Source organism: Peromyscus leucopus, chromosome 12 (assembly GCF_004664715.2).
Source record: "Peromyscus leucopus breed LL Stock chromosome 12, UCI_PerLeu_2.1, whole genome shotgun sequence".
In the NCBI taxonomy this organism is placed as follows: Eukaryota; Metazoa; Chordata; class Mammalia; order Rodentia; family Cricetidae; genus Peromyscus; species Peromyscus leucopus.
In genome coordinates this window covers 59,310,802-59,378,819 of record NC_051073.1, presented here as the reverse complement: position 1 = coordinate 59,378,819, position 68,018 = coordinate 59,310,802, and the positions used below count along the sequence as shown (strand labels likewise).

The following is a 68,018-nucleotide window of genomic DNA, read 5'->3' as shown; positions in this document are numbered from 1 at the left end:
ACTGAGGGGACCTAGAGTAGTCTAAATGACTGGAAACAGCGCATGAAAGAGCAGAGCTGTGCCCCACTGCTCCAGAGTGCCCTCATCATACCAGACACAGGCAGATATTGCCATAGACTTGCCCTTGGGGAGAAGACCGGAGCATGCATCTAATGTTCCTATTTTATGGAGAGGGATATATATGAGGTCTTGGTGTCTTTCATGTGTGCCTTAGTGCACCGATAGGACCTAGCATACTGTAGATACTTGAAGGGCTTCTGAAAAGAAATAAATGGGTGAGATGCTGCTCCAGCAGACTCAGGAGTACAGTAGGGGACAGGCCAGTCTGGTGACTTATCCCCCCACCTTGGGGAATAAGAGAGAAGAGTACGTTCAGTATTCTGACTTTTTAAGAGTCTGGCCAAAGCCAGGCAGCGGTGGTGCACGCCTTTAATCCCAGCACTCAGGAGGCAGAGCCAGGCGGATCTCTGTGAGTTCGAGGCCAACCTGGTCTACAGAGCGAGATCCAGGACAGGCACCAAAAGTGCACAGAGAAACCCTGTCGCGAAAAACCAAAAAAAGGAAAAAAAAAAAAGACTCTGGTTGAGGAACGCTAATTGTTTTAGCCAAAATGCCAGAGGGAAAAACTTCAAGGAAGAACAATTTATTTTTGACTCATGCTTCAGTCTATGATTCCTTAGCTTTGCGCACTTGAGTATCCAGTGGGAGAGCAAGTGGATAAATTGTTCATTTTATAAGGGACGATATAGGACAAGGCCAGAGCAAGATATATCCCTAAAACATGAGGCCAGTGGTGACTTACATTCTCCAACTAAGTCACACCTCCTACTTTACACCCCTCCCAACAATAGCATCATATTATGAATCCATAAAAACATTAACCCATCTCTTAGGTCATGACCCTCATGAACTCATGACCCTCATGAACTAACCCTCTCTGGAAGTACCCTTCCAGACATAATCTCAATCCAATCAAGTTGATGGTCAATATTAACCATCTAAAACTTGTTTGTGTAATCAAAAATCAGACACTGTCCAGGCATTACATACTCTAGATGACCAAAGCCTACTATGGGCCAAAATTCTGCACTCTGTGTTATTATTCTACTGGACATACAATACAGCCAATAGGCAGAGGGACTGTGTTCTTCAGACTTTTCATCACTGGGGTCAACACATGAAAGGAATAATTTAAAGGGGAAAAGATGTATTTGGGCTCAGTCTTCCGGAGATGTCAGGACAGGATTGGCTGGATCACATTTGGGTCGTGACTTAAGGCAGGACATCGTGGCAGCGAGGAAACACAAGACAGAGGGAAGGGAGGGGACAAGATGTCTTCTCACTAAGTAGGCCTACTTCCTTTAACTAGACTCTGCCTCTTACTTCTTACGACCCCCTGTCATTATATTGTGAATCCAGCAAGTGGTCAAAGCCCTTAGGATCCAACCAGTCACTGTCCAAAACCTCATCAGCTGGCAAATAAGCCCCCAGCATGAGGGTCTGTAGGTGACATTTCATTTTCAAACTGTAATACTCCATCTCTGATCCCAAAGGCTCATGTTCATTTCATAATGCAAAAACATATGGTTTCTCCCGGCGAATCTCCATAAACACACAGCTCCATCTTTTCTCGAAATTCCAAGTTCAAAGTCTCCTCAGGGCTTCAAAACCAACTTTCAGCTGTGATCCTCTGTTAAAGAAAGAAAAAGGTTACAAACTTCAACATACAGGGAAGACACGGTCATTGTAAAGGAAGGAAGAGTAAGAAGAGAGTAGGGCTGATGGGACTCAATATTGGCAAGTAACTGAAGCAGCCACCCTGAGGGAAAGCCCCGATGCAACACACCAACACACCGGCTGTTTCCTTACTTCTCAATTTCTTACTTTCTACCCTTCACTTTTTCTTTCAGTTCCCCCCTCCCCCAAAAGGGTTCAGCTGAAACACAGGACAGGCTGCTTCAAAGGTGAGTTAACATTTCCCCTAAAGATGTCTGCCTGCCTCCCTTCGCAACCAACATATGATCGCCGGCCCCCCCCCCCCCCCCCCGTTTTATTCCTCAGCTTTGAGGGCTTCTGGGATAGAGATCCTGTTTCTGAAATTTCTTACGTCTGACTGGGGTTGCGGGTAGGTGTGCTGTATCCTAACGCAGAAGAATGAAGCTATTAGAGTCTGCAGGTGAACTTTTAGGATGGGCAAGAGCAGGCTGCTGCAGTATCATAGCCAGAGTTCCCTTGGCGGTTGTTTCTGCTCTAACAGCTGTTCTCTGGTAACAGTTTTCTGTGTTAGTTACTTCTCTGTATGAACTACGTGAGGAAACAATGGAAAGGTGGGGACATTTCTTTAGGGTCCCGGTTTCTGGGGGCCAATCCACGTTCTCTGGTGTCGCGGAGGACTGGGGGAGTGGGACCCTGTCAGGGAGTTTCTTCAGGTTATGCTGCGGGGCCAGCAAGGGAGAGGAACCTGGGAAAAGATACAGTCCCTCAGCATATGCCCCCATGAGCTGCTTCTCCAACCAGACCCCACCTCCTAAAATTCTCAGTACTTCAAACAGTGGGCAATGTCGTAATCTATTCATCTTTATACATTGTTTTCCAAGTGTGTTGGCATTAAAATTCAGACATTTTTTTTCCCAACTCCTTTTAATCAGACAGGGTCTTATTTCTCTGTTAGAAGTGTAACTTTGTATTATTTCTAGTCTCTGAGATTGTTCCCATGACATTGACTTCACTAAGTTGTCTGAGATGAGAACCCAAAGAGATAACTAACTTCTCAGGAAGTCATTCGATATCCTCCGTCTACTTCTGGCTTTCTCTTCCACGGATTTAAAATACTTCCTAGTAATGGACCAGAGTCTCTCATTCAGACAGTAGCAGAGGGATTTCTGTTAATTCACACTCACGTTGGAGTCTAAGATTGCTGTTGCTGTGGCTAACCCAGTGAATGATGAGCCTCAGATCTTTCTGGGAATACCTGGGTTGCGGTAAAGGTTACTTGCCCAAGCTGTTCTCTGAATGTCTGTTTGGCTTTGGGTTCCTCTGCACATTTTTTTTTTTTTTTAAATCGAGTCCCGCACTTTGTAGCGCTCCCTAGAAAGAATCTGAATCCCGTAATTCTAGCTGCATCCCATTCTTACTTGACACATTGGGGTGTTACTATGACTCAGGTTATTTCAAAGAACTAACCTTAGGGCTCAGAACCCCTTCTGCTGGAGCGAGGCTTTGGTTGAGGTTGTCAGCTGTACTTTCCTTTTTAAATATGATCTACTGAATTCTTCATCTCTGAGATTTCAATCTGGTTCTTTTTCTTTTCTTAATGATCTCATCTCTGTGATTAATTTTTAATTCAGATCATGAATTGTTTTCCTGATGTTGTTGAATGGTCTATTCCTTTGAATCCTGAAATGTTTCCTTAGACGTCTTACCAGGAATGATTTCCAGGCATCTTAGCAATGTCCTTTTCCTTTTGTTATTTCCTGGAGTTACTGTGTTCCTTTTGAGGCACCCTACTAATTGCTTTTTGATGGTGCTAGAGTCAATGGATTTGCATTTGGACAGCTGATCTGTTATCTATGTGGGTTTTAGAGGGTGGCCTTTATAGTAAAAGGCATTCTCCTGAAGATGCATCTTAGGGTATCATTTCCGGTGGTTAGCCTGACTTTGGCTTTAACTGGACACAGTAGTCTCATTTCTACATAGCTTCTTTACTGCAGTTGATGGCTTTGGGCACAGTGCATGTAGTAATAGGGCAAAGGAGGCCTTTAGTCTCCACAGGCCCAGAGCAGTACACAGTACCAGGAACAGGACACCCACTGACCGGTCACTGCAGGGGGCCCAGACTGGTGCAATGCAACACCCATAACAGCAAGAACACATTCTCATTGGCCATGTAGTGTTAGGGGCCACAAAGGGCGGAGCTTTTCTGTCCAAAGGCCACTTGGATGCCTTTGCAAGGCATTATGGGTGATGACTGACTAGATACAGGCTTCCCAGCTCCTTCCCTTGGCTGAGTTTGGTGAGCAGGTCCACCTAGCTGCTTCTGAGGCTGGGATCCTCAGGGTGAGTGGGCTTCCTGGCCGCTCCTCAGAGGTAAGGGGTTGGCAGGTTCAGGTAGGTAGTAGACAGGCTGACTAAGCCTCTGGGACAGCTTTCCCCACCGGTTCAGAGGACTTTGAGTAGGCAGGCTCTCAAAATGACACTACAGCAGGGGTCTGGGGTAGGGTGGGCACCACGTAGCTCATTCTCCATCCCTAGCATCTTCCCATACTTGGCAAGTGGCCTATGAGGGGGTGAGCCTCTCTCCTAAAGCGGTTCCTTCGGGTGTCTATAAGCAAGTCCCTTCTGATTCAGACTTAGTCCCTGACTTACAAAGTGGAACGGTGACTACATGCACTAAACTCCCTTCTTTGTGAGGCCATGGTGCAGCTCTGTGCTCTACAGCATCTCTGCCTCATCTTCGCCATACCCAGGTGCTCTGCTTCAGAGCCTGCAGCAGGATGGGTCTTCTTTGTTTTGGCCCTTCCTCATAGAGACTATGATGCTTAATCTTGATTGCCAACTTGATTGGATCTAGACTCACCTAGCAGGCATGTCCCCAGATACACGGGTGAGGGGTTATTTAGATTAGGTTTGCTTTTGGGTTTGGCTGTAAGGGATTATCTTGATTAGTTTAATGGAGGCGGGGGAACCACCTTAACTTTGTATAGCACCTTTTCTTGGGCGGGGGTCCTGGACTAAGTAGCAAAGATAAAGCAAGCTGAGCACCAGCATCCATGTCCCTCTGCTTCCTGACTGCTGATTAATGCGAGCAGCTGCTCAAGCTCCTGCCGTCACGCCCTCCTCACCACGATGGACCGTATCCCTTCAAACTGTAAGCTCTAATACCTTTCCTGAAGTTGCTGTTGTGAAGGATTTTGCACCAGAAACAGAAAATGAAGCTAACGCAGAGAGGAATACACCCACCACTTCTAGTCATCCATTCTGCTGCAGCTGGATCCCCTAGAGTAGTCATGATGGGAAGGGGAGGGAGGGTCTCTGATGTTCTAATTAGGTTTCCATTTTAATCAGACACTAATTCTTAGAAGTCTCCACTGGTGTTCCCACCCCTCCTCCACATTCACTGCTGATTCTAGATTCTGTTCTTGCCTTTCTCCCAGGGACAAACACGTTTTCCCTTTTCCTCCTCTCAGGAGCAGTGAATGTCTAAACTGTCAGAGGATATAATGTTCCCACCTGTCTTTGCTGCATACGGGACTCTGGCCTAGACGGATAGGCTAAGACAGGGCAGATAGGACAGATGGATTCTTGGCAGAGGATGGTGGCTACTCTTCTCCTCACCCAACCAAGGAAATTTAATGTACTTAATGAGGAACAACTTTCTCACAATTTCCTACAATTTTCCTTGTGAGCTCCTACTAGGATTCTTAGAGCAAAACTCTGCAAGGGGTAAATACCAGTGAGTTCACTATATCACCAGCCACACTCAACCTTTAGCAGTTAATTATAAAATTATAGGTGAGGAGCTGGAGAGGTGGCCCAGTGGTTAAGAGCATTCACTGGCTGCTCTTACAGAGGACCCAGGGTTCAATTTTCAGCACTCATATGGAGGCTCACAATCATCTATAACTCCAGTTCCAGGGGCTTGGATGCCCACTTCTGGCAAAAATAAGCCCCCCCCAACAAATAAATAAGTAAATCATTAAAAATAAGTACATTTCCAGGCAATGATTGTTGCTGGTTTAGATGGCATCTGAAGGAGCCCACATTATTTCCCAGATATGAAGCAGTGCCTTCCCAGATTTTGTTAATTATTTTTTTTACTGTGACCTCAGTTCTCTTAAAAGCTCAAACAGTTTTATTAGCTTGCATTTTGTCCAACACTTTTTCTTTTTCATAAGGGTGGGAGCAACTCTTTCTAGCTCTCTACATCTTTAAGATAAAGCTAGAATTAATCTCTATACTTTTCCATATTTTTTCTCTAAAATCTGACCCAGCATGGTGTATACCCTTAAATCCCAGCAGAGGCAAGTGGATCGCTGTGAGTTCAAAGACCAATCTGGTCTACATATTGAGTCTAGCCAGCGAGACTATGCCCCTTAAAAAAAAAAAAAAAAAAAAAAAAAAAAAAAAAAAAAAAAAAAAAAAAGAAAAGAAAAGAAAAAGAAAAAGAAAAAGAAAAAGAAAAAGAAAAAGAAAAAAAAGAAAGTATATGCTGACATGAGTTCTTTGGATATAAGGTCAACATATATAAACAAGATGTTTCCACACATACAAGAAAAAAATGTTAAATGTCATTTAAATAAATAAAAACTGTCAGCTCATCAAACCAGTATTGGTTAGAGAACAAAAAGACAAGTCACAAACCAGAAGGTCTTTAAAAAAATGTTATTTTATTTTTATGTGTATGGATGTCCTACAAACCCTTATAGGCAGATAGAAAACTGAATAGAAAAGACTGGAGCAAATGGTATCTAAATGTTCAAAAATCTCAAAAACGCTATCTAAAATGTTTCAAAAGTCCAGTTACCACACAAAAAGCACTCAGCTTCCCTAGTCATCAGGAATGCAAAACTAATACCACAGTGCAATCTACTCACCCACTTCAGTAGAGCTAAAAATTGAAAATTCTGTTGATTCTGAATGTTGCCTAAGTAGTCGGAACAAATACAAATCTCAAACACACTGGTTTGAGGGGGAAAAAAAGATTGGTATGTCCACTCAGGTTGAACATGTGCATAATAAGTATCTAGGTAATGGTCTGTCCCACAACTTAGTGACCGGGAACAATACACACATACGTGTTCTTGCTTTTTCTATGTCAGGACTGTGGAAGAGACTCAGCTGTCTGATTTGGGCCTGAAGGTCTCTGAGTTATTAGTAGATATCAGCTCTTCTGCAGACTTGACTAGTTGCAGACTTTGCTTTCACAATGACTCAGTCACATGACTATCCACACAAGGCCTTGGCTTCTCCTCATATAGAGATCTCTCTATAGACCAGCTCAATGTTCTCCTGAAATGACGGCTGGTTTCTCGTAGCTACAAAGCCTATTTGATTTATTCTTGGACACAACACACCCTGACTTCTCCTATTCTGTTCATTAGACATGAGTCATTGTAGCTCCCATGTGAGGGTTATGGATGTATCCCCTTTCTTCTGAAGGGAGGAGGATTGAAGAATTTATGGACTGATCTTAAAATTGCAGCATGTACCCAATAACCCATTTTTTTTTAACCTTTAGCTTCAAAAGCAAAAATAGCTACATGTGTACCTAGAAAGATGTACAAAATATTATACCATCATTCACATAGCCAAGTAGTAGAAACAACACCAATGTCTGTCAATAACAGTGTGGCTAGCCGGGCGGTGGTGGCGCATGCCTTTAATCCCAGCACTCGGGAGGCAGAGGCAGGCGGATCTCTGGGAGTTCGAGGCCAGCCTGGTCTGCAAAGCAAGTTCCAGGAAAGGCGCAAAGCTACACAGAGAAACCCTGTCTCAAAAAACAAAAAAAAAAAAAAAAAAAAAAAAAAAAAAAAACCAGTGTGGCTAAATTTTTTAGCATATTCTAATATAATGGATCGCTATTCAGTAATGAAAATGAACTATATAAATACATCTTAAACATAGATGAATCTCATGAATATATAATTAAGCAAAAGAGATACACCCAGAATGTGAACTAGATTATTTTTATATAAACATTGTATATAAACACTTATATAAAAGGAGGCAGAATTAATCTATAACGTAAGAAGTCAAGATGGCATTTACCTTCAGAATAGGAAGAAGGAACTGGTTTTTACATCATGGCCGTCCATTGAGCCATACATCTCTTATTTATGTATATCACAGACTTATCATACATCCCGATTTACAAAAATCTTTAAAAGATGTCGAAGGAACAAAAAAAAAAAATAGTCATCAGGTAAAAGGAAATAGGTGCACACATGTTGATTTTGGCTTCTGAAGAATCACTTTGTTATATCTGCTTTTGACCAGAGCTCACGTCTTAGTCTGCTCACATTATTATAAAAACCTATTGTAGGGCTGGTGATAGGGCTTGGCAGGTAAAGGCTCTTGTCGTCAAGCCTGGTGGTATGAGGTCAACGCTGAGACCCACATGGTACAATAGAGCAAATTCCCTTAAGTTGTCCTCGGCATGTGACCCCTGTCAGTAAATAAATACATGTTGAAAAGATTTCGTAAATCTATTATAGAGCAGGTAGTTTATAAACACCAAAAACTTACTTCTCAAAATTTTGAGGGCTAGGAAATCCAAGGTCAAGGATCTGGCATCTGGTAAAGGCTCTAGTGTTGGTATGTGGGTTCCCATCTTTTTGATGACTTCACATGGCAGAACACGAAAAGGAGCTTTCTGGGGTGTCTCTTAAAAAAGGCACTAATCTCATTTGTGAGGCTGTCATCTCATGATCTAACCAGCTCCCCCACAAACTCATCTTCAAGACCTCATCTCCAAGGACTACCACACTGGGGAGTAAGTTCTAATCTAAAAAATGTTGTGGAGACATAAACATCCTGTTAAGGGCAGTAAGTAAATAGTCTTCAGTAGACAGAGAAACATATGGCTTACCGCAAACTCTGGTGGAATTGATCTGTCCCCCTAGAATTTAGAACTATAGTATGCTGGGTCCAGAAAAGACCATTGAATCATTTGGTCCAGTGATTTTTCAGAACAATCTGTCTACAAGAATTCAGAACTGCCCGGGACATAGTGTGAAAACCACTGATGTACCTACTCACCCAATGTTACAAACGAAGGAGCCAGGGTTGGAGAGCCTCTGTTAGTTGTGTTGGATTATACAAGTACTTGATGGAAACAGCCTGAGAGTTGCTTCTGTTTGAGTGTATGAGGAGTATGTCGTGTTGTCCTGGTAGAGGAGCAAGAAAGGGGAGAGAATTACATATCATAAGTCTTGATCTGTGGAGTAGAAATTCTCCCATTCTGTCAGCATACAAGTTGGCAGCATGGTTACTAGTGAGAGCTGATATGAAACGTGATGGTTGGCAAGTGTTCCATCTAGGGACTGCCCTGGGGAATGCCCTATTTGGATGCAGCTAGGTGGGACATTCTCTCCTTCAGTTTACTCTTCACTTAGATTCTCAACTCTAACTGCACATTGGAACTCTTGCCTGGGCCTTCCCGTAGACTGAATGAATCATACATTCTCTAGCTATTCTGACTGTCCTCACGCCTTATAGAAAAAATGTGTGCAGTGGCTGCTTCTTATCAAAATGGCCCTTCCAGAGAAGTAAGAAGCATGGGGTGGGGTGGGGTGGAGTGGGGTGGGGTGGTAGGGTGATGGTGATGATGATGGTGATGGTAAGCATCAATCTATGAGTACAGCAGAGTATCATCAGACATCATTACACTGACATTTTCCCCCTCCAGTCCTATTTGGTGCTGTCCTAGGTCTCTGGGTCACCCAGCCTGTGGATCCTGGTGCTCCAGACAGTCTCAGGGGTGGGCTAACTCTCCTGGCATGGGTTTTAGGCTAGACCAATTATTGGTTGGCCACTCCCTCAATCCCTAGGCAAGTCTTATCCCAGCACATCCCACAGACAGGACAGACTGTAGGTTGAAGGTTGGTTTCCCACTCCCTCCACTTGAAGTCTTGCCTGGTCACAGGAGATGGCCAGTTCAGGCTACATATCTGCTAGTGCTAGGAGTCTTAGCTGGGGTTATCCTTGTAGATTCCTGGGAAATTCCCTTGTGCCAGATTTTACTTGGCCCTGAAATGCCCCCTTCCAGTAGTCTCTTTTAGTACTATCCCCCCCATCCCCAAAACTGGTTGCTCATGTTCCCATCTCCACCTGCCCTCAGTACATGCAAGAAATCTCTTCTATTTCCCCTTCCCAGGGAGATCCAGGCATCCCCCCCTCTATGAACGCTCCTTGTTACCTAGTCTCTCAGGGCCTGTGGATTGTAGCATAGTTAGACTTTATTTTACAGCTCATATCTATTTATGAGTGAGTACATATCATGTTTCTCTTTCTGGGTCTGGGTTACCTCACTCAGGATGATTTTTTTTCTAGTTCCATTCCATTTGTTTTCAAATGTCATGATGTCATTGTTTTTAACAGCTGAATAATACTCCATTGTGTAAATGTACCACATTTTCTTTATTCAATATATATATATATTCAATATATATATTGCAGATCAGTCCTGTATTGGATGTGGAGTTGGCTGGGCCCTCCCCTCTCAATCACTAATTAAGAAAATGCCCTTCAGCTGGATCATATAGAGGCATTTTTCTCAACTGAGGTTCCCTCCATTCAAATGTCTCTAACCATATCAAGTTGGCATAAAAGTTGCCTGCATAGAGGTGATGTCAGATGAATGTTGAGTGGTTAGGGGCTGGGAAAGAATTGCCCTAAAGGAAGGAAGGGATTGTTGTGTATAGGAGTTTGACTTAGGAATCGGAAACTGTTGTCAAGGGGGAGTGGACTTTTAGGAAACTAGTATTTGTCATCCAGCTGGGGAAGATGACCCCAAAGCCCTGCTTCTGTTTCCCTGAGCATTGTTTTGTGTTTGCTCCAATGCAGCTCTCCTTAAGAGAGAGCTGTTTGAGCTTGCTTGAATCACGAGTTCTGGAGGCAGTCTCCAGAGCCAGAGATTTTTAGCATTATTACATGGGCTGGGGTGTTGTTCTCCCTGGCTATCTCCAAAGAATCCTGGGGGGATAGGTTCAAGCCAAACGTAGACAGATGGAATGGGGGGAAAGTACAAAAATGGCCTCTGGTTCTCACCCAGGGTCACTTCACTTGCCAGGGCAGTGGTGCCCCAGAAGCTGAATGTTCACAGATAACCCACAGCTCCCTCCCCTCTGAGAACTGGCCTTGGTCAAACAGGAAGCTTCTCCCTTAGGCCTTTAGTCCAGCTTTAAAATTTGATTTTGTTCATGATGACTTCTTTGGATTGATTTGATTTATTCAAAATATTACATTAAAATAACATCATCTTGATTACGGGGGTGTGGGGAACTCACTCAAATGTTATCCCGTTCTCTTCCCCCAGGCCTAGACCTGGTTAAGAAGCTGTGCTCCAGGCTTCCATCACACCTTGAAGGGCAGACTTCAGCCAATGATTAACTAATGTAGGGGTACAAAAGGTCACCCCTTCTGCCTCAAGGTAGGGTGGACTCTGGTAGAATTGCTGTGCTGTAGCTACACACACACACACACACACACACACACACACACACACACACACACATGATCAGGCTCTAATTAGTCTCCAGCTGGGATCACATTCTTGATGGCTTTATCCCTGCATGATGGCTGCCTCCCTTATTTCCCTTTCCTTAGCTAACTCCACAGACATCACATGCATAACATCCCCTGAAGCTCTGCGTCTAGGAGAGATTGACCTAAGAAAGTCGATGCCCGCTGGCATCCTACGAAAGAAACGCTAAGGGTGGGATTTGATCATTGGCTTTTGAGCTAGATGGCAGACCAGAACAACTGGGTGTTGATATGACCTGGATGCCAAGTGCCTTGCTTTGAATGTATGTATCCTCCCAAACACATATGCTGAAACCTGCCATCCACAGTAACTCTGTTAGAGGTGGGAATCTGGGGGACATGATCAATGCATAGGGGCTCTGCCCTGGGGAACAGGGTTAGGCCTTTATAAAGGAGGCTGAAGGTAGGGCCATAGTTCCTTTATCTTTCTGCCTTCTCCCACGTGGGGACATAACAAGAAATCTCTGTGCCAGGAAACAGAGGAAGCTTTCACCAGACCTGCAATGTGCCAGTCTCTTGAACAGTTAGCAATGGATCGCTGTCATTTACAAGTTACTCATTCTAAGGTGTTTTTTGTTGTAGCAACAGTGACAGACTATGACACCAGGGTGTGGGTCTCTGAGACATTTACCTGCAGTGAGCTGTGATGGGATGCTGTAATTGGTGTGGTACCCTTTAAGGAGAGTCCTCTGGACCACTGGCCCAGGGTACTGCCTAAGCCCAACCACACCTGAGGCTCATTATGTCACCTTTGGTGGAGCAGGACTTGGGTATCAGCACTGGGGGAGGTCCTAGGGAGTTGCTCTGTGTTGATAGGTTTAAGAACTAGGATCTAGTCAAGGCATATGTGAGGAGCTGGAGGGGAAAGTGACTGGAAAGAAGGACCACAGAACTGGATAGCTGTCAGTAATTACCACTGACTCTGTGTAGAGAGGGAAAAAATCGCAGAAGAGTAATGGGAGAGTCTGAATGCTCTCAGGCGTTATAGGGACACTGGTTCCCTGAGGTGGGAGAGCAGGCACCCGGAAGACAGGGCTGAGAAACTGATGGGAATCTGGAGTTCTCTGGGTCAGTAGATGGGGCAAGGTTCTTGTTGGAAATAGGACCTGTCCGTTGCTGGAGGGCTCTAAGGAGGAGTCTGTGAGCCAGTGCTCTGCAAATACTCTTGCCATATATGATGCAGACCACCCTGTTAAATTTTAATTCTAAATTAACAGTGAATAAAGTTTAGTGCCCTAGTCTATTATATACTGTATTTTTAATTATTTATTTATTTTTCTTTTATGTGCTTTGGTGTTTAGCCTGCATGTCCGTCTGTGTGAGGGTATCAGATCCCCTAGGACTGGAGTTACAGACAGTTGTGGGCTGCCATGTGGGTGCTGGGGATTGAACCTGGGTCCTCTGGAAAAACAGCCAGTGCTCTTAACCACTGAGCCATCTCTCCAGCCCCATATACTGAATTTTCATTTGTGGATCTGGCAACTTCATCAGCTCACCCTCTTCAGGGGCTCCCCCCAACTCCTATCTGGCTACTAGGTGCTTTGCGGGGTCAATGTCAGAAGAATCTGACTGGGAAAGTATGAGGCTTGCTCAGGAAAGAGGAGATATGCAAGCCCTGGTTCACATCCCTTGAAGGAAATCCTGGGGCTGCTGGATCAAAACAGGCACAGTCAATGTCTGGATGAGGGATGTACCCCGGCAAGGCCCCTAAGTGACAATTCCAGGACACTGTTGCCATAACTCTTGGAGGCCTAGAATAGAAGAATGGCCCATAGGAAGTGAATTAGAGGCCCATCATGGTACTGTGAACTCAGCAAAGAAGGATTAGAGGGACTGGAATTAGGGAATGCTCCGATGACCCAGCATTCTCTAGAGGGAAGATGCATCACTAACCAAGCTGATGAAAAATAAGCTGGTGAGGGGGAAATAAGCATTGTTGAAAGTCCAGGAATTTCTGCTCTTTACGCATGATTGACAGATGGCTCTTTCAATGTCAAGGGAATAACAAGATCCTGGGATACCAGGGGCGGAGGTAACACCTGAGACCAGAAATGGCCTAATCAATGAAATGGGCAGCAGCTTTGAACAATCTCACAGAACATGGTGTTTCTATGGGCAAGGAAATGGGCAACTATCAGAATCCTGCTTAAAATATACTCATGGGGGAGGGGCGAGAATAGGAGCAAAGAGAATTAGGTGACGTGTAAGAAGACCGCCTAGTTACCTTCATCTTGTTTTTATGATACTCCTTGTTTGTTTGTTTTGGTTTTTCAAGACAGGGCTTCTCTGTGTAGTTTTGGTGCCTGTCCTGGATCTCACTCTGTAGACCAGGCTGGCCTGGAACTTACAGAGATCTGCCTGGCTCTGCCTCCCGAGTGCTGGGATTAAAGGTGTGCACCACTGCCACCTGGCTTGTTTGATTTTTTTTTACAGCTTGTGCACCTACCCTAAACAGTAGTTTAATCTTCCCAGTTTCCAGTCCTATATAAACTGAGTCAGACCATACGTTTTCCCACGTCCTCATAGACTAAAGATGATGGCGTGAGATACATTGCGTAGTTTCTTCACACTGTATGCATCTACATCTTACCCTTGTAAAACCATCTAACACAGTTGCCAATGGCCCCTATTCTAAGAGAATTCTGCTCCTGGTTTAATGATTGTTGTATTGAATTTGTGTGTTATTTTATTTTATTTTATTTACTTGTGTGAGATGTGTATGTGTGTGTGTGTGCATATGTGCACATGTCATAGAAGACAGTGAGTGACAGCTTTCTTTCTTCTTTTCTAATCCTTCCTTACTTCATTTCCAAGAATTTCCACTACTGTGCTGACTAGAAAAGACAGGGCATTGGCTTCTCTTTGCTTTCAAAAGAAATGCTTCTCATGTTCAAATGCCATCATGCATGAGGTAGGGGTCCTTACAGATGGTATTTATCATATTCAGTTCATTCTATTCCTAATTCAAGAGTTTTATGTCATTATTATGAATTCATACTAAATGTGAACATGTTTTCTGTATTTTTAAATATGACTTTTATGTTATTCTGAAAATGTGATAAATCATACTGAGTTCCTGAAGTTCTTCAACTTTGTGAAAGTAAACTTGGTATTTACCCTTTTTCTATGTTTTTGGACTTGGTTTCATATTTTTGCATCCATTTCAAGGAGAGATAATTTCCTTTCCTCTGTTCTGTATTGGTCCAGTTTTGATATCAACAATGCATTTGCTTCTGGTAGTGAGTTGTGGACATTGACATGTCTTTGCACTTTCAGGAAGACTTGGAGTCACTCTGGATTCTGCACTGACTAGTTGTTAGACTTCTGATGAAGCTGCCTCCACATAGGGGTTTCTTGTTTTTGAATGTTGATTAAATTTCTTTAGTAGCATAAGACTATTCAAGTTTTTTTTCTTTTTGAATAATTTTAGTTGTTGTGTTTTTCTAGGAATCTTTCTATTTTCAGGTATATTGACATAAAATTGTTCACACAATCCTCTTATTTTAATTCAGGCAAGATCTGTAGTAATAGCTCCCCTTTCATGCACCGTATTAGTTATTTTTACCTTTCTTTCCTCTCTCCTTAATCTCTCTGTCTCACATGCCCTTAATCCCAGCAAAACTTTCTCAATTTATTGGTCTTTTCAAATTATGATCCTTTGGTTTTGTTGCTTTCTCTCTGCACTATGTATCTGTTTCCCACTTCATTAATTTCTGCTTGTGTATTTATTATTTCTCTCTGTATTGGTTACTTTCTCATCGCTGGGACAAAATACCTCACAAAGGTAACAGAAGGAGGGAGGGAGGAAGGGAGGAAGGGAGGGAGGGAGGGGGATAAGGCTCATAGTTTGAGGGTGCAGCCTATCATTACAGGTAGATGTGGCAGTAGGAACCCGAGGCGGTTGGTTGCTTTGCATCTATAATCAGGAAGCAGCGAGTGATGGATCCTGGTGATCCACGTGCTTTCTCTGCTTTATTCAGTCCGAGTCTCTAACAAATGGGGCAGTGCCACCCATTTAGGATGGATCAATTGATTTGATTTAGAAACTCCCTCGTGGACATCCATAGAATTTTATCACCTGGGTGCTGTGGGATGGTCTGTATGTCAAATTACTCTGATTGGTCAATAAATAAAACACTGATTGGCCAGTGGCTAGGCAGGAAGTATAGGCGGGACTAACAGAGAGGAGAAAAGAAAGAACAGGAAGGTGGAAGGAGTCACTGCCAGCCACTGCCAGCCGCTGCCAGGACAAGCAGCATGAAAAGATGCTGGTAAGCCACAAGCTATGTGGCAAGGCATAGATTTATGGAAATGGATGATTTAAGCTATAAGAACAGTTAGTAAGAAGCCTGCCATGGCCATACAGTTTGTAAGCAATATAAGTCTCTGTGTTTACTTGGTTGGTTCTGAGCGGCTGTGGGACTGGTGGGTGAAAAAGATTTGTCCTGACTGTAGGCAAGGTAGGAAAACTCTAGCTACACCCGGGTGATGCTAGATCTTAGCAAGCTGAGAATCAATATTAACTATCACAAATCTATCTCTTGCCAACTCCATGCTCAAATACATCACTTTTAAACCATAACCATCCATCCTTTGTCTTCACAGGCTAATGGCCCTCTCATAATGCAAAAATTTATTCTGCCCAACTCAAAAGTTCCCACAGTCTTTAACAGTTCCAGCAATGTTTAACAGTCCAAAGTCCAATTCTCATCTGAGACTCAAGGCAAACTCTTAATTCCAAGTTCTGCTGCCAGAGATGTAGTCCAACTCCTTTGGATTATACTGTCTTATGCATGGTCACGTGATTAGTGATGGTCTGTGGTCTGAGAAATATGTGGAAAGGTGATTTTGTCAATGTATAAATATATCAATTATATCAGTCTACTGCCTGAACTCTCTTGCTCTTAAATGGTGCTCACCAACACACTGTGTGTCTGGCTCTGGTCTCTTCAGAGCCAGCTTCCCTTACAGGGTCAGCTCCAGGCTTGACTGCATCCCATAATATCTGTTAGGTCCTTTATTTCTTTGTTAAGTTTCCAGTGCCATTTTCATGTCAGGGAACCCTGATATTACTTCCACCTCCCGTTTTTTCCCTAGTTAACTTTCTTTTACTCACTAACCTGTAAGAATTACTCTTACATATATATGCCTGAAATCATTTGCCTGTTATATGTGCAATATATAACAATATATAACAGAAATAAAGGACTTGACTGATGTCATGACCCAATTGGACCTAATAGATATCTCTCTGCCGCATGGTTGTGTCTCAGGATGTGAACTCTCAGCCACTGCTCCAGTGCCATGCCTGCTGGCCTGCCACCATGCTCCCCTCCATGATGGTCATTGACTCTAACCCTCTGAAATTGTAAGCCCAAGTAAACAAAGTCATCTAAGTTGCTTTGGTCATTGTATCTTATGACTGGAATAGAAAAGTAACCAAGATACTTTATTTCAGTATGTTATTGGAAAGGCTTTCTTTAAAAAAAAAAATAGGAATGCACTACACCAAATTCAGAAGGCACCCATGGGTGCTTTGCCTGTAACTCATTACTGAGTCTCTCTCCCCTCCATATCCCTATCCACTCCACATCAGGCTCTGTACAGCTTGTGAGGTGCAGACCTTGGTTCCTTACAGGAAGAAATGGCCGCCATTTGTTCATTTATTCAATTAACACTTACTACATACTTCCCTGTGTGAGACACAGTAGTGTGCCTGTGGAGATGCAGCAGTGAGTGAAGAAGACCAGGCTCTGTCTTCCTGGACTCATGGAGTCAACTGGGATGACCCTACATCACCCATGTATGATGGAAATGTGGATATTTGGCAATTCCTGACACATTGTAATAAGCATGAGAGGAAGGACAAAGAGCAGCATTGTTACAAAACGAAACCTAAATATCTGAATTCTGAACCAAACAGGACATGGATTCTATTAATCCACACTTTCCCTTCTAATTTATGAAAGGTGAGTCCCCATCTGGCACAAGATTCAGGATCTTAGAAGAACCTCTAGAGGGGTGAGTGAAGGACCCCCCACACCTTCCTCCTGCTGGGCCCAGCATCTCTAGCCAGCTCTCTGCTCCCAGGCTACATGTTCTGGGAGGTTGCCTCACCTCACTCACGCTGCCTATTTCTCTGCACAGGACACTGGGAATAGCAATGGTCCCTTGAGTCTTTCTGAATGCTTAACACATGGTAAGTACTATTTTACAAACTTTTAGCACCCAGCTTACTGCTGAGCACACATCTTGATTACTTGATATTGTGTGCTTTCCTTATTGGGGGGTTCCTCAATTTGTGAGGATACAGCTCCCCAGTGAACTGTGCAGCTGTGCAAGCTCACAGAGGCTCCCAGATGCCTGAGAGATGTTCCACGGTCTGCAGTCCTGAGAAGTCCACACAGGAACCTGAGTGCAAAGGAGATCTTCCACTCAGCTGGCCCTGTTCATTGTCCACAGACCACTGATTCTTAAACCATTTCAGTATAATAGTAAGACTTGAAAATATACCTCCTCAGCCAAGCTTAGCTAAAAGGAAAGCTCAGTCCAGTCTCAGATGTTTCTCCACCCAACTGCTTGGCACAGAAGAGCGCCGGGCACCAGCTTTCCCTAACAAGACACCAACACGGTGCTGGCCTCACACCGGAATCCAGAGTTCCGTCCTGCAGCCCAGAGGGCTTAAGTCCACTCTATTTGACTCTTCTGCTCTGTCAGTCTGCTTTCTCTCCCCCAGGTACAAATGCCAAACTGGTAACCAAGTGATGATGTGTGACCTCTGACCTCTTCCCTGTGTACTCAGCGGTGACTTCGGCTTCCCTGGTGCACACTTCTGTGGAGGCCTGGCACCTGTGGCAGAGAGATTCTCTCTGAACTACACCCAGCCCCCAATAGGCCAGGGCAAGGAATACCAAGGGATTCTTAGAGAAGGTGTAAATCCTGCAAGTTTTTCTACCTGACGGGATAAAGTTCATTCTAGAAAAAAAAAAAATGGTGACCTCAATTAACAGCTCATCTATAAAACCCAAGGAGAGATGCTCAAAAGGAAAATGAGGTTGGAATTTGTCTTCTCCAAATTACCTTGGCAGTATTTGGGAAGGGAGTTTGCTATTTCCAACTGCAATTTCCTTAGCCATCATTCAGAAACAACTTTAAAAACCAAGGACCAGGTCAAATGAACACCTGGCAATGAACGTATTGCCACACAGTGAAGGTCAGCCCTGTGACAGCAAGGTGGTTAATCCTAGGTCCGCAGCTATGAGGCCAGATGGAAAAAAATAGGTTATAAAAATAGTCCCGAAAAATGAAAGCTACTTTCTCTCTCCAAGCCCAGAATACATTACCCTGACAAATAAGGAAGCCGTGCTTATTAAGAGGCTTAATAAGATTGTCCCCTCCGATGCCCCCGAGACACTGCTCCTCTCCTCCCCACTAGCGAATGGTGGTGCGCAACTTGGGGTCACTTCCTGCCCTCTGCTGAGTGCCGCCCACAGCCTGTGGACATGGCTGACCAGGGCACAGAGCCACATGACTCGTCTTTCTTCCGGCACCTGGGTGTGAGGGCAGCGCCACGGCTCGGAAAAGCTCAGTTCTGGGTCATTCGGCCTCATGTGGCCCTGGGACAGCATGAAGCTGAGACTGGAGAATCTGACTTCCTCTCTTGGGTGGAAGGGGCACAACACATAGCCCCAGTTAGTCTCAGGATGTTAACTCTGACCTGACAAAGACGGCCCAAACTGAGAACTCCTAGACGCAGCAGACAGCAGAAATCTGTCCCTCAAACCAGGCCTGACCACAGACGGCAAAGCTCTTGGCCGCGCCTATGGTGGTGGACACCAGCAGCCTCATGGGTGAAGCGTTTCTTCAGTTTGAAGATGGGGGTGATTCTGTTCACTGACGGAGCAAAGACACCGACATTCTTCATAGCTGGCACCAGAATCCCACTGAGGGAAGGTGACAACCGGTTAGAGCCACAGACAGTAGCATACATTCATTTCAGTGCTGTTTGCAGAGTTATTTTTAATGCTCCCCTTTCCTGTGGCCCCCATCAAGTGCTCAGTAAGACTTATGCATGGTCATGTGATTAGTGATGGTCTGTGGTCTGAGAAATATGTGGAAAGGTGATTTTGTCAATGTATAAATATATCAATTATATCATGTTTCCACAAACCTAGACGGTGTAGCCTGCTGCACCCCTAGGCTGTATGGCAAAGTCTGTTGCTCCCAAGCCGCAAACAAACCTGTGTAGATGCTACTGTACTGGGCACAGGCAATTGTAATGCAATAATAACTATTTATGCATCTAAACATAGGAAAGGCACAGTGAAAACAGTGAGCAACAGGAATTTGTCAGCTCTGTTATAATCTTAGGGGTTCCCAGTCACATATGTGGTATGCTCTTGTCTAAAATGTTGCTATGCCGCACATCACTTGGGCATAGCCACCTTGTATTCCTGAAGTCTTGGGGAGCAAAGGAAGAGGGTGGTTCCTGTAAAGAGAGGGAGAGAAGGCAGAGGCAGCTACAGATGCTGAGAGAAATAGCAGAAGCCAGGGATGAGCAGGGAGGGAGTCAGCAGTCCAGGCAGACGGAGAGGAGCTGACCAGTGGGCAGGGCGGCCCCCAACCCCACTTACCAGGAGACAGAGAATGAGGAAGTAAGCATGTGGGTCGGCAGCCTTGGTGCCTTTTTATGATGGGGCTTTCCAAGTGGTGGTCATTTAAGTTCGAGTATTTTCTCACTGCATCTGTAACAATAACTCATGGATCATCTACCCAATGATTTTTCTTTTCAAATTATGATCCCCAAAATATTATATTCCTAAGAATGGTATTCCTCAGTGGTATGGTGGCAGTCTATTGGATAGATTTTCTGTGGTTTGGTGGACATTTACATTCTCTCTGAGAAATATATGAGTTTTGCTAATATAGATAATGTCCTGAGAACATTTCTAGGTAGGAAACTTTTCATCATTATTAGGGTAACTTTATCTCAGTAATTTGGCAGGACAATTTACGATATCAAGAAGAATGGAAGTTTTGAATCTTTGATAAATATTGATAAAGGAGTTTCCTCTTCTATTGTCAAAAAGTTCTCTACGAAATACCGTTTATCCTCTGCAAAAGAGGTTCTTACGGTTTAAATATTTTAGACATTACTTCTTAGAGGTGACATTACTAAGTCAAAAAATATGCAAATTTGGGCTTTGGGAAGGTAGTGTCAGATTTCCTTCTGTGGTGGTTGATCTCCACTGTCAACCTGATGAGATCAAGAATCACCTGGGAATGAGCCTCAGGGCATGCCTGTGGGCGATGGTCTCGGCAAAGGGCCCAGAGAATCCAAGACATGCCAAGGAAGAAGACAATTAGATAATGTAGTTCACTACATTTCAAGAGTCATTATAAGGCCACAAAAAATAAGTGTGCTATTTTTTTTTTTTTTTAAAAACAGACAATAGAGCAATGAAAAACAATAGAAAACAGCCCCCTGTGGATATGGGTGTCTCATAACAGAAGTGACACAAAACAGTAAGGAAAACAACATTTTCAGTGGCTGATACTGAGCCCACTGGAGAGTCACTTGAGAGAAAAATGAAAGTTGCCCCTATAAAAATCATTTCCAGGCGTATCACAGACCTTAAAGGCAAAACAACAGGTTCCTAGGAGATGATAGAAGAGAAAATATTCCTGACTTAGGTAGGCAGAGATCTCTTAATCAGAACCAAAACGGAGTGAGCATCAGGGATAGATGGATAAATTGAGCCACAGTAAAAATAGTAGATGCCCGTGAGAGGGCATCACAGAGTGCTCAGACCTGAGAGAGGTGGGACCTAGCACTTGGGGACCAAGGCATGAAGATTACCTCTGAGTCCAAAGCTAACCTAACTTGTGATCTAAGAGAGTTAGTGGTAACATTGCCTCTCAGGGAAGATGAGTCTCCTGGCAAAGTTTTTAGTAGAAAATTTTAGCATCTGATGATACCTAATTCCTAGAGATTTAGCTACAGACTGAGTGATCTGGGAAATAAACAAAGAGCCATTATCACTTTAAAGAGGTCTTGGGAGGTCAAATCGGGGGATAATATTAATGGCCAAAATTGGGGTGTTGCAAGGTTAACAGTTGGGAAATTAAAAAGCCCATTACAGAGGAATTTACTGATTAAGGACTGAGTGCTCTCTGAGGCCTCCCTCAGGTTGGAAAAAAATATTGACCATAGTTAGGAAAAGTCCTTTAACCTGATTGTAGCCAGAGCAGCTGTGACTGTCCTACCTGTCAAGTCAGTTAGTGGATACATATGAGGACTGAGTCACTTTCGTCCTTTTAAAAACATAGTCTAAAATACATTGTTTTCTGTTATTCCCAATTGCTTTACTCTTTGCTGTACTTTCCTGCTGGGTGTTGGTGACCATGTAGGTGGCCAAAATCTAACCTTTATTTTTACTGTTAAGGTCACTTGAGACACTTTGGGGTAACTTAGGAGGTTTAAGCCTCCTGCTGTGCCTTTGGATTTTCCTTTACCAAGTGTACATCTGTGGGGATGGGTCAGGACTTGCTGGAGTGTGGCTTCCTTAGGAAGAGCTGAGGACATTTTCCTCTGGGAGGAGCCTCCTCTCTGCAGAATGCACATGGGCTAGAGGGTGGCTTCTTGGGTTGCTGTGACCTCTCTGCTCAAGAGAACTGGTGATGACCTGGAGCTTAGGAGTCTTTTAAAAGTGTCTCATCGTCCCCTGGGACCTGGAAAAGCTGAGATAAAGGCTAAAATATTGGCTGTCTCTTAGTTCCTTAGACCAGTGGTTCTCAACCTTCCCAATGCTGTGACCCTTTAATACAGTTCTTCATGCTGTGGTGATCCCAGCTATAAAATTATTTTTGTTGCTACTTCATAACTGTAACTTTGCTACTGTTGCTGTAATGTAAATACCTGATATGTGACCCCTGTGAAAGGGTCGTCTGACCCCCAGGTTGAGAACCGCTGCCTTACACTCCCTGACATTAGCCTCCAAGTGGCTACAGAACACTCAGGCCAATTATACCAATCTTAAGGAAGGAAGAGTAAATCAAAACTTACCTCTTGTATAACGCTGAGATAAAACTGGACCAAAACAGACTTTTAAACAAATCTTGATTCTGTTAAGACTCAGTTTCTCAAGAAGTTAAGAGCTTGACAAACTCAGTAGAAAATATGTTATTATCCTGATCAACTATGAAATCCTGTTCTCTTGGCCAGCTTTCTGTAAATGTGATTAAAATGAGATCAATGTTTTAAGAAAACCTTATTGTTTTACATAGAAAATCAGGCTCCAATTCTACATCAGTGTCTTACATTTGGTCTCAGGGATGTTTTAATCATCAACTTAGTCATATCCATGCCATGTTTCTTTTTAACTTTTGCAAACCCTCTTAAGATGGATTTGCTAAAACTTGGTGTTACTCTTATTTCTCTATTTCCATTTCAAACAGCCTTTTATATTTAGAACAAAATTACCACATAAAATCCCTTCTCATCCTAGTGGTTTCCTTTGTTCCTGAAACATGTTTTCATGTCTATAACTGTCTATATATCTTCACATACTTTTGATTAAATTAATGTGATGGTGGTGGTGGTGGTGGTGGTGGTGGTGGTGGTGGTGGTGGAGGTAGTGATGGTGGTGGTGGTGGTGATGGTGGTGGTGGTGGTGGAGGTGTTGGAGGAGGTGGTGGTGGAAGTGGTGGTGGTGGTGGTGGTGGTGGTGGTGGTGGTGGTAGAGGTGTTGATGGTGATGGTGATGATGGTGGTGGTGGTCATTCCCCTCATCCCCTTTGATACCTTGTTTCAGGGCTGAGCTCACAGACATGAAAAGGCAACCATTAGAGTACTCATAGTTGGCTGCAGTGAGTGGTGGCAAGATTGAATAGGAGAAATTCATCTTCCATTTTGGTCCAGAAGAGGATAGAGAGACACAGGCAGGGGATCAGAGAAACCCTTGAGTGGCACATTTGCTTCTCCACTATCTCTATCCCCTCTCCTGTCTCTGTTGCCGTCACTGAGAACTCCACGCTCTGTAACAGCTTCAGTGTTGTACAGGTTTCCATTTGTGTAATTGAGGTAAGTCAACCATTTAAAAAGGAAATGTTTATTTTTCTCACGGTTTTGTAGATTTCAGTCCATGGCTGATTGCTCCTTTATTTTGGGCTTCTGGTGGCACAGCACATCATGGAAAGAGCACATGGTGGCACAAATAGCTGAACCAGTGGCAGAAAAGTGAAAGTAAAAACATAGCCAGGGGTCTTCCTCACTTAGGATGGTGTTATCTGCTTCCTGTACCTTTCTTTGGCAGACATTCCATGTTCCTGGCATTTCTGACTTCCTGGGGTCTCCATGGCAGCAAGACTTTGCTCTCACAGCTTCGTCCACTACCCTTTCAAGGGCTTCTGGCAGGGTCACTGACCTTACTACACGGTGCTTGGTTTCCCACACTTCCCTTTGAAATCTAAGTGAAAGCCGTGGGGTCCCCACAACTCTTGCTTTGTGCATTGACATAAAACCATCATCGTATGAATGACTCCAACTCAAGCAATAGCCAGGTCTTCTTGGATCATGGTTGTAGTGGCCTGTGAGTATCTTAATGGCTGGACGAGAGAAAAGGATCATGGGATGATAACCTCCTAGGCATTCCTGGGCCAACAGAGTGCCTGAGAGTGCTGGCTTCTAAAGGAAGCTTTACACTTGTACCCTTGACCCTGGGATAGATAGATGGGGTTTCACTGATCTCTCAAGGCTTACTGTCCCAGTACAAAGCACTTGGCTTTTTTGGTAATGAATTGTGTTAATCTCTTTAACACCCATGCCCTCCTTGGCCTCAACTTTAACCACACTTCTCTTCTAGAACAACAACAACAAACCCCCTCAGTTTTCCAAAATTTTCTGCTCTGATTTTTTGCTTCTGATTCTCACTGCAAATTTGCTAAAAGTAGCCGGTAAAACCCATGCAACAGCCTGTATTCTTCACTGCCTTGAAATGTCCTCTACCAGATTAATTAGTACATCACCTTTTGCAAGTCGCAGGCCATGGACACGATGGATACAAGTTCTTTTCTAGAATGTAGTACCCATGGCCTCTGCTCCAGTTCTCAGTAGAGTCCTTTATTCTGTCAGAAACCTCGGCAGCCGTTATTGTCTACATTCCTGTCAGCAATTTGCTCTTCAGTGCTCACACCAGAATCACCCTGTAAGCTCTGCCAATAGGATTCTAGGCTGTTTCTTTTCTTTTTTTAATTAGTAATAGTAATTTTTATTATTTTATTTGTCATTTCCCTGGCATTCAGTTTTAATCCTATTTTTTCATAGTGTAAACTAGTTAATTCTCTATTGGGATGCCGTGGGATATCTTTCTGTACACTGTGAATATGTGTTGCTATGATTGGTTAATGAAGAAGCTGCTCTGGCCTATGGTGAATCAGGTTATAGCCAGGCAAGAAATCCAGGAGGGAGACAGGAAGAGGAAGGGCAGAGTCAGGGGCTGCCAGCCAGACACAGAGGAAGCAAGATGACAAGGCAGAACTGAGAAAAGGTACCATGCCATGTGGCTAAACATAGATAAGAATTATGGGTTAAGAGCTAGTCAGTAATAAGCCTGAGCTAATGGCTGAGCGGTTATAATTAATATAAATTTCTGATGATTATTTTATAAGCAGACTGCAGGGCCAGGCAGGGCCAGAGAAAATTTACAATTACATTGGGACACTACATAGAAGATTAGATGAACACAGTTCATACAAAGCACAATTTATGCTTTATATATGTAAAAATATATATGTATACACACAAATGTATAGTATTTCCAACTTTGTGTGCCTACTTTATCTTCATTCCCCACTTCATTCATCTCATTACTTCGAAATCTATTCACTCCTGGCAAAAACAATTTGATGAAAGAAATATTTAATTTCTCTGCACAGCTTTTTTCCCCCCATCTGTGGTGATTTATGGTGTACCCAAATAAAGTGTGCCTGGGGATCAGAGGACACAGCCAGCCACTATATTAAACATAGAGGTCAGGCAGTGGTAGCATATGCCTTTAATCCTAGCATTCAGGAGGCAGAGATCCATCCAGATCTCTGTGAGTTCAAGGCCACACTGGGAACAGAGCGAGACAGTAGTGACACACACCTTTAATCCCAGCACTAGGAAGGAAGTAAGATAGCAGGGCACATGAAGGTATATAAGGCATGAGTAAACAGGAAGTCTCTCTCTTAAGGCTGAGGATTTTGTAGAGGTAAGAACGTGGCTGGCCTGTTCTGTTTTACCCCAATATCTGGCTCTGAGTTTTCTATTAATAAGACTCTTTAGCAATTTGTGCTACATCCATCTTTATGGTGATATTTTATTTGTACTGAAATGTGATTTTATTTGTATGTTAATAAATAAAGTTGCCTGGGGATCAAAGCAAGCCATAGCAGAAGCTGGGTAGTGGTGGTGGTGGCGGCGGCGGCGGCGGCGGCGGCGGCGGCGGCGGCGGCAACGGCGCCGCACACCTTTAATCCAGAGCATATGACAGGTAGATCTCTGTGTGTTCAAGGATACAGCCAGCATGGAGACACACGCCTTTAATCTCAATACCAACCATAGAAGACCTGAAGGTCTGTACAGACAGGCAGTGACAAGGAGGTCATGTGGTTGGGTTTACAACCAATGAGAAGGCAGAACAGAAAGCCAATAAAAAGACAGACACACAGGAAGTAGGTCTCTTGCTGAGGTGAAGGACGGCAGTGGCAGTGAAGGGTAAGAAAGGGCTTTTAGCTCTTAGCTACTGCTCTGACCTCTTGGGCTTTTACCTCTGCATTTGGCTCTGTGTTTCTTATTTAATAAAACAGTTACATCTACACATCTTCTTTTTCTTTATTAAGAATTTTTTTTTTATTCTTTTTACATACTAATCACAGATCCCCCTCTCTTCCCTCCTTCTGCCCCCCAGCATCCCCCCCTGCAACCCACCCTCCATTCCCTCCTCTGAAAAGGTAAGGCCTCCCATGGGGTGTCAGCAGAGCCTGGTACATTCAGTTTTTCTTGCCTATTTCTCTTGACTTTTCCAGTTTGTCCTGGAAACCAGTTCCAAAGGCTTCTGGTGGTCAGAAATGTGCATAGCAGCAGCCCAGTTCCCAGCACTGGTTTCTGTTAGTCAGATCCTTCCTTCATTTCTTCCTTCCATCCATCTTCTAATAAGCAATTAAACCCATCAGTGGATTTGTGCATTGATGAAATTAACCCCATCATAATCCATTTGCATCCCACTACCACTAGAAGCTGGGTACTAAGCATGCAACATATGTGCCTTTTGGGGGTACACTTGGCACTCTTACCATAATGCTACTCCTTGGGGTCCCATATATATGTATGTGTGCGTGTTACTTTTCTGTTGCAGAGATAAAAACAGCATGACTGAGGCAGCTTATGGAAGGAAGGAAAGGCTATATTGGGCTTATGGCTCCGGAAGAATAAGAGTCCGTCACGGTGGGACTCTTGGCATGGCGGCAGGCAGGCAGGCACAGCAAGAGCTCCAGAAAGGCCGAACCTCCCCATACTCTCTCCAAACAGTGCCACCAACTAGGACCAACCGTTCAAAACCAAGTTGAGATAGGACCCAACTTGAGCACCTATCTCAAGTCTGTGGTTGTACGTTTCTAGAATCTTCTATGTCCCCCTTGTCTGTTTATCCAACATCACACTGTTTTCATTGGTCAGATTTTCTAGCTTTGATGTCTGGAAGAGAAAAATTCCCCTAGTTCCTCCTTCTTAAAATTAGAGGTGTTGGCTAATTAACCACCTCTAATTTCTATTCAGTTTTAGGAACAATTTGTAAAATTCTTAGAATTGTTTTCAGATTTTTACTAGAAAGGTATAGAATTTACTAACTTGGTGAGAATAATCCTTGGTCATATTGAGTTTTCTTCTCTAAGAACAAGACACATTTTTGAAATTTTTTCTCTTTAAAAAAATTATTTCACTAACTGCTTAAGATTTTAATTAAAATATTTCCACACACTGGTTATCTTTTGTCTAGTTACCTCTAGGTTGTCTTCTTTGGTAAATGTATATTTTAAAATAGTGTCTTCCAAATATATTGTGTTGACATATATAAATTTCAGTCACATTACTATATTGACCTTGTTTTAGCAATCTCTCTATAAAGTTTAGTCACATTACTATATTGACCTTGTTCTAGTAATCTCTCTTGTCAGGATTATATCAAACATACAGATTCATTTTGTTCTTCTATATGGATAATCATGAAACTGTAAGTAACACTTCCATTCTTCATTTTCAGTGTTCTTCCTATTTCTCATTGGGCTTCGATCCTGTATGGTGCTAACAGGAGTGAAAACAGTACACACACTTGTTCTAAAATGTCCTTCACTGGATTACACCACTTTTTGACTTTATTACATCCAGTAATTAGGTTCCCAAACCTCTACTGTGCTGTGGGATGATTTGTATGTCCTGTGGGAGCCCTTCTTGGGTTCCTTGTGGCTTTACCCAGCAGGTCCGTATAGAGGATGATTAGGACCATGGGCCTGAGTGCAGGTGTTTGAGATGGTCTGCACTTGGCTGTGCTGGGGGATGGTCTGTATGTCAAGTTGTTCTGATTGGTTAATAAATAAAACCTGATCGGCCGTGGCTAGGCAGGAAAGATAGGCGGGACTAACAGAGAGGAGAAATAAAAGGACAGAAAGGCAGAAGGAGACGCTGCAGCCACCGCAATGACCAGAGATGCTGCAGCTGCCGCCATGACAAGAAGCATGTGAAGTCGCCGGTAAGCTACCAGCCACGTGGCAAGGCATAGATAAAAGGAAATGGTTAATTTAAGATAAAGGAACAGTTAGCAAGAAGCCTGCCACGGCCATACAGTTTGAAAGCAATATAAGTGTCTGTGTTTACTTGGTTGGGTCTGAGCGGCTGTGGGACTGGCGGGTGGCAGAGGTTTGTCCTGACTGTGGGCAAGGCAGAAAAGCTCTAAAGCTACACTACTGACTCAGATCTTCCCGGTCACGTACAAAATTCATACCAACCTCATTCAGACAATTCCAGTTAATGACTGTGTCCAGTCCATAGGACTTTTATTTTGATGATCCACTGTTCTGTCTAGGGCAGTGTATCTGAGTAATTCACACCTTGTTATGCTTTCTGTGTGTCTGTGGTCTGTAAATATACTACTACCTACTATCAATAGGCATACACCTATACTCCTTTCTTGGTATCCATACTGATGGATCTTATCAGTTCTACCTTCTATTATCTGCTGAAGTATTCTCTCAACCTTTGTTTAAAGAGCACTGACTGGTTTGGAACCTTGGTGTTTCCACCAGTATCTCCTATCTTAACTACAGCAACAGTTTCCTGAATGGTCTCCTTATTTTAGGTGGCATTTCTTGCCTGCCTACCTGCCATTCCTCTTATTGCTGCCAAGTTTCTCTTCCTAAAATACGCACCTGACCATGCCTTGCCCTACTTAAAACACTGTGCTCATTGTCTGTGATATAAAGACCTGGTTCTTCAGCTGCCCAAACAAGGCCCTTGATGCAATGTGATTGGTTGTCTGACACAGTAGCCTAGCAAAACTGAAATGCTCACAGTGCAGCTCTGCTGTTTCCTCATGCCATGAATTCTGTACATTCTGGTGTCTCTGGTTGTATGACTCTGGCAATGTTTTCTTCATTTAATCCCAGCTCAGATGTCACTTCCTCTAGGACCTACAGCTAGAACTAAGCAAATATTTGTTAAGTACTATCTTTTTGATAGGTACTATGTTATATAAAACTATGCTCTATAAAACTGCAGAAGGCGAAGTTCTTTTCCGGTTCTGTAGGTTGTTGCTTTGCCTTGTTGACCGTATCCTTTGCTCTACAAAACTTCTCAGTTTCAAGAGGTCCCACATCTGACAGAGGACTGATATCCAGAGTATATAAGGAACTCAAGAAATTAGACATCAAAATGCCCAACAGTCCAATTAAGAAATGAGCTATAGGACTAAACAGAGAATTCTCAACAGAGGAAACTCAAATGGCTGAAAGACATTTAAGGAATTGCTCAACATTCCTAATTATCAGGGAAATGCAAATCAAAACAACTCTGAGATACCACCTTACGCCTGTCAGAATGGCTAAGAAAAACACTAAAGTCACCTTATGCTGGAGAGGATGTGGAGCTAGAGGAACTCTCCTCCACTGCTGGTGGGAATGCAAGCTTGTACAACCACTTTGGAAATCAATATGGTGCTTTCTTAGAAAATTGGGAATCAATCTCCCCCAAGATCCAGCTATACCACTCTTGGGCATATACCCAAGGAATGCTCAATCATATCACAAGGGCACTTGCTCAGCTATGTTCATATCAGCATTGTTTGTAATAGCCAGAACCTGGAAACAACCTAGATGCCCTTCTACTGAAGAATGGATAAATAAAATGTGGTACATATACACAATGGAATACTACTCAGCAGAGAAAAACAATGACATCATGAGGTTTGCAGGCAAATGGATGGATCTAGAAAAAATCATCCTGAGTGAGGTAACCCAGACTCAGAAAGACAAACATAGTATATACTCACTCATAGGAGGATACTAGATGTGGAACAAGGATGACTAGACTGCTACTCACACACCAGGGAGGCTACCTGGAAAACAGGACCCCAAGAAAGACACAGGGATCGCCCAATGACAGAGAAATGGATGAGATCTACATGAACAGCCTGGACGTGAGTGGGGGTAATGAAGGGTGAGGGTTGAGGGAAAGAGAGCTTGGGGGAGCGGGAGATCCCAGCTGGATCAAGAACAGAGAGGGAGAACAAGGAATAGGAGACCATGGTGAATGAAGACCACATGAGAATAGGAAGAAGCAAAGTGCTAGAGAAGCCCATAGAAATCCACAAAGATGCCCCCACAATAGACCACTGGCAATGGTCAAGAGACAGCCCGAACTGACCTACTCTGGTGATAGGATGGCCAAACACCCTAATTGTCGTCCTAGAAACCCCATCCAATGACTGAGGGAACTGGATGCAGAGATCCACAGCCAGGCCCTGGGTGGAGCTCCTGGAGTCCAATTGGCGAGAAAGAGGAGGGTTTATATGAGCGAGAATTGTTGAGACCAAGGTTGGATAAAGCACAGGGACAAATAGCCAAAGGAATGGAAACACATGAACTATGAACCAAAGACTGAGGGGCCCCCTACTGGATCAGGCCCTCTAAATAGGTGAGACAGTTGATTGGCTTGATCTGTTTGGGAGGCATCCAGGCAGTGGGACCAGGTCCTGTGCTCAGTGCATGAGTTGGCTGTTTGAAACCTGGGGCATATGCAGGGACGCTTGGCTCAGCCTGGGAGGAGGGGACTGGACCTGCCTGGACTGAGTCTACCAGGTTGATCTCAATCTTCGGGGGAGTCTTTGCCCTGGAGGAGATGGGAATGGGGGGTGGGCTGGGGAAGGGAGGGGGGTAGGACGGGGGAGAACAAGGGAATCCGTGGCTGATATGTAAAATTAAATTATATTGTAAAATAAAATAAAAAAAACTGCAGAAGGCACGGTCTGTCTGGTAATATTTGATTAACTATTTTTTTACTTCCTTCCTTTAGCTCCAAGCATCTGGAACATTATTTTACTTACCTGATTCTTTTTTAAAATGTTAATTGGGCAATTTTCATTCTTGGTAAGTAAACTTAAAAATAAATGCTGCATTTTTTTAAAATCAAATACCATTTCCTTTATTCAAATGGTCAATTATAGAGAAAAGATAATCAATGCTGGCATTTTCTTTTTTATGGTTCTATTTTATTTTTTCTTTCATTTTTCTTTATTAAGAAATTTTCTACTCACTCCACATACTATCCATATATCCCCCCTCCTCCCTCCTCCCACCCCCCTGCTGCATTTTTTTAATGTGGAGGTATATGCATAGTGTTCGGGAAACACACGATATTCAGAATTATTTATGGACAAAGTCTCAAAGAAAGATGATCTCTTTCCCTTTTTAATATTTTTATTTTATATGCATTGGTGTTTTGCCTTCATGTATGTAAGGGTGTTGGAATCCCTGGAGTTCCAGACAGTTGTGAGCGGCCATGTGAGTACTGGGAAATGAACCCAGGTCCTCTGGAAGAGCAGTCAGTGCTCTTAACTGCTGAGCCAGCTCTCCAGCCCCAGAAAGATGATTATAAATGATGAGATCACAAGACCATGGCTCAGTTAACCCCACTACCACTTATTATGTATCTATTAAAATCCTATGGAACAAACATGGAGAAATGATTGCTTAGATGAAAACTAAAATGATTTTTCTACCAGAGTGGGGACAGAGGAGTTTAGGAGATAAGTGAGAGAAAATAAGAGCTCATATACTTTAGACTAGCGATGAAAATTTGCTAAGGACAATGCCAAACCCCATGGCCAGTGTTCCTAGCAATTTTGGGGGGATCTCTGGAGGGGATGGAGCCCCCCCCCCACTACTGCCGCCTCCTCTTGCTGCCATGATGCTCTCCACCCTGAAAGATCTAAGGGCTCCTCCATACTCTTCACCATCTGCCTTTGGCCTCACACTTCCTGAATTTACTTCCTATTTTCTGGAAGAGAAGAGACTACAAGAAAAACATTTAAAGTGAAGAGGCCGGCTGAGGGGAGCAGAGGGCTAACCCAGAAGAGAGAGAGAGAGTGTGTGTGTGTGTGTGTGTGTGTGTGTGTGTGTGTGTGTGATGGGTTTGTAGGTTTGACCTAATAGGTCCAGGACAAGCATGCTTCTTTGGGTGAGGATGAGATGAAGGGGCTCTAGTAGCACCAGTGAAGGGAATGCTCTCGAAAGCAAAGCAGGGCAGGAGAGGTGCTTATGAGAAATAGTCACATCTAGTTCACTGACCAGGGTGGGAGCCACCTGAACCATGTTTAATGGCACTTTCTAATGCTATCCTTGAAGATGGTGGGGCAGGGGGAGGCTGGAGGTGGGAGGGGTGTGGGACGAAGGACAATAGTCTTACAGGAGGAAAGCAAAGCCAAGGAAGACCCCAGAGAAGGAGGGAAGGTGTGTAAAACGCTTTGCTAGCTACTTACATTGCTCAGATTATAGGTGACTTTCCAAGTTGGTTGATTCCCGAAGGCCAGTGTGCCTTCCTCCCCTTTCCTTTAGTAGTTCCAAATTCCCATGTCCCCCGTCACTTCTAGTAGTCATCACAAGGTCAAGGGTCTAAAGCTTGGTCTTGAGCTGGCTGAGATCTGTGCATGGTTGCTGAGCCTCAAGGAAAAAATGGGTGGGAAGCCTAAGAAGAAATACACCAACATTAACTACATTGATATACAATGACAGAGGAATTTTCTTTTTCCATTACACGTTTCACATGAGCACCTGTTAATTTTATAAGTGTGGAAAAATAAATTTATGGTTTATGCTTTATTTTTTAGAATCTTTAGTTTGCAAAACACACAAAAAACCCCGAGCAGACATTACGTGTAAACGTCAGAAGTCTAGTGTGTGGGGGGGTTGGAGAGATACACCACGGGAAACACTCCATAAGAAGTTGTATCCACCTAGTTCTAGAACCAGAGAGGAAGAATCGCAAGAGGGTGAGAGTGACTTCGAACTTCGGGAAACAAGTTTCTCTGCGCCTAGGCGGGGCCGGGTGGCTAGAGGCTCCGTTTCCTGCGGAGCTGAATCACCTGGCAGGTTGGGCGGAGGCTTGCGGTCCCCAAACCTGGGCGGAGCAGGAAATCGCGACCGCCCAGGACTGGGGCGGAGCCCCGAGAGCCTCAGGTGCGGGTGGGCTGGGCCGTACCTGTGGGGACCGCAGGGTCCCGGCTGGCTGCGCTGCAAGACCTGCAGGCACCTCGGAGATGCGCGCCCCGGGCCGACCGCTGAAGAAAGAAGGCGCGGCTCCCCGAGGCCCTTGAGCCTCAGCGGCTAGAGAAGGGGCCAGCATGGGCCGCAGGCTGCACGCACCTTGCCTGCTTCTCTTCGTCGGGCTCCCAGCAGGTGAGCCCTGGAAAAAAACAAAACAAAAACTGGGTCCCTTGCTGGGCCGCGCGAGGCAGGAAGCCATTATTGCCTGGCTAGCGGAGCGGCTCACCCGCCGGGCGGTGGAAGCCTGGGGCCCGCTCAGGTAGCGCTTGGCACGGGCACCAGGAGGTGCAGGGGCCAGATCGAGTGTCTGCCGGTGGGAACCTGTTGTTTTCCTCCTTGATTAGCCCAGGGCCGCCTGCAACAGATGCATCTGAAAAGCAACCTCGCCTTTGCATTTCCCCTGTAACAGGTGCTAGACACTTGAGGGCTACAACTGAATCCATAGAGGCCAAATCCCCATTCTTAAAACTGCCTACCATCCCTCCCCGACTCCACCCCCGCCGCCTCCGTGTCGTACTTGCTTTCAGGGTGTAGATAGAGGGACAACCATATTGGCCCAGAATGCATTTATTTTATTTTATTTTTCTGGACAAGTTAGATTGCTTCGTTAGTGTGTGAAGGAGTGTTGGGCGTAATTCCGAATCTTTTACATGCTTCCCCGTCTAGCGCCTGTCATTTTTCTACGTTTTGTGTCCACCTTTCTTATTAATCCTCTCCATTCAGGTGCCTAGTCACCCGCTTTCCCAGCATCATCCTTTTGACTTCCACACTAAATCCCTCACTTGCGATTTGTGTCTTAAGGTATCTCTTGGAAACAGGACAGCGGTCCCGTCTGGGAGTGAAGCCGCATAGGGAAAGAGAGCTAAGGAAAGGCTCTCTCAGCCCTGTTCACATTAGCATGTAGCTGTGACTCTGTAAACAAGAATTTTCGTTTCCTTTGGACGATCCACCCAGGTTTTGTTTTTTTTTTTTTGTTTTAATCGGCTTATTTCCCACTTTGTCCCCCATGGGAATAGCTGCCCTCTTTCCCAGGTTGTCTGTGGAAGGCCAGTTCAAGGTTTGCTCGCAGACCAAATGGAAACTTGCATGGCTTTTGAACGGACAGATGTAATATGAAGGTGGAGGCAGAATTTCCTTTCTATGAGCTAATTAGAGAGTTGCTCAGACGTAACCAAGTCTCACTCAGACTAGAGTGTGTGAGAACTTAAGCTGATTACTGAGAAAGAAAGGAGGAAAGGCTGCAAAAGGTAGGGAAGGAGGAAAAAAATCAGCATTCCAGAAGCGTGCTGCCTTGCAACATTTTCGGCTGGATGTAGATTTTATAAATTGTCTGACACTAACAAGATGCCAATGCACACAAGAAGCATATGAAGCCTCACCTGAATTTAGGTGCTCCAAATGTCATCAGATTTGTAAGAACCCTGGAGTCATCTACAGCCTTTCCCCCTGTGTGTCCAATTTTCTTCTCCAAGACTGTGGGAGCTGGGGACAAAATTCCTCTTTGAGCTGTCTTAGGAAAATAGAGATCCTGCTTCCATCAGCCTCTGAGCATCGTGTCTCCCAAACTGGGACTTCTGATCTAGCAGTCTTCCAGATAGAATAAGAACACTTGCAGACGACAAATCCATCAGTGTATACACCCTGGTCCTTAGTGCCTTAACCCGCCAGCATGTTGTTGTTGGTTTAAACTGTCCAGTTTTTTTTTTTTAAATTAATATTGACAATGGACATTTTCAAATACAGACACTGTAGCCAAACATATCTTAGAGTACACAACTTGCTAGCTGTACACAGACTTCAGGAAGCATGGCCCCAGGTCTCTGAGTCAGCCACACCGTGTTAGTCACTATGACTCTAAAACAGGGCAGTCTTACAGGGTGTGGTGATGGCCCGGCCTCCCTTAAGTAGAAGTTGGCCCGTGTTTTACAAGAGGACAGAAAGTGAAGTCTTGAGTGATAGCCTAGATTCACTTTCATTTCATATGCGAGAAACGGAGACCCCAGCACTCTGAGGGGGAAGTGGCTGCTTTGACAGATGTGGCCCTGAATATGTGGCGGCCTGGCAGTATACCGCAGCTGCTGTTTACTATGGGTCTGTAGAGGTGATGTTTGTTGGATTTGGATAGCTGATGTCTGCGTGACTCTGGCAGTTTACCGAATTGTTTAAGGCCTGCAGTAAACAGGGATGATAATATACATTTCATAAGGTTTTTGGAAGGATTAATTAAGGTGAAGGTTTTAAAGTACTTTATATATTGCCTGTACTAAGAGAAGGAGAGTTTAATAAATATTAGCCATGGTGATGATGCTAGCTGTGAAGTCCAACTGTTTGAAGCTAAGCTTAAAGGAACTAACTCCTCCCTCCCCTGTGGCTAAGAAATGAAGGTTACTGTAACAAAAGAACTGAGGTAATCAAGTCCAAAAGAGGAATGGCTTATTTCGGCTCACAGTCTGGGAATTTTCAGTCCATGGTTGGTTGGTCTTACTGGTTTTGGGCCTGTGGCCAGGAGGTGCATTAAAGGGGAAACTTGAATGTGGTGGGAGAAGAAGCTGCCTGTCACAAGGTGGCTAGGCATAGAGGCAGAGAGACAGGATAGGGCCAGGGTCCCAATATTCCCTTCCGGGGCACTTTTCCAATAACCTTCCTCTAAGCCCCACCTACTAAAGCTTCCACCACCTCCTGAAGGGTGCCAACCAGGGATCAAGTCTTGAGCACTCCGGACTTTGGGAGACACTCTCAGGCCAAACTATAGCAGAGACTGGGCAGTTAGAATTCAGTCCCTGCCTCTTAATAACTTTGAGTGAAATAGTTCTTTTCATCTTGAGAACAGCTGAATCAAATCCTTCCTGCTACTGCTGCCCACACACCCAGCCAGGCCATCTCTTTCTGGGTGGTTTACATTCAAGACCAGTGACCGTGGCATGGTATTTACTCAAGCAATTCTGGGAATGAGCCCATCCCCTAGTCTTTACCTTTTCCCCGATTTTTAAACCAAACATCACGAAGTATCTTTCAGCTAACACTGTAGAGACATTCCTTGTTTACAGTATCTCATAAAACAATACTTATCAAAAATTCTCGCACAACTTGCAGTAACAGGACTTATGTGTGTTACACACGGAGTCAGCAGAACAGCAATTGTACTGTATGCCCATAGGCAAGATTTATAACCTAAAGACAAAAGGTTCACAAAATCTGTTACTTTATCAGATAAAATGATGATTAGCACGAAATGTTATTACTATCAAAATTCAGAGACAATAATCCCCACATTCACACCATGAAATAGGAAACTCTGTTAAGTCAGTTTTCTGAAGACCCATTCCAAATTGAAGTGCACTTATTGGAAAACCCTGAACTTAAGTGTGTTCCTTTGTGGTCTGTCAATTTGTTCCATTTTGGTTGTTTAGAAGAGTCAACCTGGCTCCCTGATTAGCATCTGGGTTTCCACAATTGAGAAGTGTAGGCCAGTGATAGAATTGTGAAGTCCCAGAGGAAGGTGCTGAGGTCAGGTAGTCTTGTGAAGTTCCTATCACCAGGCTCTGAGCTCTGTAAAGATCACTTGCCAGCTGTGGGCTGTTTTGTTATTCTTTGAAGTCTTTTTTTAAGGAGGGGGCAGGGGGAGAAAATTTTTATCATATAAATGATATCTGAATTCTTGTTCCTTGATGCAAAATACTGAGTAAGGCTAAAATAAGCGCTTTACATTTTTGTAAAGCTCATTATTGACTCATAGCTTTGCTTGTTTCTGTCGACTCTCAGAGTTTATTTTTGGAGTGAAAGTTTAGCTTCCCTCTGATTCTGCTTTTGTGAAAGTTTGTTGTTGTTGTTGTTGTTTTGTTTTGTTTGAGACAGGGTCTCTCCATGTGGCCCTAGCTGTCCTGGAGAACCCTACATAAACTAGGCTGCCCTCAAGTTCACAGAGCTCCACCTGCCTCTGCCTCCAGAGGGTGGAGACTAAAGGCTGCCACTGCTCTTCCCCACCTGCAGAAGAATTAGATTACTTTGCAGAAACCACCAGTTATCCAGCCACATTCTTAGGCTTTGGGAAATCCGACAACTGACACATAAGGACAAGATCCTTAGACAAAGCAGCCGTGATTTCCAGCCCCCCCCCCCCCAGGTGCTGGAGGTGGGTCATACTTAGAACACGTGAACTCTTATAAAATCTCCAATATGGTTGATAGTGACTCGGAGCCTCTCGGGGGGGTGAGATGGTCATGTGTGGTGGTTAACTGCCCACTTGGAACCTCTCTGTCCCCTTGAGGGCTCCTGAAATTACTTCCAGAATTCCCATGCCCGGTACACACAAGGAGAAATCATTCCACCCCTGCCTTACCTCACTCCCTCAAAGCCCTTAATACAGAGAAGAAAATCTGGATCCAGGGAAGCCCTGTGTGTTATGGTGAGACGCCATGCATGAAAGCTGGCCCCGCTGCTCCTTTCCCCCACTTCACACAGTGGAACAGGTTGGTTTGGTTTAGTTGAATCCTGATACACAGAACGAGAGCAGGTGATTAACCCTTGGTGTCCGAACAGATGCCAATCAAATGTCTAGCCCCAAATGCAATGTGCTGGAGTGAAAGGTTGGGCAAATGGGAGTGTGCCTTCTCCCTGGGTTCATTTTTAGCATAATAATTTGTTTTGTTTATGAAGTCCTTGGGAAAAATAAAAGTGTGCCTTTTCAGAATTACCAAGATTCTCCCCCTCTCTAATTACTTGCAGGGTTTTTTTTCTCTCCCGGTTTTCAAAAGTTGGTGGGTAAGGCCAGGTCTAAGGAGGGTGGTTTTGCTATTATTCATTTCCCATTTTTCATCACCAGCTTCTGTTGCTTAGTTCCAGGCGTGGCTTGGTTTTTATTCTAGGTGCCAATACCCTCGCTAGCCCACGGTCAGCGCCATCTCCTTGCCTCTAGGCCGCCTGCTGGCTCTTGATTATCAGCCATCCTAGGTTAATTAACCTAGGTTATTAACCTGCCTAGGTTAATCCTTCTCACCTGCCCTTTAACTGTCCATTCAAGCAGCTTCCGGTAGCTTATAAACTGTGTGGACCTCAAGATCCTCTAATGTCAGGGCTCCCCCATCGGCAGCCTTGTCTCTCCCCTGATAAGGGGGTGGCTTAATATACCCATTGCAGGCCATTCTTTTCTTTCGTACGGCTATATTACTTAAAAATTTAATTCTAAACTTAAAATGTGTTCTGAGTAATTTAGTTAATTCCTTTTTTTTTTTTTTTCCAAGTCAGCATACATTTAAGGAATCATCTTAGACAACGCTCCTGTGCTAGCAAACAAAAGCAGCCATAGGCCTGGCCCCCCAAGATTCCTGTGCTGGGAGAACGCACACCGTTGTTGAGACAGAACTGTGACTCAGGGTATGAAGCCAGGGTTAAGGCACCAGGATAGCACATAATGGTTGGATTCTTTCCAACCAGGAGGCCCTCTTCGAAGACATGTGTGAGTTGAGGAAATGATCATCTAAAACCAGGACTAGCATGTGCCAAATGACTGGATAGGAGCTCAGGGGATATGAGGCAGGAAAAAGATTTCAGTGAGGCTGAGTGGAGAAAGCTAGAGCATGGTGATGTGGTGAGGACAAAGCAGGATGGAGGGCCTGATATGAATGTCTTCATGGGTCATGGTGGGAAGGGGTGTGTGTGTGTGTGTGAAGAGCAATGGGGAGCTGTTGGAGGAACTTAGGAGTTTGCATTGGGAGATGAACAGCACCGTGGAATCCACACATTGGGGAACCACAGAGGCTTACTGCAACAGCTAAGCAAAGGCAATGTGCAGGCCGGAGGTGATGGCAGTTTGTATTGAGAGGGTTGTAAAGATGAGCAGAGATCCCCAGGGTATTTAAGAGATAAGTAAACCCAATGTGGCAAGGTTGACTATGAATAACAAGGTAGAAAGAGACATTAAAGGTGACTCCTGAGTTTTGGTCTTGCTCATCTGCTGAAATGGGAACATGAAAGAGGCCCAAGCTTGTAGGGAGGGATGTTGATTCAGGAGCTGGGCTTGATTTAGAATTTGAAACACTGAAGAAGAGCTGTCAGAAGCATTTGGTATATGTATCTGCCAGTCCCTGGTATACACTGGAAGGAGTTGGCCTCAAAGCTCTGATGGTTTCTGAGAATCCAGCCAGACTTACTCAGGACAGATTATTTTGTCTGTGTGTTTTATTATTTATTACTGAGTCCTCCCAAGAGGATGAGTTCCAAGAGACAGACCTTGTCTTCTGGAACAGTGTCTGGCTCAGAGTATGTACTCAAAAATAAATGTATGTGTGCATTCTGGTGGGGCCCAAATTTGCATATGATCTGAGATTAGTGTGTGGGGTCATGAATCACCAACCTGGGCAGATGACTTTGGGAAACCCCTGTTTGCCCCTCAAACAGGTCCTGTCCTTTCCCACTAGTAACCAAAGGAATGTCAAGTTCAAGTTACCTGAGTGGATACCTTTTTTAATTTTTTCCACCTAGTAGTTTTTCATCAAAAAAAAATTTTTTTTTTTTAAGATTTCAAGTTTCCCCTTTTGGAAAGACTGTGGTAAAACACAGTAATGCGACTTACTGTTTATAGGAATAAAAATTTAATTTCTGAAATAGCTATTAAAACATAAAAGGCCTTTTCCCTCTGTCTGGGCAAACACTATGGAGTAAAAATGTGCAGGTAAGCAGATAATCACATTTATTATTATTATTATTAAAATATCCATTTCAGTAATTCACATCATCATTGTTTCTAACAGTGAAAAATCAAAAGCAACCCAAACTCTCATTATTATGAAAATTTGTAATAAATTATACTTCATAGAGTAATTTCCATGTAGTCACTGGAAACAAATAGATCTGTACATACTTATATAGATTATGTCAGTTGTTTGAAGTTAAAACAAAGTTACTAATCAATGTACATATAATTCATTTTAGAAAGAGAGGGAAAGATATGGAAGGATGTCCACCAGACTATCAACAGTGACAACTCCATGGAGTGAAATTAATGGCGAGCAGGGAGGGACATTTTTGCTTTTACCTGTTGTGATGTTTGGAGTGTCTTGCTTATTTTATATTAGTAAACAAAAAGGGAAAGAGTTTTCTATACACAATGAATAAATTTGTGAACGTCCTTTAAAATTTGAGAATATTTTTTTCTTTAGAATTTTACTTTGTGTGTCTGTATGTGTCTGCTTCTATGTGTCTAGGTACCAGCGGAGGCCAGGAGAGGGTATCAGTTCCCCTGGATGGAGGTACAGGTGTTATGACTCACTTGCTGGGAACAAAACTCGGGGCCTCTGGGCAAACAGCAAGTGCCCCTCCCCAGTGAGCCTCCCCTCTAGCCTGAGAGTATTCCTTAAATGGTTGAATTTCAACCACTTTTGAAAACTTATCTGGAAAATGGGGTGGAATAAGAAGAACAGTTCAGAGCTTGGGATTTTAGGTTTCATTTCAAATGTATCTTTGTGGTTTTCTCGCTGTGTGCCAGTTTAGGCCAGCCCTTTGGGGACTGTCTCCACTGATAAACTTGAGAAATATAAAATTAAAAAAAGAACATCTGTTTGTCTCTTTTTTTTTTTTCCTTCAAAGGTAGAATGAGGTTATGTGTGATAACACAGTCAGTACCATGTCTGACGATGCAGGGGATGCTCAGTCTCTTTTGGTGTCTTCAAAGAAGTGGGTGCTTAGCACCCCTCCCCCAGCCCAGCTCTGCATGCTTGGGCATAATTCCCCCCTCACCCACTTTCTGCTCAGCCACAGTTCTCTCCCAGTGTCCCTGTTCCTTCTTGTCCGCTGCTCCTTGCTGGTCCCTTTTCTTTTAACGTCTCTCATATTTGCTCTGTTATCTAAGGGAATGTAGCAAGTGTTGATGGTAAATACACTCGAGGAGATAGCTTGCTCAGACATAAACTCTGATAGGATTGGACTTGTGTGCTTTATGTTAACCCGCTGGGTGGAGCTGAAGTGCCTGTGTATTTGCAAATCCTCAACAGACCACACTCCCAGCAGGAGGGCTCCAGGCCCCACACTCCCCGGCTGGGCTCTGTGTCCCTATCTACCACCTTGTGTGGGTCAACTTTGTGTTGCTATAGCAAGAGACACTCAGCTTGGGAAGGGAAGAGGTTTGTCTTGGCTCACAGTCTTGGAGGTGTCCACTCGTGGTTGCTTTGGGGTCTGTGGTGAGTCTGTGGTGGAGCCAAGCAACTCACCCCATGGCAGCCAGGTGGTTCAGAAGAGAGGAAGGCCAGCATCCCATAAGTCAGTCCTCTTTGATGACATGGCACAGTAGTAGAAAACCTTACTTAGTTCCCCCTCTCAGAGGTTTTACCATCTTGGGGGCCCAGCCTTTAACACATGGACCCTTTGGGACATCCCAAGTACAAACTTTAGCTTATGTCCTCCAAGAAGAACCTTATATGGGACAGAAGGGGAAATACCATCTAGTTCTCCCCCCTACCCCCACACAAGTCTTGATTCAAAGAAAAAAAATTGGCACATACATTTCTAGTCTGTATGGATGGCCTTTTCTAGAAACGGCAACCTCTTTTCCCATCTGATACACTAGAGTAAGAAATGTCCTAGGTCCTGCAAGCACTTTGGCATATGTATGGCATTTGGCTGGTGAGATCCTGTGTCTTCATCCGTCTGCTTTCCTTCCACTTTACTGTAGGATGCCAGTCCCCACTTGGCACAGCAAAAATGGCCTCGGAAAGTACCTGGTGGCGGGAAATGAAGAATCCCCTTCCCCTTCCCTCCTTCCCATGTGTTCTCAGAGCTGATCTGAAGTTTCCATTCTACCCCTAAATGACAGGACTCTGCTGCCTTCCTCTTTCACAGAAGAGGTAAACTGTGAATGGGTTTGCTGGGGTATGGGGCTGTAAAGCACTCAGTCCACTAACTGCCTACATTCGGATAACTTCAGTTCTTCAAGATAATTTCTTTTAACATTCTGGCCTGAGCTGATCTTAACCTCTGAATTTGGCTGAACTAAACGCAAAGAACACGGTAAATGGGCAATGCTCATTGAAGGTCTACTATGTGCCGGGCTCTTTGCTTATTGGGACATTTATCATTCTTTATGGTGAGACAGATAATTGCCATTGTCTGATTTTTCATGGCTTGGAAATAACTCACCAGGTCATTAGGATGGGGAGGGGTGTTAGGTTTAGCATGTAGGCAACCAGGCCCTAGACTTTAAAGTTTTCAGGAGAAAAATGATAGAGTCAGCGAGGACATTAGATGACAGTCAGATCGGGCACAGGAAGGGTCACAAGACTGGAGGGAAGTCAAGAATTTGAAAACGTTTAGTGCTAATTTTGAAAGAACAAACAGGTAACCAGGTCATCCACAATGCAGGGCATTTCTCATGTAAATGAGCTTTTTCTGCTCAGCTTCTGCTGTCTCTTGAGTCTCTTCCTAAAAAACCTATGGGTTGACTACCATGCATGTCCAGTGTGGTTTATTGTACAGAGTAAAGGTTAGAACTAAAGAAAAAGGAAGCTGGGACATTTGAGATGGACCAATTGCTACTTCCTTTTTCTCTCTCCCAATCTGAAAAATCCTGCTGCTTCTGAGCGTCTGGTGCCTGCTGTCCACTTGTTTAGGAAACATTGTAGTTTTGAGTTCGATTCCAACACTGACCTCATTAAGTTAGATTAGTGCTGCTGGGCACATAGGTCTTGGTTTATACCCTCTGCGCTTTTTATCCAGGTGAATGAGCAAGAGCTTATCCCTGTCATGGAGGGGGGTGTTAGGAACAATGACCATCCATCCATCCATCCATCCATCCATCCCCCAGGGTCTAGTAGATTCTGAGGACCAGCAGCAAGGACACAAAGGTTCAAAAGTGTTTGGTACTTCCTCTCCCTGAACTTGCCGCCAACGCTGGGGCGGGTGTGGCAGAGCAGAGGCGAAGGTGTGTGATCCATACAGGGTGCTATGGGTAGACCTCAGGAGGAAGTACAAATAAGATGAACACTCAGAACCCACCAAGACCTGAAATGTGTTAAGCCTTGAGATTCACATTAGGGATGAAATGACCCAGAGGCTGAGTCCCCGGGCAGCAAAGCCAGCACTGACGTTGGTAAAGGTGACGTGGTCACTCGGGCTATGACTTGCCCATAATAAGGGCATTCATGTAAGAGGAGCCTGGTGCGCGTTTGGTAATCAAGGCCATCACCCAGATCCCATTCTCCTTCCCCAGAGGGGTTAGAGTCGGCAGTCTTCAAAGCTCCCAGAGCACCAAATTCCCCTTCCTGACCGTCAGCACACACATTCTCCCCTCTCAAGGGCTCGTCTTTGCACAAAAGCTGACTGGAATTTGAGTGATACCAAATTACCCTTCAGCCAAATAGAGAGCACATGAGTTAGGATTGCCGAGCCTCCTCCTCCCTCTAACTGAAGGAAACCGAGAGGAACGGCAAGAATACAGCACAGGGAGAAATCCTTACCCTGAGCCCCTTAGAGTGACCGCAGGCAAGTCACGTGTCCACACTGAGTGTAAAGCCATGCAGTCTCCTTCCCGGATCGCGTTTATTGCTTAAAAGAAAATATCTGAAGGTGCCGTGTGAAGTGAAGAAGGTTTTGTTTAGAACCATGTGGTTTTTCTATGTGTCCCAATCAGTGTGTGTGGTGGTTGGTATTCTGGGTGTTGTAGCTTGAGTTTTTCTGTTGCCAAGTCAGAAAATTTGTACCGCATCAAGCGTAGAAAAAGTAAACAGAGATGATATGCATACAAACTGTATGGGTGCAGTTTTGCTAACTGTTTTATAGCTTAAATTATCCATTTCATAAATTATACTTGCAGTGTGGTGCTTACGGCATTTCAATGCTGCTGGTCATGGCGGTGGCTGCAGTGTCTCTCCGACTCAGCTTTCCGCTTCCCAGCAGGGTGTCTTTGAAGGTGCTGCCAGAGGGATTTAACTGAGGAGAGAAGACCCACTGTGAGTGTGGGTGGTGCCTTCTCCTAGGCTGCTGTCCCAGGCAGCGTACAAAGGTGAAAGTGATTGGAACATCAGCATTTACCGTTCGCTGCTTCCTGGCCTTGCCGAGATGTGAGGAGCACATGTTCCCAACACCCCGAACACTGTCCCCTGCCGTGAAGGACTGTGCCTGCAAACTGTGAGCCGAAACAGAGCCTTCCTGCACTTGTTGGGAATTTGGTCACAGCAGTGAGAAAACGAATCAATGAACAAAATAAGCCAGTGTTAGCAAGGCATTCTTTTTTTTTTTAAATTTATTTAACTTTATTTTATGTGCATTGGTGTGAAGGTGTCAGATCCCCTAGAACTGGAGTTACAGACAGTTGTGAGTGGGCATGTGGGTGCTGAGAATTGAACCCGGGTTCTCTGGAAGAGCAGACAATGCTCTTAACCACTGAGCCATCTCTCCAGCCCCCGACATCTTCTCTTTTAGCTGTGTGAAAGCTTCGATGGAGAAAAGCTGTAAGGACAATTTAGGTCTCTTATGGGGGGCGGGGGGAAGAGGAGCAAAATTTAAAAATAAAGATTCATTACTTTTGTCCTTGCTGTGACTAAATATCTAATAAGAAGACAATTTCCAATTGAGGGAAATTGGCTCACAGTTTAAGAACAACAGAGTGCATCAGGAGAGGAGAGGCATGATGGTACAAGCGTGAGGCAGCTGGTCACGTTGTATTCCCAGTCAAGAAGCAGCGAGTAGAAAGGCGGTAAGGTTGGGCTATAATGCTTTAAGGCCCTCCACTAGTGAGTCACTTCTAGCAAAGCTCCACCTCCTAAGGGTTTCAGAATCTTCCAGAACAGCACCATTCCCTGTGGACCAAGTGTACAACATGCGTGTGTCTGTGAGAGACAGTTCACATTCAAACCACAATGGTGACGAAGGAGGCGCAGGAATCATTTCATGTACAAGAACAGCATTGTGTTGTCTTCCATGGAAGGCTTGAGGTCCGTCCCACCATAGCAATTCCGTTCTGCTTGGCCTGAGTTCTCAGAATCCTGCAGCTGGTAAAGGCAGCGGTTCGTTCCCACCAAACTCTTGAAGGTTTATTCTGAAAATGTCCTTTTTTCCATTCACAGTTGACTAATACACCTAAGCACACCCCACCCTTCCCCACTTCTCTTCTTCTGGGATGCCATCAGTGATTATCCGTGAACTAGACAATGGATATGTCTTGACTCCACTCCATCCTCCCGTCACCCACTCAACACCAGCCCTCCCTCCCTCCCTTCGGCTGCTGCAGTCAGACTGGTTTTCTCTAGGCTCCCTAAACAACATGCCTTCCTGCTGAGAAGCTTGGCGCCTTCTTTTTCTTTATGCCTAAAGCCAAAGTCTCCCTCCTCTCCCTGCTTCTGATGCATGGTCTGAATCCCACCTGAGCCCCTAGGTTTTGACTTAAATGTCTTGCTCCTGTGCAGTCTTCATACACAGGTTTCACTGCTGAAGAGCATCTCTCCAGTCTGTCTGCCATGGGGCATCCTGATCATAGCCCAGTCCTAGAGACTGGCCAGATCATTTCTGGCTGCCAGAGCCTGCCCTGAGCAGTGTTCTGCTGTCTCTTCAGAGACCAGAGACGTGAAGAAAGCAGAAAAAAGTGCCCAGCATAATCTTGTCTGAGGGCTCTTAGGAGACCCATGGCCAAATGTGGAACACCCAACCTGGAATCATGTGGCTCCAGCTTTCAAGACAGGCCATCTATGAGGGCGTCTCAGGTTTGCCTGGGGTCAGAGGTGATTTGCTCACCTGAAAGCCCACAGTTAGAGCTAGAACTTGACCTTTGAGTCATTTGTGGAAAATCAGGTTATATAGCTGATTCCACACCAGCCTCTTCTTCATAAACTACAGTTTCTAAGTGGCCATTGTACCTGCTGTGCGAAACCCAGGCAGCTGCATCTTGGAAGTCTATACATCATTTTGTTACTATGATAAAATATGTCAGTTTTCCATAATGTGACTGTACACATACCACTGGCAGTATGTAAGATGCCATCACATGGCACAAAGCAGGGTACAATGTGGAATTGCATAAAACAGTGATGGACTTAAAGGAAAAAAAAAAAAAGAGGCCCTTCTCGGTCCCAGAGGTGGTGGCTCAGTGGACATGGGCTTGTAGGCTGACAATGAAAACCTGATGACCTGAATTCGATCTCTGGAACCCACAGAAAGGTAGAAGGAGAAAACTGATTCCATGGAGTATGAATCTGATCTCCACACATTTGCCTCCACCACCACAATAATAATAAAAACAAAAACAACAACAACAACGATGACGATGATAAGATAGGTCCAGTTAGCTGGCTCTAAAGCAGTGGTTCTCAACCTGTGGGTCATGGCCCCTGTGTGTGTTTTTGTGTGTGTGTGGGGGGGGTAGTCGAATACCAGATACCCTGCATATCAGATATTTACATTACACTTTATAACAATAACAAAATTATAGTTACGAAGTGGCAACAAATAATTTTATAGTTGGGGTGGTCACCACCACATGAGGAACTGTATTAAAAGGCGGGAGCATCAGGAGGGTTGAGAACCACTGCTCTCAAGGGATGGCAGAAGGGACGGTGGTTCCACTGGAGAGCTCTGCTAGAGAGAACAAGAGGGGAGCATGAGCAGCAGAACCCCTGATTGCCCTTTTGAAAGGACATGGTAAAAGTAAGTCAGTGTAGGCTGAGTATCTCCTATCCAAAGTGCTTGGGACCAGAAGTGTTTCAGATTGAGGTTTTCAAATTTGGGAATATTTGCATAGTCTTTATTGGCTGAGTATCCTAAATCTGAAAATATGATGTCTGAGATGGTCTAAAATCAGACAAATTTTGAGTGTCATGTTGGCACTCAGGAAGTTTGGGAGGTGCTGGGGAGATGGCTCAGTGGTTAAGAGAGCTTATTGTACAAGCACGAAGACCTGAGTTCACATCCCCATCACCCATGGAAAAAGTAGACCATGTGCTTGTAACCTCAGCACTGGGGAGGGTGAAGACATTTGCTGGGGTTTGTTGGGTGCTGGAAAATGGTGATTTCCATGGACAGTGACTCTGTCTCAAGGGAATGAAGTGAAGAGCAGTAGACAAGACATTCCTCCTCTGGCCTCTGCATGGGACCCACAGATATGCACACTACACACAGACACAGCAAAAAAGAAAAGCGACTTAGGAGAACATTTCAGATCTGAGTTTTCTGATGAAGGATGCTCAACCTGTAGTGCTATCCTTATCCTACTCAATAGCTGAGGCTAGAGAAGGAAGAAGTTCATCCATTGTCCAAGTGACATGGTCTGTGTCTGAATCCAAAGCCTGGATGTTGACCTTTAACATGTAGTCTCTTCTGGCTGTCCTCCAAGTTCCTGAAGCTTCAGTTTCTTATTTTCTCCCGGAAATCTCTTAGAAATGTAAGTTCTTGGGCCCCACCCAAATCCTGCTGAGCCAGAAACTCCTGGCATGGGGCCAAACAACCTGGGCTGTCAAGAGTCCTCATAGTGACATAAACTCAGCCTTGGGTACCACTGCTCTACACTAGCCCTCTGACTGCTCCCCAAGAAGACCTCCTTGTTTTTTCATTTCTTTATTAAGAAATGTTCTACTCACTCTACATATCACCCACAGATCCCATCTCTTCCCTCCTCCCACCCCCAGCCCTCTCTCTCAAGCCCCCCCCCAATCCCCACATCCCCCAAATCAAGGTCTCCCATGGGGAGTCAGCAGAGCCCAGCACACTGAGCCTAGGTAGGTCTGTTAGTTATTTTGCGGCGCTCTTACCCTGCGAAGAAATGTCACAAAACACGACAGAATCTGCTAACAAGAGTTTTATTAAGATGAAAGGGATAGACGAGTGCCCAGGCCTGTGGAAGAGACATGTGTGTGGAGAAGAAGAAGAGGAGGAGGAGAGAGAGAAAGCCGGGAATATGGCGTTGGCTTATAAAGGCTGGGCATGCACAGGTCTACGTAACTACTCCACGCATGTGCGTAGATCACATGGCTGTGTTGCGCGCTCTTATATAACCATGCAAATCACGGATCCTGGTCACGCTAGATGCCTTGACCCGGAAATGGCTATTTTGACCTGGAACTGGCTAGGCGGAAATGTCCGGGTCGCCGGGCATGTGCAAACACGCCCAACCGTGTGGGCATGTTGTGAATCCATCAAGCCCCTTTCCACTGCACCAAGGCTGTGCAAGGCGTCACACCACAGGCACCGGATTCCCAAAAGCCTGCCCATGCACCAGGGACGGATCCCGACTCCCCTGCCTGGGTGCCCCCCAAACAGTTCAAGCCAAACAACCATCTTCCGTATCCAGAGGGCCTAGTCCAGTCCCATGGGGGCTCCACAGCCACTAGTCTACAGTTCATGGGCTTCCACTGGTGTGGCCGGAGAAGACCCCCCTTGCAATGCAACCTAGAACCCACGGGAGCATCCCAAGACGCCAGCTGTGGATAGATCTCTCACCATTCCATCCGGTGCTTCTGCGCTGCCTAGCTCCTCATCAAGACACGTGGAGCTTGAAGTAGGCCTGATGGCTTCAGGGCTCTACGAGGAATTTTACAGCAGAAAAAAGTCTCTTAATTCCACCAAGGCTTCCTTGCTATTTCCTGTGGCCCTGGCTGTTTCATTCGCTCTCTCCGTGCAGCTCAATGTCCACTGCTTGTTATGTCCTTAGTCATGAATCCAAACGCCGTCTGTGCGGTGGGCATAGAGGCCAGGGTTTGTATTTGAAGAGTGAGAGACAAACCCAGACGTTTTCTCAGAGCCTCCATATCCACCAGCCAGGAAAGCGCCCTCGGGCAGAGGGCGCTTTGAGGAAGGCCTGGGGAGGCCCTTCCTTCTCTCAGCCTTGCTGCCTGAAAGACTTCCTGAGAGGACAAGGGTTCCTCTAAGGAGCTGCAGGACAGACAGCAGGGGAAACAGTGGAGTGGGGGCGGGTGATAGAGAGAGCAGTCCAGACTGAGAGCGGCCACAGTGTGAAGAGCTGGAGGAGGTGTAACCCCAGCCCTGCGGAATTCAGTTCCGGGTTGAGGCACGTGTGAAGTGAGATGGGAAGGAAGGGAGAGGAGGTAACTGGGAGAAGAGGTTGACCAACTCACCTTTTGGTCAGAGGATCGAGTTTGAATGTTAGGGAAATGAGAAGCCATTTCTTTGTCTTTTCTTTTTTTTTCTCTACTTCCTTCCTCCTTCCCTCCCTCCCTCCTCCCTCCTCCCTCCTCCCTCCCTCCTCCTCCCTTCCTCCTTCCTCCTTCCTTCCTTCCACCTTTTCTAAGACAGGAGGCCTCACTATGTAGACCGAGCTGATCTCAGACTCACAAAGCTCCACCTGCCTAGGCATCGTGAGTGCTGGGATGAAAAGGCTGTGCTACCTGAGCCTGGTCACAAGTGGGGAACCACTTTTAGAAGACAAGGGATGGGGGAAACTGATTTTAGCAGGATCATGCCACTATAACTGTGGCCTTATTTAAATACAGTTCTTTTATTGTGGTGGGTGTGTGGTTGTTACTGTTGGGTTGGTGTTGGGCGTGTTAATAGACTGAATTCTGGGAGTTTTTCTCACTCCCCCCTTGAGTTGGGAGGTGGCGGGTGGTGGATGGGGCCCTTTCTTTCTGTAGACTGCTCAGCAGAGCCTGCGTATTTGAGCGCCCAGCCAGAGGTGGGCAGGAGGGCAGGGGCCGCGCTGCTCTTGTTCATTTGCATGGCTTTTATTACTCAGGCACAGAAGTAGGTCACCTTTAGCATTGTCTCCTGCTCCTGCCTTCAGGGTGTCTGTCCTTGCTGGTCACAGTTCAGCACACAGAACGCTATGTCACCCTGTTTGCCTCCATCACCCTCAAATGTGACTACACCACCTCTGCTCAGCTCCAGGACGTGGTGGTGACATGGCGCTTCAAGTCCTTCTGCAAGGACCCCATCTTTGACTACTTCTCTGCCTGTGAGTACCCCGGTTCTTGTTCTGCCCATGGTTCCCAGGCATCTGTCTGTAAGCTATCCTCGGGGCCGAGGAATCATGATAGATCACAAGTTGTCAGCACGAGGAGCTGCTCCGACACTGTCCCTTCACCTTTCAGATAAACTGAACCCAAGTGGCACAACTAATTGTTCAAGGGCAAATGTCGGTTCGTTTGCGCCATGCTGTTCAGGCAGCGCAGATGTAAAAGACCTAGCATGTCCTTCCTCCTGGGCACTCCTCATTCAAACCAGCCCTGAGCCATGTGGGACCTCATGTCAGTGGCCATTGTTTGGAAGATCCCTCCCTGCCTGCTACCGCCTCACTTTGGGTGATGTAGAGCTCTCTGCCTCCACGCAGCCTCTTTGCCCTCAGGCATCTCTGGTCACTGCAATGGGCTGCTCCTTCACTTTAGCCAAGTCCGGCTTCTCAGTAACAACGGGCCCGTTCATGTCACCACCTTCCCAGATGCCCATTTCCAACCACCCTCCAGCACCAGAGGAGCCTGGAGCTCCACAGTCAGCCTGATTAGACCTATAGAAAGTGTGAGAGCACAAGCAGGTACCCTGTTTGGGGGAAGGAAGTGGGCGTTCTGGGGTGAAGCGAAGGGAGGAAGGCATGGCTGTGTGCCTCCTATAGCTCTGGGGCTAACGCCTTACAGCAGGACTGGACAGAGCCCCCAGATCTCACCGAGCTTCCCCATTTAGTCTGCATCGTTTCCTTGACGGTTATTCTTAAACACTTGGGTAAGTGACGAGGGGGAGACTAGGGTGGTAAGCAGCAGTCACCTGGAAGATTTAGCAGCTTTGGGGTTCTCTACTGGGAAGGATGGGTGAGTGACCTCCCACTGGAGCAGAAGCTGAGCACACAGGCGGGGGGTGGGGGGGGAGGCACTTTGTAAACGAAACAAGGGAAATTGGGAAGAGAGATGGCGCATGCAGATAGGCTTTGGACATGATGGCGCATGCAGACAGGCTTTGGACATGATGGCGCATGCAGACAGGCTTTGGACATGATGGCGCATGCAGACAGGCTTTGGACATGATGGCACATGCAGACAGGCTTTGGACATGATGGCGCATGCAGACAGGCTTTGGACATGATGGCTTTCAAGGGGTTTGAAGTCTTATTGATGAGAGAGGAGTTCCTGACATCAGCGGGGTTTGTTAGCCTCCTCCAGACCTGCAGAATCTGAATGATCTGAGTGACTTGCTGCTCTCTTCTCAGCATACCAGGCCGCCTTATCCCTGGGCCAGGACCCCTCCAACGACTGTAATGACAACCAGAGGGAAGTCCGCATCGTGGCCCAGCGGCGGGGACAGAATGAGCCGGTGCTGGGGGTGGATTACCGGCAGCGCAAGATCACCATCCAGAACCGTGAGTATGGGGGTGGTGGCAGGGGAACTAAGGCTTGAAGAGGATCCAGACACAGGCCTAGCAGGCTGAGTCAGCACGGGATTCCCCAAGATCTTCTGGGTCTTGATAACTGACTTGGTCACTGGATTGTTTGAAGCAAGTGTCGGATTCTTAGAATGTATTCCACCTTCAGACGCCACTTCCCTGGAACTTGCTCTGTGGACCAGAGGATATTTCTCAGCCTTGGCTAAAGGTCAGGGTGTCACTGGTTCTTTTGCTTCCTGAGACTCAGGCTGAGATGTGATCTGGCTCCTTTGATACTTTTTACAAATCACTCTCAGGGCCCATTCACACACCAGGTTCCTGAGGTCCCCTTGGTCACTTTTGATGCCTTGAAGCAGGAGCTTGAGGGCAAGTGGATTCTTTGAGACTACTGCCATCCCTGGACAGAGGGCGCAGCACTGACTCGGACCCAAGCCTGGGTAAGAGTCGCAGTGGTTCCCCTCACAAGCCTAGCAACCAACATCAGGTTGGCCATTTTCTCTGCCTCTTCCTTCTCATCAGAGAGAGAGCCACATGGCATCTGTCCCCACGCTGCAGTAGATATCAAATGCACGGGCTGGGAGCTGAGTCTAAAGTAGGTCCTTTCTTTGTACCTGGTACAAGAAGCCCCCACAGCACTGGGCCCACAGCTGGACTCAGGCATGGTGACTGTTCTGCACTTGCACGTGACATTGAGCAAGCCCCTTCACATTTTTTTTTTTTTTTTTGGCCTCAGTTTCTATTAAGTGAGACTGGCTGTAGAGCCTATCTCAAAGGGAGTTGTGAGATGTAGTGTATGAAAATCACTTACCCAACGTTAATACGGAGTAAACCTAAGTCATCTAGTCACGATGTTTTTATACACAAAGGATTGGCTCGTGTCCCACATTGCTCGCCTGTCATCCTGGATTACTGTGAAGTTGTAGTGACAGAGACTATTTCAGTGAGCTTTATGCCGTGTTAAAAAACATTATTGGTGGGGATGGAGAGATGACTCCACAGTTAAGAATAACAGAACACTAGCTATTCTTCCAGAGGACCCAGGTTCGATTCCCAGCACTTACATGGTGGCTCACAACAGTCTGTAACTCTACTTCCAGGGGATCTGACACCCACTTTTGGTTTCCTTGAGCACCAGGCATGCAGGTGATGCACACAGACACATGTGGTAAGGCACACCTATATACATAAAAATACATAAATATACATAAAAACAAACAAACAAAAACGGAAAAAAGCATTTGTGGCGGAGAGCTCAGTGGTTAACAGCTTGTGGCTCTCAGAGAATCAAATTTGGTTTCCAGTATCACCTTCAGGCAGCTCACAGCCGGCTGTCACTCCAGTTCCATGAGACCCAATGCTCTCTTTCTGGCCTTTGCAGCACTGCTCTGTCATGCACAAAACCACACATGTGCATGAGCATACACACACACACACACACACACACACACACACACAACAAAAAAAAAAAAAAAAATCTTAAATTTGCTCGCTATAAGGGGAAAAACACATAGCCAACTTGTTGTGGTACTCAGGGTAAGGAATTAGTGAATATTATATGACCATTTAAAGGGCCAATTTACCATTGCTTCTAACTTCGTAATACTTTAATATGATCTTTTCACACTTGCCCTCTGATTTTCCCCAAGGTCACCTTTGACTTAGCCTAGGGACCATCTGCATCTCCCTCCCATGCGCATCTGCAGAGGCTTTGGTTCTGCTTCCTCAGAATTGACTCTGATCTGACCCCTGGGCTCACGACTTTAACTAGCTGGTCTCCTTTAGAGTTTCTGAAGGATGAGAAGTCCCCGTGGAGAATCTGGAGGGCCGTCTGTGTATCTAGTTCTGAGTAGTACCTTTCACTACCTCTCTTCCTGACCACTTTCTGGTCAGACCCCATCTAGTTCTCACTCCTAAGGGAAAGCAGTATTTCCCCTAGGGCTGGATTTCTACCCCCAGGCTCAGCCTGACTTCTCAGAATCCTTCTTTTCTGACACTTTCATGTCCGAGTTTCTATCATTCCAGAGGACCCTGCCAAATAAGGTCACGGGTCATCTAAAATATTAACATGTTTGAATAGCCTCTCCATGCTGGCATTCCTCAGAAACTCTTTATGATTCCAAGGAAAGTTGGGTCAGGTTTCCATTGCTCATTCAGCACTTTCATCATCCCGCCGGGTCTGGGGGTGGGGGGAAAGTGGTAGGTTTAGAGAATCATGAGGGAAAAAAGGCTTCGCAAGGACTGACGTAAAAGAGAAGGAAACAGAAGTCAAAGTATGCTCCAGTCTTGCATGACCTCACGTTTTTGTTTCAGTTCCTCAGTAGATATTTCTTAACAAACAGACAATCACCGGTTGCAGATCGGACCACCGACTGTGCAGCAGCAAGCCTTGGAACGCTGAGGTCTGTCTGATCTCTGTAGTTTCTGAGAGAAGCCTGCGAGCCATCTCAGAGCTCTGGGGTTCTGACTGGCTTTTAAACCGGCCAGCACAGAGAGGGGTTGGCTCCTCTTGAATTTCCCCACAGGTTGCAACTTAACAATTTGAGCCACTGGGTTTGAGAACATTGGTCAAATTCGCTTAACTTGAAAGTATATGGTAACCATTGGTTGCTCTTCATTGGTTGCTCTTCATCGCGGCCCGGCGCATCAGGTACTCACAGGCACGGAGATTCTTTTCCTGGCTAATACTCTGAAAATGCTGGCGGTATTTTCTGTGCACCTTTAAGTTCATTGCACAGCTGTCCCTTCAAGCACCAGAGTCACTCGCTCATCTTGGACTGGGAAGGGGTCTAGGCTGTGACGCTTTCCCTTCCTTTTGGAGGAAATAGCAGGGCCCACCAGTGTGAGGCAGAGTTGTGGGTATGAAGCTATAGTGAGCGTTATCTGCATGTTGTCTGCCCACTCCATAACCTCTCTCTACCTTCAGTTTCCTTATCTGAAATAGAGCTAAGTCATCATACCCACTTCTCAGTTGGCATTGCATTTGATTGCAAATAAGCAGGAACTGAGATATTAGTAATGTAAGCAAAAGGAAGCTTGCTTTGATCTTCTATATAAAATCAGAAACACACAGTCCACACCTAGGGTGGTGGCTGCACTTCATTAAATTCTTGGGGGCCCCAAGTTCATTTCCACTTACCCAGATTGTCGTCTTCTTTCTAGATGTATGGGTCCATTTTTTTTTTCTAAAATAAAAGGCCCGTGGCTGTGTAATTTGCAAAGAAAAGAGGATTGTATAGCTCATCACTCTGGATGCTGAAAGCCCAAGAGAAGATGGCGCCATTGGTTTGGTCTCATGAAGGCTCACAGCTGGGTCACCACCATGAGAACAGCATTAATGTAGAAGTGCCTACAAGAACCAGAGCTCACAGGGGAATACAGGAGAAAGTGCAGAGAGGCCCATTCTTGTTCTTCTGTAACCACCCGTTCTGTTGTGAGCTGAGGAGATGTAAAGGATGATTTTAAAGGGAACAAACATACCTTTACTTAAACTATAGCAGCCGTATACATACCCAACAATTCTGGGATGCTGTGAGAAGGGAGCAACATCAGTGGGAGGCAACTGGGACTCTACTTCACCCACATACCGGATATATAGTGGAAATTAAATGAGACAATGTATCCAGAGCCTTATAAACTTCTAGTGGGGTTCAATGGGGAGTTTGTCTATCAACCCTATCTCTGGGAACAAAGGAAGCTCTGAGGAAGGACCTAGGACCTCTTTCTCATCAATCACAGGCCTTCTTAGGAATGACAGTTCTGAGGTCCCGAAGCTATCATGCCCCCAATAACTGGCCCTTTTCCCTTCTCTCCTACATAGGAGCAGATCTTGTGATTAATGAAGTGATGTGGTGGGATCATGGAGTATACTATTGCACCATTGAGGCTCCAGGTGACACGTCAGGAGACCCAGATAAGGAGGTGAAGCTCATTGTCCTACGTAAGTGCTGCTGGCGCCCTGTCAGGTCACCTATCAGTGTGCTCCCCCCCCCCATGCAAAAGCACCCACCAAGAGCAGTGGAAACCAGAAACAAACAGAGTCTGTATTGCTGTCATTGGACTGGGAGCTTCTAATGGTCTCTCACTAGAGTTAAAGTTTTTTTTTACCAGCATATCACTTGAACTTAACCTCTAGGTCAATGGCTGTATTTACGAAGGTCTAGAACATTGGTTCTCAACCTACGGATGGTGACCCCTCTGGGGTCCAAAGACCCTTTCACAGGGGTTGCCTAAGACTATCAGAAAACGCAGCTAGTTACATTAGGATTCATCACAGTAGCAACATGACAGTTACAAAGTAGCAGCCAAAATCATTGTATGGTTGGAGATCACCACAGCAGAGGAGCCGAATTAAAGGGTCTCAGTGTTAGGAAGGGTTGAGTGGTCTAGAACGTGGGAGCAGAAGCATCTCTCTGAAGAATCCGTTCATCCTCTTTTGGCTTTCCCTCCACTGTAGACTGGCTGACAGTGATCTTCATCGTCCTTGGAGCCCTCCTTCTCCTGCTGCTGATTGGCGTGTGCTGGTGCCAGTGCTGCCCTCAGTATTGCTGCTGCTACATCCGCTGCCCCTGCTGTCCCACCCGCTGCTGCTGCCCCGAGGAAGGTGAGAGAACACCAGTGGCAGTGGGTTGGGCGTGATGATACACGTGCCCGATGCCCCACGCAGAGGGGTTTAGCTTTCTCAGGTCAAAGTTCACGGTCGTCGTCATCATCGTCGTCGTTCCAGGATCTCCTTCATGCCTTCCTCCTTTGAAGGTTCAGAAGATGTGGAACTGCAGCCCTGAGGATGATGCTCAGGAATGCTCTAAAGCCATAGGAAGGAGGCCCATAACAGGATTTCTACCTACGAAATTCTTTTCTTAGTATGCAGATGGAGTTGGATCAACTGTTTTATCTGGAAGTTTTTCCTTTTGGGTATTTGAGCAAGTCAACTTCTCTTTCCCAGGTCAGAAGTGGAACAGAAAGTTCCAGCACTCTAGCCACGGCCTTGGTCTTTTTGGCAACCTGTCCCCATCCCAAAGCTCTCCAAGGGCCCCGGCCACCTGTCATCTAATTAGTACATGGAAGATACTCATCATTTTGGAGAGCCGGAGCATTTTAGGAGTTGTAGTTTGGAAACCAGGGACAAAGGCCAAATATGTTTCTTATTCTACTACAATTTCACAGCATTACTTAGAGATGGGATAAAGATGGGATGAAAAGAGCAGGACAATGGAGAAAGCATTAGTCCTCAAACTGAAGCTCACACTGAATCATGTAGCGGTCTTGGTCAAAATTAATTGCTGCTCCTCCCCTCAGCTTCCGACCCAGTGGGTCTGGGGGAATAGGGTCTGAATGTGTATTTCTCAAACATTCCCAGGTGACGTAAAGCTTGTGCCGGGGAAGGGGAGAAGGAACAGAAACTCTTAGCATAAGCTTTCTTTGGACTGGAATTTCATCCTATAAAGGAGAATTTTTAGACCAGCTAAATAGCTTAGTGGGTAAGGTGCTTGCCGCCAAGTCTGACCCCTGAGTCCCATCCCTGAGACCCGTATGGTGGAAAGAGAGACCTGACTCTTTTGAATACCACGTGTGCCCTGACACATATATGCCTGCACACACACACACACACACACACACACACACACACACACACACGAATAAACATATAATAAGACTCTAATATGCCCTAAAATTTTAAGTTGCAGAATACATGTTAAAGGCAAAAGAATTTAAAGAATATTCTGTAGAGCTCTTTCCTTAGTAAAGAGATGGGAGTTGAAATCAACTGTTTTAACTGGAAGTTTTTCTTTTTGTGCATTTGTTTTAAGTAACATTTCCTTTTCCTGTAAAGTACCACATGGTAGAAAAATCTGAGACATTAAAAAAGAGTAGACTAAATCAAGTCCCCAGAGACAACCACTCCCGTCATCATGGTCCATGGGGAAGAAGGAAGTTTGAAAGGAAAACATGATGAATTACTCATGATGATAGACACCCGACTTAATCTGTGACGTCAAGGTCAGTGGTTTGAGACTGGTTTCAGGGCTGTGTTCAGAGGTTGCCTGGTGTCTTACAGGAAAAGAGAAATAGCTTCCATTGGATGTCTGTTCTGTGTGCCCTTCGCATCTGCTTCCTCACGGCTCCTCACCACAACCCACCAAAGGCGTATGTCATCACCATTTCACAGGCAAGGTCAGGGAAGTCTCACAGCCAGGAAGTAGCAGTCACTTGCACAGTGTTAAACCTCTGATTTGTGTCTGTGTGTCCCACATGGGAACTGTCACCGCCTCTGTGGACTAGCTGAGGTTATATAGACTCTTAAAAGAGGAGGAAATAGCTGAGAACTCAACGTGAGTCTATAGCACTTCCTACCTTTCAGCCTTTGGGACAGAAGCCATGGAGATGTCACTGTCATGGGTGTAGTCACATGTGAGATGAGATAAGTCCTCAGAGGATGACTCCTTAGACCACAGGGCAGGACTAGGCAAAGCTGGCATGGGTGATGGATGCATGTGATTAGTGAGCCGAGAAGCAAAGGTTTGGTTTCTCTTCAGTGGCCGGAGTTTGCTCATGTAAAAGAACCTATGTAATGAAGACCTGCAGGCCACAGTTAAGGTCCTTGGATTTGATCAGACAATCTCATATTTTTAACTTTCCTGACAAGTTTAGCGGCAGGATGGATGGCAGAGAGGGGCAGGGATGGTTAAGGAAAGCTCTCTGAAAAGAGGACAGATTCTGATGCTGTTTTATTTTATTTTTTAGACCGAGATAGCCCTAAGAATGTTTATAAGCAAAGAACCAGAAGGGAATATATGAAAGCCCCATTTAAGAAGTGGGGCGATCATGGATGAGTGCATTACCTTTGGAAGCAGAATTAGATCTTCCAAGAGCTGGCCTTAAAAAGGAAAGAGACGCCAGGCGGTGGTGGGCACGCCTTTAATCCCAGCCCTTGGGAGGCAGAGGCAGGCGGATCTCTATGAGTTCGAGGCCAGCCTGGGCTACCAAGTGAGTTCCAGGAAAGGCACAAAGCTACACAGAGAAACCTTGTCTTGAAAAACCAAAAAATAAATAAATTAAATAAATAAAATAAATAAAAAAAAAGGAAAGAGACAAGAGTGTAGGCAGCCTGACCTCCGAAGAGAGAGGTCACTCCATGTGGAGTATGGTCAGTGTATGAAGGAGAAAGTTGAGGGAGCCCACAGCCTGCCACAATTTCTGTAAGTCAAAAGTCCAGTGCTGGAGACAGCTTAGTGGCTTTGATAAGATCCCTGGGGTCAATCCCAATACGGTAAACAAACAAACAGAAGGAAACCTCCAGAAGGATGATGGAGATTCTTGAACATCTCCCACCACAGTCCGTCCCCCCAGCCAGCTCCCACCTTCCTGAGTTGAGATGGGGGGTGTTCAGAGAACAATGGAAGTAGCCCTCCATTTTAGGAGATCTAGATAATCCACTTACTATTGCTAAACAACACTCATAGGACCTAGAGATGGAAGTTTTTGAAATTGAGCCTAATTTTTTTTTTTTTTAAAGAACTACAGCAGCTTCTCTTATCTCTGAGTTTCTGGCCTCCCCTCCCCAGAGAATCTCTCTCTGGATGTAGCAGGGGAGAGTGAGGCCTGGAGAGTTTCGCCAGTTACATAGACCCTGGCCTTCTAGGCCCATCACTGCACTGTTTGTTCCCAGTGAGGGCTAGTTCCTGTCCTTAGCAAAGAAGATGCAGTCTGCTGGAAATTCATGGGGACCTGAGCAGTGGGGTGTCTAGGATGAGGGAAGCCATGTTTGATAGAAAGATCTCCCAATGGTGCCCATTCTGAGGAGGACCATTGGAGGTCCCATTGCTTGGCTGAGGCCAGGAATCCTCGGCTGACAGTTCCTTGAGGCTAAAATGAATCTGGAGTTCCCAGAAGCTGCTGAGGATGTTGATGAGATAGGACGGGCCAGTGAGAAAAAGCAAAGGGCTGGGTGGCCATGGGGCCGAAGGATGGTAAAGAAGGAGCAGGCTTCTGTGAGAGCGGAGAGGAGGTGGTAATAACGGTGATCAGTCATGGCTGAGGGAAGTTGTGAGGTCTCCGGGGACATGGCGGGGGGTGGAGAAGGGAGCAGTGGTTTCAGAGGAGGGGGAAGTGTTGTTACTCCATCCCTAGCAGATGCCTTAAACATAATGCCCTGGCTCTTCTCTCAGAGTCAAAGATGAGTGCTGTTTAGACCCCATGTGTGTGTGTTTCTCCTAGAGCTAAGGCAAAAGGAGCAATTTGTTATGATAATGATAGTCTCTATCTACTGACTCACCTTTTAGGCACTCCATATGTTTTGCCTCATTTAATTCCAGATTAAATGGAATCTGTGAAAGATCTATTATGTCTGGCCCAGAGACTCCGAAAACTTCAAGTCGCTCAGCTAGAACAGTCTGGCCCTCACAAGCTTTATTTAAAGAAGCCTGTCCCTGATGGCCCCATTTCTCAGAATTTTCCTGACTCCTCAGTAACCAGCTCTAAGCTCAAAGAAACTGCATCATACCCTCACGTGCCTCATACCACATCATACCACAGGTCACTAAGAGACGTTGGGTTGGAATGCAACTTCCGTTGATCCCAACTTCCTCATCTTCCCACATTAAAAGGACATCTCAAGGCCAGACGTGGTGGTGGCTCAGTACTTAGGAGGTGAGGAAGGAAGATCATTAAGTTTGATGCCCACCAGGGCTAGAGAGTGAGACCCTGTTTCAAAAAAAAACAGGGCCTAGGAGGGAAGAGAAGGGTTAACTTGTTTACATAAACTATTAGGTGTGCTGATGGTGGCCAGCTAAGCTCTTGTCCCTGTCTCCTTTGAGGCCGGAGAGCTGTGGGCTGGTGTTAAGGTGTGGCCACTCTAAGAGCTGTTTCCAGTTTGCATTTGATTTCCTCCTGGGCTGTGACTCACCAATGGGGCTGGAGCCCTGGACACTTTGGGGAGGTTCTGCGGCCACCGCTTCCTGTTGTGTTGGAAGATGGCCGCCCAAGGGCCTCAGCAGACCTCCCACCTTGTGTGGCTGGGTACAGAATACCTGCCTGCTGCCCTGTTCTTCTGTACTGGAGGGGGACCGAGGCAGAGCGGGGCTGGTTCACGGCTAACCCTGAAGCCGGTGAGACTCCCAGGGTAGAGGTCTGTCACAGTTTGTCACAGCATGCATCTGCTCCACGCATGGATAGGCAGAGTCTTTGGGAGGCAAGTGGGACTTGGCCACAGTGACCTCAAAATGGAAACGAAAACAAATAAGTGTTTGTATTTTTAATTGCACTTTGCTGTGGACTGTGTGCTTCGGGCCAGCCACACCCAGAGGACTGAAGTGACATTTCATAGACCGTTATGTTGCTTATTTACACGGTCCCCCCCAATACAGGACTCTTTCCTTTCCATTTGCCTGTCCCATCCCTATTTGTTGTAAAGGCTCCACGCCAAAGCACTTCAGCTTTATGTATCCCTGGCCTGGCCTTCCTTCCACATGTTTTCCCTAACCCAGGACTGGTGTTACCTGCTCTAAACATGCTTTAGCATCGCACTGTAGGCTTATTCTTCCCCTCAGAGCAGATGGCCCTGAGCTTGCCCTGCAGGCTCAAAAGCCCTAATTCATAGCCTTCTCTAAGCCTTTTGCTGTGTGGGACTTCTCTGTGCAGCCTGAAGTTTGATTTACTGCTAAGTATGTATGTGTGTATTGCCTATGCACTTTAGGTGATCGGGAGAGCAAGGAGCGGAGGATATGTTTTGAGGCTAAGGAGTTGAATTTTTTAAACGTAGACCATCCTAAAGTGTGAGAGGTATTGCCTTTAATACAGGAAATTCATTCCCAGCCCCCTTGCTAAAGACATAACTGAGTCATTGTTCCCTTAACTCTTGTTTCCACGAGAGATAGGTAAAGAATGGGTTCCAGGCAAGAAGCTGGAAGCACAGACGGAGCGAGGTGGGAGGTGTGGGACTCTGGCTGGCTAAGGGTCTGTGTTTCTCCTCCTTCCCCTGCAGCCCTGGCCCGCCACCGCTACATGAAGCAGGTTCGGGCCCTAGGTCCTCAGATGATGGAAAAACCCCTGTACTGGGGGGCGGACAGGAGCTCCCAAGTGTCATCTTATGCAATGAACCCGCTGCTACAGCGAGGTAAACTTTGCCAGAAAGTCATGGGAGGAAGAGGGCAGAGGGTGAGGGCAGAGTGTGGCCCCGGACAGAAGAGCTGCATGACCCATGGGGTGGGAGGGAGTGGAATCCTGCTACGTAACACGACCCTTTAATGCGCTGGTTCCTAGGGGGATGTCTGAGGCCTGCAGTTCAGTGTGCTCTGCCCTTGTCTCCATTCAGATCTGTCCTTACAGTCCAGCCTTCCACAGATGCCGATGACCCAGACGGTTCGCTCACCCTCCGGTGGCCAATGGTGTTCTGGAATATTTGGAGAAAGAATTGCGGAACCTCAACCCAGCCCAGCCTCCCGATCTCCGAGCCAACTCTGGCTACCCTGGCAGCATGCTGTCCTCCCTGGGCCCTGCAGAGGTTGTGGAACGCAGAGTCATCCACCTGCCCCCGCTGATCAGAGACCCACTGTCCTCCAGGACCAGCAACTCCTCACACCAGCAGCGGCTCAACCCCCTTCCTTCTAGACACCAGGATCTGAGTGAGGCCAGGAGGCAGCGCTATCACTCGGATTTCCTCCAAGAGCTCCAGGACCGAGGGATCAGACCCTGGGCCCCGGGGAGAAGGGAACTGGACCCCAATTGGAGTGGGAGGCACCATCGCTCTAGGCCCAACGAGTTCTCCATGCCCTGGTCAGACTGGGACAGCCTGAGCGAAGGCCCCTCGTCCAGTGAGACCCCTTGGCCCCCCAGACGCCCAGAGCCCCGGGAAGGTGCCCAGAGACACAGAAGACGCAGGCACCGCAGCTACTCGCCTCCCTTGCCCTCGGCCCCAGTTCTTGGAGCTCTGAAGAAGAAAAAGAGTCGCTGCCCAGGAACTGGGGTGCCCAGCACCGCCACCGCCACCGCCGCCGCCGTTCCCAGTCCCCAAACTGGCCGGAGGAGAAGCCACCCAGCTACCGTTCACTGGATGTCACTCCAGGCAAGAACAACAGGAAAAAAGGGAATGTGGAGAGGCGCTTGGTGAGCCTGGGGCATCCTGTGGAGGGTCGGGCATGGGCAGCAGCCCCTCAGCCAGAGTCTCGGCCACGGTTGACACAGGCCCTGCAGGGTCTTAGTTCTGCATGACGTCCAGGCAGGCCGGGGCACTGCCTTGTCTTGGAATGAAAGGGCCAGGTCAGTGCAGGGTGCAGAAGAGGCCCAGGGCTTGCAAAGGGCCTTCTCTGCCTCAGTGTCGGTTCAGCCATCTTCCCTGTCCCGGGAGGCAGGTCAGGTGGGTTCTGCTGGCATACAGGTGAGGAACTCAGTCTCAGAATGACTAAGCACCCCGTGGTGGGGAACTGGACCTCAGGTCCCAGCTGCCGCCTGAACCTTGACTTTGCAACCTTATTTCCACGGCCCAGATTAGAAATGGGCAGGGCTGTGGGGGTTTAAGTGAGCAGCATCTGTGCTGTGTGTGAGGATGAGGTCTTCCCAGACACCCCTGGAAAGGCTTACCAGACTGATGAAAACCACCCTTGGCCTCCCACTTAGGAGTAAAACTTTAGGGTGCTGTGAACACTGAAGATGCGGGTCACTGTGTAGCAAGCAGGAAATACACCACATCAGAGCCTCAGGCTTTTTTTTTTTTTTTTTTTTTTTTTTTTTTTTTTTTTTTGAGGCATGGTTTTTAAGCCAGGTGTGGTAGTGCACACTTTACTCCCAACCTGTAATCCCAGCACTCAGGAGGCTGAGGCTGGAAAACTGCCATAAGTTCAAGGCTAACCTGATCTACCGTCTGAGACCCCCATCTCAGAAACACCATGACTTTAAGAACTCATTTTATAATTAACCCACCTAGGTGCCAGCTGATACTTTATGAAAACATTCCACCATTGCTCAAATGTAAGTGAACTACTTACTCAGAGGCAATTTACAGGCATAGATCTTCTCAGACCAAAACCTTTTCCTCATTTTCTTCTGCTGAGACAGTCAGGTCTCAGGACACTCTGAGAGGAAGTCCCAGAGGAAGGGCATAATCTAAGAACAGCAGTCTCTTATGGGCTTTGAAGGACATACCTATCATTATCATCATCATCATCATCATTATCATCATCAAATAATACACACACACACACACACACACACACACACACACACACACACACTTTAAATCAAATACCTGTGTGAAAGAGCAAGCCCCTCAGGGGAAGTGCAGGGTGTTTCTCTGGGCCCAGCTGAGATGGAAGAGTGGCGTGAGGAAGGCAGTGAAGCCCAATACTGCTTCTGAAATCATCAATGGCAGCTGCGTCATCTCACAGGTGTCGTGTGAGCGACGAGATCTACGAGATCTGCAGTAGTGAGAAACTCCTACCAGCCATAGGCACTGAGCTGTGTACATTTTGCACATGTTGTATACTCCCAGCAGCAGTCCTATTCTGTGAGGCCCTTGAGTTAAAGATTTGTTTGCCAATGGCCCTCTGCCCTGGGCGGGTCCCTCACACACTCCTTGACTGTCTCAACGGAAGCTTAAGGGGTGACCTCATCCACACCCGATAGAGTTGCTTCTCTGTGATAGGGTCAGTAGAAGAATTCGTGGAAAAAGCATAGAACCAGCTGGACTGTCTAGAACCACCCTCACATGGTGACCTTTCTATATAGTGACTCAATATGCTTCTTCCTTTTAGTAGAAAAATGTGATTTTCAAGTTGCTGAGCCCTATTTTCTTCTAAGATACTTTTTTCTTTTCTTTATTTTCCTCCAGTTAAATTATGTAGCTCCTTCTAAGCCTTAGAATCTAAGGGAAAGGTACAAGACATTTTGCTCTAGACACTAGAGCCAGTCCTGATTATTTAGTCCTCACAGGGTCAGAAAAGCACAAAAGACAAGGCACATAGCCAATAAAGAATGAAGCTCGAGCTTGAACATGGCCCTCTGGCTCCTAAGCTTTTTCAATAACCCACGGTGTTCCCACAGATAGAAGGCAATTTTTGAGATCAATAATGCTGTATAGCTCCCCAATTTTCTCCAAGTATCAGTACTTTAAAAAGAGAGAGAGAGAGAAAGAATCTTCAAGATGTGCATAAGAAGTAATTCTACCACAATTTTTGTTTATAAAGTTATCTTTGAGAAGCAAAGATTTTGCCCAAAATAATTTACCACCACCACCATCCCCCATTGTTTGGGGTCTGAGTTTGTTTTTTTAGAAATATCACTTAATTGCATTCTACCTTCTACTTACATTCTGACAGTGACCAGAGGTCCAGGACCAAAGCTTGACTCTGCAGATTAGTTCATTTAAAGGATGCAGATTAGTTGTCTTTGTAGCTTTGCTGTGAAGGAGACTCTCTTGCTGGCTGGCGCTCCATGCTTCCTTCCTCCATGGGTTTCTGAAGGCATTGGAGCTTGGCACTTTCAATACTGTGCACAGTTAGGCCACTAGATGGTGACTTTTGATCGAGTGTCACTTGAATTTTTTCTATTCCTTGCATTAAAAATACGTTATCAGCCGGGCGTTGGTGGCGCACGCCTTTAATCCCAGCACTCGGGAGGCAGAGGCAGCGATCTCTGTGAGTCGAGGCAGCCTGGTACAAGTGAGCTCAGAAAGGCGCAAAGTACACAGAGAAACCGTCTCGAAAACAAAAAAAAAAAAAAAAAAATACGTTATCAAGTCAGGCTTTATCAGTGACAGGTTTACCATAACTTTAAATCAAATATCCACTAAAATATTTTGAATAAGATATCCATTAAGATATCCATTAAGATATTTTAATCAGAGAAACAGGAAATAAATGTTTTTAGGCTCATGTGGAGCCCTCCCTCTCAAGAATAATGTTTAATACACATACACAAACAAGGACTTCTGTGCACATAACCTACTGGCAATCTAAATTAGGCAAGAAGTGCTGTCTGCTCAGTGCCCAGGAAAACATGAACTTCTGCTGTGGGAGCGCCCGATCAGCTTGACTCCAGCTGAGCTCTTGCTCACTGGTGGCCTTTTCATTCAGTCAAAATGAAGCAGGAACTTCAAGCTTTCCACTCCAGTGACTTCAGACTGAATGGGCCCTGTGTTCCTAGCCTCCTTCAGACTTTCTTTCCCATCTTGCCCTAATAGAATGAGTTCCAAGACCCTCTGGCATCTTCAGAACTTGGCCCACATACATCTGTTCTAAGTGAGGAGAAAGCCATGGTGCTTGTTTCTGGGCTAACCTGTAGTAAATACCAGGTGTTACATTTTTGCCTTAAATTCTTTATTAGTAAAAAAAAAAAAAAAAAAAAAAAAAAAAAAAAAAAAAAAAAAAAAAAAAAACGTTGTGTTGGGATCTGCAACCTTCTGCTTTGAGTATCCCTTGATCATGCCAAGGTCTTCCTGGACAAAGTCCCTTTGGTCATTTTCAGTGTTGTCTTCTGTGCCAGAGAACATTCACCACAGAATATTCAGGTTAGAAACCTTGGCCCTTAAGACTCACTTTCCCAATAATGAGAAACAGATTTTTAAAGCGATCTGATGCCCATACCTACGCAGTGTCTTTAGGACTGTTCATTACAGCACAGGTGTCTTCCCTTCTCAAATGAGATTCGGATGGTCTCCTTCCTGAACTCCAGTTGTAGATTGTCAAACATGTAATGAAATGATCCCCCTCCCTGAAATGCATGGAGAGGTTTGAGAAACTTAAACCATAATTCTTGCCTCATCAAGTGAGAAAAACAAACCAATGAAACAGGCAAGCAAAAAGCAAACCCACAAATAACAAGAGGTCTTTGGAAGACAAGCCGTTGAGTTTGTTCAGGAAAAGTCTGAAAAATAACTTAAGAGGAATACTGAAGTCTGAAGCTGAATGAAAGGGTTGGGGAGGAATAATTCAGAGTATGAACAGGGAGCAGAGCTGTCTTCATGGTAAGTCGGGAGATGAACTGGTGAGCAGAAAGCAGGCCTTTTCTTCTGTCTACTGAAGACTTAAAGATAGTAGAAAAACAACCGTGAGGGCAGAGTAAAGAAGATTAGAGATTTTCAGAAAGTGACATTGTTTAAAGAAGGCCATTGAGAGAAAAAGAACGGCACTATGAAAGGTCAAGAAATATGTCAGCCGCCACTTAGCGGGTTGAACCAGTTCACCTTGGGCATTATCCGCATGGACTGTAGATTGGGCTGACTGTAGTTTTTGTGTTCTTATTCCTCAGGAGAGAGAGAGCTCCCATAGTGGACGGAGTGTGGTCATTTAGTCTCCAGGCACAATGCTGCTTCTTGGATCCCACGCGTTCTCAGCATCACCAAGATTTCCAGCTGCCTTGGGAAGGACACTGCACATGTGTGTCCCGCAGTTTGGACATAAATTCTAAGCATCAAATAGAAGAGTTTTCAAAACAGGGGTTTATGGGATTAATAGCAAGTTCTCCCTTTGTTTGTGCCCTCTGCATATTACATGATCTCTGACTTGTAAGGGACCCTAGCTAGGATGTGATCCTTTGGGAACACAGTGGCCCAAGTATTGAAGTGCGTCACGGTGCTCAGGACCAAGGCATTCCCATAATAACAACTCAGGAGTCTTTAAGAAGAAATCAAACCTATTTCAGGAAAAGGAAACCTATGGAATATTATGGGTAAATTCCCATGGGAACTTCCTTCCTCTCTTGAACTTCTTGGGGGGTTTTCCACATTAAGTGTCCCCACCTGCGGTCCTGAGCATCCCTGAATTTCTAGTCCTAGCGCGTGCAGAAGTTTGATGGCTCCGTACCTTTCACAGGCTGCTCTTCACAACTCCGGAAAATCACAAGGAAGCAGTTTTACACCAACCGTATTCTTGTTTCTTCTTTTTTCCTTCTTGTTCCTTTCCCCTACACTTAATTTATTTCTTATATATAATAGTATAATACTGTTGAAATCACTTTAACTACTTTCAAGCACCACACAGTATAAACACGAAAAAATAAAAGTAATGGGCTAAAGATTCCATCCCAAGTAAATATCTGCTTTTCTACTTTGGGTCTCTGCTTTTCTTGGTTGATTTAAGCCTCTCCCCCAGTAAATCTCAGAGAAGAATCAGGCCACTGTGAGTAGTTCTGAAACCACCATTCTTCTGGTACTACCAAAGGTTTCAGGGTTGCGATGTCCCAAGCATTAGCATGTAGACAGACTTTGCTATTCAGAGTCCCAAGAGGAAAGAATCGAGCCCTTCCTATAGTAGGACCCATCACTGCTTCCCATTTTCCATATGGTTGCTTCCCAAGTAGATTTATGACTGACGTGTAGGCTTTCTCTGAGCAAACTGAAAGGAGATGGCTCCAACAATATTGATATTATACAAAATCAGCAATATCCCTGTCTGGATGGTTGTGAGCTCAATTTAGAGCTAATTGTATCAACTCATTCATTTTTCTCCAGACTCAGAGATAGAAGTGCGTGGGAGCGGGGCAGGTGCTACATTCCTGTTTGTCAGAGGTTGCTTTCAGGACTTTTGAAATATGAATTTAAATTAGGAAACAAAAAAATAATAGCTAATGTAGACATAAAATTCGGTGGGTTGCACTATTCTGTATGGAGGCGTTG

General features: G+C 45.5%; 1 protein-coding gene across 1 annotated transcript; it reads left to right on the top strand.

Annotated features, from left to right (window-relative positions):
• The first annotated feature begins 33,009 nt into the window (after window positions 1–33,009).
• Window positions 33,010–67,449, top strand: Ildr1 (immunoglobulin like domain containing receptor 1). The gene is given in 10 exon segments (XM_037209777.1): window positions 33,010–33,246; window positions 49,829–49,999; window positions 51,242–51,391; window positions 55,233–55,352; window positions 55,869–56,015; window positions 61,395–61,526; window positions 61,725–61,777; window positions 61,779–62,322; window positions 62,325–62,515; window positions 66,653–67,449. Coding segments are annotated over 10 exon segments (1,605 nt in total). The 5' UTR covers window positions 33,010–33,191; the 3' UTR covers window positions 66,695–67,449.
• The last annotated feature ends 569 nt before the right edge of the window (window positions 67,450–68,018 follow it).